The sequence below is a fragment of the Drosophila teissieri genome, chromosome 3L (genome assembly GCF_016746235.2).
Source record: "Drosophila teissieri strain GT53w chromosome 3L, Prin_Dtei_1.1, whole genome shotgun sequence".
Classification (NCBI taxonomy): Eukaryota; Metazoa; Arthropoda; class Insecta; order Diptera; family Drosophilidae; genus Drosophila; species Drosophila teissieri.
Genome location: NC_053031.1, coordinates 19,558,414 through 19,630,502, shown reverse-complemented (window position 1 = coordinate 19,630,502; position 72,089 = coordinate 19,558,414). Strand labels below are relative to the sequence as shown.

Genomic DNA, 72,089 nt, shown 5'->3' with positions numbered 1-72,089 from the left:
GAAAAACGCTGAAACCAGGATATCCACGAACTTAATTTTTCCGGGCCGCAACAACTGTGGCTACTTCACTTCTTCGTCCGCGAATTCATCTCACTTGCAGGCGGAATGGGACAAAAAAGCGAAGCAGGTTACTGAGTGTCCCTAGCTGACAACCTCCCGATGAACATAGGCGGGGTTTCCTGTCTTAAATCCTAGACCCGACTTCCCCCCGCCGATTTTCCGAGCGTGGCAAGCTGTCTGCGACTTTCGCACTGCCTGCGGTTTTGACCTTCCAATTTAATCCACGTTAATGATCTACGAAGTCCAGTTTACATCGAATAAGGTTGTTGCCAGTGTATCGATTCTTGAATAACTTAGGGATTGTATAATGCGCGTTTATTGTAATATTTATTGTAAATAAAAAGTGTAGTATATGCTCCTTTTTATATGTATATCATTGTCATTTTATTGTGCTACTACTATTATTTCCTAATTGTATTGTACTATCAGGGTTTTTTATCTAAGAGTTTTTAGCAGGTGTGTAGGTGCATAATGACACAACTTCCAAAACTATCCTAGCCATTGGCTAGGGCTTATGCGACTGGCATTAAAGCAATTCAAGACCATTTCCATCTCTCGGGAGCCAACGACTTATCCTCGGGCAATCATTACTTGCTTAGCACATCACGCGTCTTACGGGGAAGCGAACCCTATTTTCTGAATTTCATTTCAAAGCATTTTTTCCACGCCCTCTGCGGCATTTTTCTTCCGCAGAACTTTGTCATAATTTTGCAGCGAGGCACGTCGGCTTCCCCGGACTCGGCACTCCGGACTCCGGACTCCGGACCCCTGACCCCGCCAACTCCTGCAAGTGCCCGGAATGCTCTGACGCTCGGCCCCGGGCTTCAGCTAGGCTGTCAGCGTGATAACTCCTTTTCGTGTTAAACATTTTCAACTCGCCTTGAGTGCGAGGCTTGTACGGGTTCCACGGGCTCCATGGGTGTACGGGTTATACGGGCTGCGAGGGCTGTACGGGTTGTATGGGTTATGCAGCAGCTGTCGCCTGTGCGGACGCACACAAACAAGGCTTCGCAATCGCACTCATGTGCACCGGAAGAAACTGTGGGGCTCTTCTATTACTTGTTCCTTAAGGAGCTGGGACTTCTTTAACATTATAATATGTTGCATTGAAATAAAGTTAAATGTGATATGTAAGTAAGTATGTTAAAAATGGTTAAATGTATAAGTAAGTATTTTAAAGTGCTATTACAGCCATTTCAAAGTCTTGATTTCTTTCTTTATAATTACTTTCGATGTATCAAAAGGTAGGTAAATGGTAAGTTGGATAATTGCTGAATATCTGACCTGATCTGAGTTTTCTCACAGTGCAGAGCCTCTTTCCTGTCGACTCGGTCACACTCTGACTGCCGAGCGTCCATTGGATGGAGGGTGGTGGCAGAAGGACTCCGCCGCGTGTCCTGCGAGGCTACGACTCTTTTGGAGTCAACTGCATGTCAGTTTTGTGCGCTCCTGCAGCCTTCGCCTGCTTTGATTACAATGCTGGTTATGTTCTCACCCTCGGCGAGTGCGAGTGCGAGTGTGTGTGGCAGCTCGTCCTGCTGGATCCTGCATCCTGGATCCTGGATCCGGGAATCGTTTGCCTCTGATAACACGGTAAGTGCGCTTGTTTATCCAGCAAGATAATTTGGACAAGTGTCACCTCTCGGATTTTCACGCGCCGGCTGGAAAATAAAAAGTAACCCCTGCGAAAATGTCGCAACTTTTCTGAAATATGTATGCATGCATGCACTTCGCCAGAAACTAACTAACTAGCTGCAGTTGGGGTTAACTGCCGCTGGATCAGGTGAAAGTCCGGGCTGGGAACCTGGCTTTAGTCCTGGACCGGGATTGTCTCATTTTATTTTGCGGTGCCCGCCGTAATTTCGCTGCCAGCCAGCGCTCCGTGGCATATTTTTTGTTTTTCGGCAGAGGGGCGTACGCGTAATTGGTGTTTGTGGTTAGTTTCGGGTGTGTCCGCAGCAAAAGGCAGTCGCCACCTGGTGGCACAGTGGGTGTTGGCACTTTAATGTGGGCTTAGGCTGCTGCAAAGCTCTGATTTAGGAAGGAATTTGGGTAGATATACCGCTTAAAGGGTTTCACTTTAAGCGTTTCTTATGCAAGATGTGCTTATACCTTCCAATGGTTGTTCCTCATCAACCCAGACTGCATGAATACGACAAAGATGCAATCGATTCAATAAAAATCAGATTGTGCTCCTTAAATGGCCTTTAGTATTGCCCCGAAAATCCCATTACCATCGGGCACCTTTTTTTTAGTTGCAGCTCAACTCGATGTGTCTTGGAATTTTCGGACATTCCGAACAATCGGAGCTCACCTGACCATCGCAATGCCGTGCCAGAATTAACCCACATTAACCGGAGTCAAGTTGAATTCGAGAACACAGTATTCTCGGAAAAACGCGCATGTCCGTCGGAATCCCTGACACAGGCAACATTTTTTGACAGCAATCAGATGTTTTGGAATGTTGGCGCCCAGACACACACACAGACGCACGGGCGAACGCTCACACCGACGGAGAGAGCTTTGTTTTTGTTAACCTTGCCTAACGACGAATGGCGAAAACAAAACAAAAACGTGGAGAGGCCACAGCGAGAGTCGGAAAAGCCGGAGCACGTTCAGAGAGCAGGAAAATCTTGGCTGCGCGTGCGCCTCAAATCCGCTGAATGGAAGTGCCAGAGAGGCGAAAGCTTCTTTTTGGCCTGCCTTTCGGGGCGTCCAGGATTCCGAGTTTGTGGCCAACTCATTGCGTTCGAACGTCAGTAGTTGAAACAAGGACGCGTTACGTGCAGAATACCCAGCGCGCAGCCAGAGAAAATCGCATAAATCGCCCAGCGCGTTGAAATAGATAAAGCGGATAAAGCTAAAAATTAAATAGAAATACAGCAATAAAAATGCAGGAAAATTCTGCTGTTTAAGTGCTTAAGTGGTCTAGTGCCCGAGTGTTCTTGTGCTTCTTGCCAAAGGAAAATTGTGCCGAATCAGCAGATAGTCGTTACGTATACGCAACGTGTGCGGAGTGTTGTTTTATTGATTGCCCAGCAGCAGAGCCACACTTAAACCACAAGGAAAATGCTGAAATGCTGATGAAACAGTGAAGATTTAAAGAGCAGCCTCCCTTCCGAGGCTCGAGCAGTGAAATGCGTGCAGCTGACAGTCAAGGTCGCCGACGCCTCATGTCACCCATAAAAACATAAGGATCTACAGAGAAAAAAACAATTCTAATAAAAGCAAACGAAGCGTCTTCGCAGGCAGTTTCAAGTCATCAGCAGCTCATCAACTAAGCGAACTTAAAGTAAGCAAAGTGCCAAGTCAGTCAAATTTAAAATTCTTTTCCGCCACAATTGCAAGGATGGGGCAAATACGGTGTGGAAAGGAGGTAATCCCACCGAGAAAGGCTGCCCTCCTTAGTGTGTGTGCCGCAACTTATCTCCTCGGTTAGACACACATGGATACATTATGTACTCTATATAAGGCAGGATATACATAGTGGGGAGCAATCCTTAAGTCGGCTGCAAAGAAAAGTCTGCAGGCCGCCTCTTGTCGCTGGATTTGTACTTGTACTCTTTCTTTTGGGACTACAGACCGAGTATCAACTGTTGGATTACTTGTGTATTGGTTATTTTCGTGTGCCCCGGCTGACACAGTTCTTGGCTTTTGTCTATTATTTGGGGCCTGTGACTGCATTACAGGTAGCCTAGTCAAACGAACTTTGAGACAGGTCAGGACACAGATTTGCGGGCTCGAGTGCTTGAGTAATGAAAATGTGGCTTCCCTGCTTTGTTTTCGGATCTGTGAGCATAACGTTACAAAATGGATCAACTTTTTATATATGAAGCTAAATATAAGTGTATATAGTTGCATATTGGTTGTATCAGAGACGGAGTTGTTGAACACAGATTTATAAAGAATAATTTCAGCTGTTTTGTCGCACTTTGTGGTATACGTTTAAGAAGTTTATTCGCGCTTTTGTAACACAACTTCACTAAGAACATTATTGGCTTAAAGTTCAAGTAAGTTTCAACAGGATTCTGAGAATTGTGTTCTCCATAAAATGCTGATTTGCCATTAATTTAATGAATAAAAGGTATTTGAAAAGTTATGTTTGAATGAGTCTCGAAACCTTCCTGCTCTCGTATCTCACTCGTCTGAGTTAATATCGCATTTGAGATTGTTGATGACGACCCATTTGCGATATCTACACTCGCCCCTTTTAACTTTGTCATTGTACGGGTACCAGAAAAAGGAGGCGAACATCAACTCCCATCAAGTGGAGGTTCCCGCCCACGTGGCGTATGAGTTATGCATTATGGCTTGCCGCTTCGAGACTTTCCCCAAATATATTTCCATCATCAGAGGCACTTTGTTTGCTCTACGCATTACGACAAATATTTGCCCATCGGACAACATATTCTTGTGTTGTCTTCTGGGTTGTTCTGCCGTATTTTACTCTGCTTTATTTTCTCTGTGTTTTTATACTTGTTTGTTACTTAGGCTTGTGGGCCGTGCGAGAACGAGGTCAGAGCTAAAATCTAAGCCGTAAGCTCTACCCAAAACAGCTGATGTCAGCAGAAAATGTGTGCACGTAACGTTTTTTTGTTTCGGAATCTCCAGAGAAATACACAGAAAAAACGATGTTTGGTATATCATGAGATATGGCGCTCTGACTTTCATAACTGGATTCCCATATATACAGATTAGCTTTTTTCAGGCAACAGAGAACAGGTACAAACAGGTAAGGGGCTGATTGTAAAATGAAAGTAAGAGTTTCAAAAAATAAGGTTGGAGTTGAATGTGCGAGTGCATTCAAATTAGTGCAGTTTATGGGATCATTGAAAATGGTGTCTGTGCCACAATATCTCTGTTTTCCGAACGTCAAATAAATGAAATATGAAAATATCACAAATAGTAATTTTATACGACGACGACTCAAATCGATTTTATTGTTATTACCCAAAAACCTGTCATTTGTTGTATTATCCAAAATTGTCGTTTTGCCAAGAGAACATATATGAAATTAAATAGGTTTGGATCATTATGAGTGAAATTCCAACAGAAATGCCATTCAAAAATGGAATGTCGCCAAAACTATTCTGGAACTCAGTTATATTTCTTGCGAGTGTTAGGCAGACATTCAAGTCAGTGAACAGAGGGCGTGGGCTGGAGGTGGTTCCCCAACAGCCACTCGACCATGGCCGAGAGCGGTGTCACAGACTTTTTGCGGACTTTGATTTATCTGCAGTGCAGCCCGCAGGCGACTGCTGCACCCACACCCACACCCACACACACACACACACACACACACACCCACACTCGCACTCACACTCATGGACTAGTTCTGAGTTCTGGCATAAATTAAGTGTTTATTTTGGCTTCAGCTGGGATATCGTTACATTTTATGCTTGCCAAACTTCCTCGGCTGGTCATCATAAATTTATTCTGTGCAGCATGCTTTTAGGCGCTACTTGCAGTGTTCGCTTGTGTGGGTGGGGAAACGAAAGTGTGCCAAATCAGAAAAGGAAATGATCGGAATTGAGGAAAGTACTCTCTTCGATTTAATTTGACGTAGTTTATTACTTCATTGCCAATATATAACTATTTACCAAATGTAGAGACGTCCATTCTCCCATTTAAATCTCGAAATAGGATATATTCACTTCGTAAAGCTACAGTTATGGCAGACACATAAGCTTATACGTTTTAATCTAGCCAGAGAAACTATTAATTTACCTTTATATTACCTAAAAATCTTCCCATACGAATAAGAGTTTTCCAGGCAGTTCTGCTAAAATGACTAATAAACATTTGTTCTGCCACTTGGCCGCACACACAAGATTCATGTTATTTATATAAGCTTCTTCCATTTTTAAAGCTAATGCCGTATGCACATTTCAATCTCGGACCGGAAAAAGAGAAAGAGGGTAAAGGTGGTGGGGAGAATAGGAAACTCTCGCTGATTTATGTGCTAGTTTTCCTGGCGATTTCTCGCTTTTTTTTCTCCGCTTTCCATTTTCGCTTTGGCCCTCTCTAACTAGTTTTTGAGAGTTGTGCAGCAGCATTTTACTCCAATTAAATTTTCATGCCATATGAGCATTTCGCACAGCAACTGGGACAACAACAAGGACGAGAGCTCACACAACGAGACGCTATTTTCAATTTCCGCTGCACAGAAGTACAGAAAGGAATGCGATTTTTAACACAATTTCACTTTGCCGGGCGAACAACAGGCTGCGAGTGTGCCACTGTGTGAGTACTTGGCATAGAAAACGTTGACGACTAAAAACAACAGGCCAGACCCCATCGAAAGCCCCCCAACCCCACAACCCTACTCATTGCCACCCATACCACCCACTCCCGACCAATTCCATCCGACTCAAAACCCGACGACCCGACACATCGACCCAGAAAACCCTTCGCCTCACTCACCGACTGACAGTTCAAGTCAAAATGCCCTTTTATTGAGATTTAAGCATTTTTGGGTCATTTCCGAATTGTGTTTGCGCAACAGAGATAGACGCTGGGGGAGCGAGAGGGCACAACCGGCGTTTAAATATTAAAAACCTTGTAACGAAACTACTAGGAAGCCCGGAAAATCAATAACCAACAGCGGCCAGAGTTGAAGGCTAAACGTGGCGCTACGAAAATAAAAAAACATCGGACGAGCCAGTGGAAAAAAAAACATTAAGCCAACAACCAAAATGGGCATTTTGCATGCATAGATACATGAGATCTGCGAAGGATGGTCGCACATGATGAAAAAGAATACACATGGCTGCGAAAAAATGAAACGACGGGGAAGCAAGGGGAATGCAAATGGAAAACTTTTTAAAACGCTTGTTTTATTGGCCTTTAGCCTCAGCTTGTTTGAGAACACAATAAAACACGATATTGTAATGTAAATAGTTGAGCCAACACTGTTTTTCCAACCGTGCCTTTCAGCTGTAAAGTAGTGATTTTCCCACAAGTGCACAAGCGATTCAATGGGCTTTTAAGTTGCACTGGAATTACACGGAATAAATGTCGCTGGGGGAATTATGAAAACAGGCTTATCAATTTTTTTAAGGGTTTTTGTAATGAATGCCTGATTTAATGTCTCGAATGGCAGCACACATTAAGTCCATGGCTGATACTTTACAAATGTCGCATATAAAATATGATTGAATATTTTATATGCGTTCCACAGTGTGTGAATACTCCACATTAGCCCCGCTAGTAACTTCCGCTAGTAACATGAGTCAAATTGAAGTACCAGGCATATGTAGCACACCGCTATTTAAATGCGGAACCGGTATCCATTTGCTGGTGGATATATCAAATGTGAATTACCATAATGTGACCGACATTTATTCGGGGCTTCCGTGAGCATCGTACTTTCACTTTGACTTTCAGCAGCGTGCAGCTATTTCATATGGCCCCCCAACTCGAGCGAAGTCTTCTCTGGGCCATTTTGGCTGCTCCTGGCCCTTTCGCGTGTGTGAGTTTAATATATCGCGCCTTATAATGTACGTACTGCGGGTTGCTGTTTGCTCTATGCTCTTTGCCTTGCATGCTGAAAATGGAACTCGGAACTCTCGGCGTAAAAACAAATTACATGTGGGCTTAGCACCCGCTTTCCACCACCCACCACCCCTTTTCTGCCCATTTCTGCCATTTTGCAGTCGCTTCAAGGCCACAATAGCGGTCAGGCCGTAGTCGGTCAAAGTTGGTTGCTATTTGGGTTTGGCTCTGCAATTATATTGTGCTGTGTTCCTTTTTTCGGTGGGGCCAACTCTCGGCTCTAATGAAAAATGTTCGCAGGCAGAGCGGGCGCTTTTCATGTTTTCATAAATAATTAAATTTCTCGTTTTGTTTGGCCTTTGTGTGCGGCAGGAGCGGAATAAAAAATGGAATTGAAACGGGCCCAGGGTCGCGACTAATTAGGAGCGTGTTTCGCTGGACTCGCTTTCGCTCCCAGAACGGATGCATTAAATTTGCAGTGAAAGGAGGAGAAAGTTCGAGGGTCTCCATTCGAGTGGCTTCTTGTCAAGTTGCTGTTGCCAATTATGCAAAGTTTTCGGAGCCAACTTGACGTGGCCAATTGCAAACTGAAGCACTTGGACTGCCTTTTCAACTGCTGCTGTATTTGTTTTCGATAGTGCGCCCAATGGCCATTTTGCAAGTTGGGATACAGTACAGAAAATTGGTTGTCTAATAAATATTGTGATCAGCAATCAATTTAGCCAATCGGATTTTCCATGATTTTGTACTCTTCAGGGTATAATATTGAATGTTACATACAGTTGAAACCACAATTAAGTGTCCTAATAGTCGATGGTTTTAGTTATTCATTATTATTATTTGGATAATAAATCGTAACATTGGCACCAACATACATAAATTAACATACAAAAATTAAACAGATTTTAATGGTAATGCAATATAAATTAGAATGGCTTAGGAAGCTTATGAAACTGCACGTAAAAAGTATTTTAATTTTAATTAACATTATACGCTAACTTCATTGCGAAAGTCAGAGTTTAAGCCATCCGAATGAATAGTTTGCTGATGAAAGTGGCTACCAATTTCGCCACTTGGCATTTTTGTTTGCCAGCCAACTTCTCACATTGTCAGCTTGGCCACAATTACCCAAGGCAACTGAACAATCTGTAAGGGAATATATAAAACTTTGTTCTGATTAAATCGATGACAACCTTTTCCGGCGAGTTTCGTTTTTCCTTTCGTGGATCGAGTGAGTTTCTTCCCTGTGTTTTGCCAAGCGAAATTGAACTGTGCCATTGGCAGGCCCAGGAGGGCTGTTGTTTGTTGTTGGTTGTTACACTGGTCCTGCTGCCACGCCCCCTTTATCCTTGGAGAGATGTAACTTCCACGGGGTCCTACGTGTCCGTTGCGCTCTGTTTGCGTGAGCCGGAGAAATGCAAGGACCTCTGCGTCTGCGGCTGCTTTTCTTTTATTTCTTTTATTCGCTCACATGCCATTTCATTTTCCGGCTTTTCTATTTCACTTTATTTTTATTTTTGCTGCTGCCAAAGTTTATAAGTTTCGCAGCATTTTCTGCTGTGCCATCGGTTTTGGCCGCTGTCCCAAAAGTCAAGCATCAATTTGATCAACTCTTGGCGCCAGCCTTTAATATGTTTTCAATTTTTTCCCTCTTCCCTTCGAATGGGAATCTTCAGTTTCTCCATATTTCGGGGAAAACCTCAGCCAGTTTATTGTTTTTCTGGCTCAGAGCTTGTTACACGCCATTTAGTTTCACTCCGCATATGGAAAAGAAAGCGGAAAATGTTTGCCGAGAAAATATTTCAGCTGCGATTACAAATTTTCATTCGGATTGCAATACTTTCTTGCACATGACATGAAGTTTGCTGTGCGTTCGCAGACAAAGTTAGTTTGGAAACGATTTTCTGGTCGCAGCAATTGCTTTTTGTGTCTCGTCTTGTTTTTATTGCCGAGCAGCTAATTTGAAAGTTTTCCCAGAAATAAGAAATCAAAAGATTGATGCCGGACAAATTGCAAAAGTCACATCAATTTCATTAGGTCCGATTCGGAATGCATCGATAACTGCATCGCATGCTACATACTATAATATTTTGTTTAAGTGAATTCCCATTTAAGGTGGAAAAACATTTTTCCGCTGCCATACTCGTAGATATCGGTTTGGCGCTGTTCGATGAAAAATGCCGGGAAGCGAATAGCATTGTTATCTATCGGCTTGGTTTGGGGCTGCCAAAAAAATGCCATCAATTAATTTTGAAAGTGCAATTATGATTGATAAAAACTACATACGAGTATAAGCCCGTTTATAGGTAAGCAAACAGTACAAGAATTGAATGGAAAATGCTTGGAACGCCACAGCGAATTTGAAACTGTTTTTGCCTACTTTTTGATTGCTGTAATTTGATTTGCATAAAAACTAAATAAATTGCCAAGATAAAACTCCACAAAGCTGTGACAGCTAGTGCTCAGACGAACGAAAAAAGAGATACGTGACACTCGGTTGCTGGCCACAGAAAATCAAGTGCCAATAAATACCAAAAACTGTACAATAAACACGCGCTGGGCCAAAAGTGCAGGCCGTGTTGGAATCTGAAACTAGTGGGTATCGGACGTCAAACTGGTTCATAAACAAGTGATTGAAAGAGGCATGGGACCATATATACATCCATTTGTGTTTGCATATCAGAAGGCAATTTGTGAAATATTTTATTGGAATTGATTTCGGTTGGCTTAGACTTTGGAGCTGTAAATAATAGAGAAAATATAATTTGAGTGAAGAATATTTGGGCAGATATCCAGTTTGATGATAAACATCGACTTTGTTCCAAGTTAAAAGTATTACTTTACCCGGTATTGTACGGCAAACGACGAAGCAAACATGCAATTTAATGTAAGTATTATTCAGAATATTAAAGGCGTAGGTAACGAATGCATCAAGTTTTGTATTTGCCAATAACAAATGCATTCAAATTACCAATAAATACCGCATACAAATGTATGCCAACAGAAATACTCTCACCCAATTACAAGCTCTTCTCTTTTCACTTTCTCCGTCTGCCATTCAATGGTGGGAAATTTCATTTTCTAATAGGCGCCAATATGGCTTTGATTGAACGCTTCCAAAAACTAGGCCACAGAATTCAACAAAAAAGGCGAAGACAAAAATTGAGGAATTGAGGCCGTCGCAGCTCGCTCCTTTCCTCGCTTTCCCTCCATTTCCCACGATTTTCCAGCGCTTTCTCCGCATTTCTCCCCTTCTGCGCAGCTTGTCAAGTGGCTGCTTCAGAGCTCAGTGTTCTGAGCAATGTGGGCTAAGTTGAGCTCTGCTCCTCGTCTATTGATTGCATTAAAGGGGGGAAGCTCGAATACCCACTAAATATTACGTATACGTACATTAAAATTCAATTTACGTCCGTTCGATTCTGCTGCTGCCCTCTGACAGCTCGAACTTTAATTAAAGCCACGAACGACAGGGTGATAAGGGTCATTGATTAGGAAACGTGGCCCCGAATTTGGCGAGCACGTGTGCAAGTCCCTATAAATGAAATGAAAGACCCCCGATGTCGACACACACACTGCATCAAAGGACATAATCAAACATCAACAGCGAGGAAGGTAAATGTCGCTAATGTAATTTATTGTTCGAGGTGTCGCCGCAAATGGAAACGACGCCTTTCGCTTTGGCTGTGTTAATTAAAGAAATATAAAAAAAAAATTATGGTCTGTGCACTCAAACAAAAAAAGGCTTCAGTTTCAAACTATTAATGAGATCAATCGGTAAATAATCTGTTGTCCAATTTATGCCTTCGCGGCTTAGAATAAGCTAAAAGGATTGAGATTTATTTAATTATATACATATTACATTACATATACAAAACATGCTTTATTAGGAAGGAAGACCACCAATTTCTTCCTTTAATACTTTTCTTTAAGTGGTTCTTGATGAAGAGTTTCGGCGTTCGCAGGTGCAAGATATTGCCAAAATATTTGACTAATTAAGCCATTCAGCGCGGGACGGACTACGAGGCGACTTCGTGGTTGCCTGACATTCTGGCCGTAATGTTCGGGTGACACGCAAACACGTAGACAATCGTCGCCATCAGAGGCAGTGACAATGGGGATTCCCCCGTTGGGGCGAAAGAGAATAATTTCGGGAGTCGGGCTGGGCATATTTGAAAGTTTTGTCGCAGCACTCCAAATGACTGTTACTGCTACAGTCATTATTATAGTTATTTGTCAGCATTAGTGCAGTCGAAAGTGGCGCTGACTAAACAAATTAGCACACTTTCATGTTGCTATAGAATGCTTTTGCTAGTTTCTGCTCTGCTGTGCCGTTTCCCCTTGCAGGTGACAGCCAGGTGAAGTGCCCTAATGAAGGTAAGAGGGAAATGGCTCCAAATGGGCGGTGGCTATTAGTTGGCGGGGTGGATTTTCAGATTTCGGGTTTTAGGGGCGCATAATGAGGAGCGTTTCACAAATGTGGGCTGAATATCTGCGCAAATTGGGCCAGGACTATCACCGTTGGGGTTGCAATAGCTTTATCCCCAGCATATTTCCGAAAAATTACTAAATAAGTGGGCACAATGAGTTCCTGTTACGTGTTAGTGCCGAAAATGGGACTGGGTTGGGTTTGTATACCAACGCTCTTTTGGTTTAGTCAACTATCTACCCACGAATGAGTAAACAAATGGGGATATCCGAGCACAGCTTTCCAACTATGCATTTGGATACATTTTATAGGTTTCCTTGTTTTTAAATACGGAATGTTATGGTACTCATAGTTCAGATCTCTAGTTATGTATCTAATTCTATTACAATTTGTATTAGCTATACAAATATTAATATTAATGAGTGAGAGTATTACCAATCGTACACAATTTTACATACAACTGCAGCATCGTAAAAATATGATACATTTTTTATTTGGTCAGAATTACTATACATTAAATTCAGAACTGGAATATTTAATTAAATATAGTCGTAGAAGGGAATGAATCAAATAATAGTGACTCCTTTCATTGATGAAACAAGAAAAAAAGTGCTCTAGAAAATGTAATCAACTGAAATTTCAATCAGCCATTAAATTAAAAAAAATTCCCCAGCTAGTTATGCACATTTTACAGTCTCTGTTTTATGGCAGGCACATTCCCTAGATTCCCCCAGTTTTTCCCAGCTGTTTACATTCCTTCACTCCGCCACCTCTGCCACCTCTGCCACCTCTGGCACCTTTCCCTTCCGAACCACGACTACCTATGCTTTTAATTAAGGCCACAAAAATGCAGCACACAGGAGAAAAACAAGAAGGGAGACACGTTTTACTGCAACCAATTAAACCATAACGAATACATTATAATTTTATTTTTATTTTAATATTTATGTGTTTTTCGCTATGCGCCCCAAGTGAGCACCTGACTATGTGTGTGTGTCATAAAACGGCGCCCAATTACTTAAAACTAACGTAAACTCCCACAACCGCCCTCCCACCAGCGTCCCCAGGTCCCCGAAGCCGAGGAGCTTTTCCTCCGCAAATATAAATATCACACCTTTTCAGCCGCCCACATATCTGTTTTAAAATGGATGTATATATCCTAGTTTTCCTCCAAGACAATGAAAGCCACTACGACTACAGCTACAACTACGCAGCCTTGCTCCTGTATTCCTGGCTGCGTGTAGTGCAGTGTATTCCGAGTAATCAAAAATGCAAATCGAGCCCATGAATTTCGAATTAGTTTTTAGCCTGCCAGGACACGAAGGGCGGCGGCAGGGGCAGGCGTGTTTAGGCCACGCGGATTTTAGGCTAACGAACACACGTACTCGACTCTGGCCGTATCTCTAGTCCCCCACAGCTGTACGTGTAACAAATTTGTATCAGTTAGGCCGTGGCCAGGAGGATTGGAGGATTGGAGGATTGGAGGATTGGGGGTTTGGGGGAGTGGATCGTTCCCCGGCAGCGTTTACCTGTTTTACCCATGCCAGCACATCCAAAATCTACGGAGCCAAAAAAAGGCGCAAGTACACGAAAATAGTTATCGGTGCGCGTGAGGCAACAGTTGAAATCAGAGGCATGGTTGCGTGGGGCCAATTAGGTGCTGCGTATTTGTGCCGCCCGAAACCAAAAACACTGAAGAAAACCCAATAATCAATATTTTAGGCATTTTTAGCATCAAACAACATTTGAAGTGTTGTTAAAATGTAGTACAAGTACAACAAAGAAACTAAATTTATTAAGATCTATTGATAACCATAAACGAACTAAGGTATACAAAATGCTGATTTTCTTATTACAAAATGTGGTTTATCCTAGGATATTTTTAAAAATTATTTCGAACTTAATGTATTCCGGAGCTCTCCTGGTGATGTATACACTTTCACGACGCCACCTCTGCGATCCAGGACGCGGCTTAACGCGAAGTCAGGCCTGTGATTTGTGGGCTCTGTTGGTTTCTGACTCGGGATGATCCCTGCCAGTGCCTCCACCCAGCTCCATTTTGGCCCAATGTACGTGACGCGCATTTCCGCAAGTCCGCCTATCAAATATAAAGTGCCAGCAATTTATATTTCAACGCAGCGGAAGGCGGTGGAAAGAGGGCGGTGGGCGGAGGGGGAAGGCGGTGGCGGAATTCTGGCAGTCAAAGCCAAGCAAATCAATGTAAATATTTTTAAGGAAACGCCACTGCCAAGGAGGGGAGCCGAGAGGTTAAAGCGATTGTGGACTGGAAAATGCAGGCCGAGTCAAGAACTGCATTTGTCGGCTTTCGAAAGCCCTCCTCTTATTTTTCCTTTCCGATTTTCCTTTTTTCGGTTGGTTTCTGCTGCCCCCCAGCCCCCCACAACCAGTGGCATTTTCAATTTTACTTTATATGCAAATTTGGCATTTTGTAGCAACTGCTGCCATTGATAGCTCTCAGTTTCCCTCTTCCAGTCCAGTCTCCGCTATATTTTTCAGTTTGATTCCGTAACGTAACCCATTCGGAGCCCGGGTCTTTAAGCCAGCTTTACTTGGGGCAGCTGCCAGTGCATTTGAATTTCTATAAATTTTTCATTTTCCATTTAGTTGCAATGGCACGCCACAAAATAAAAGCAAACATTTGTTTCCAGCACAAACTAAATCCCCAAACATTCTTGCAATGTTTTTAAGGCTGTTTTTCTTCAATTTGATATGCCGCCATATATTTCTCTGTGTTGTGGTCTAGGAATTTGAAACTTACCTTCCACACCAATTGTGAATGTTTTGTATAAGTAAAATATCCTTAAATTGCGGACTTAAGCTATTAGTTTATCTAGAAGCTTTTAAACCTTTGATTTAAATGGCAGTCGATTTGTTTAGAGAGATTTGAAGTTGAGTATTTGTATTTACCTTATTTTTTGAGTCGTTTAAAAACAAGAGGGAACTATATAGTCAAATTTAACGATTTAGCCCGTTTCACAGCGAATAAGATATTTCAAAATTCTAAAGAATTCGATAGAAATTGAAAAAAAGAATAATAATATAAAAAAATTGTAAACTTTTCAAAAGGGTGGGCGTGACAGTTTTGGGCGGCTGGTGGGGCGTGGCAACATCAGTAAGCAAACTTGCGCTGGGTCTCTGTCTGTCGGATCTGCATGCTTAGTCTCAACTTACTAGCTTATAGTTTCTAGGATCTCGACGGACGGACAGACGAAGGGACAGACGGACGGACAGACGCAAGGACAGATGGACGGACAAACATACATATATTGTTTAAATATTACAATTCACAAGTGAGCGCGAGTAATGGAATATTTATTTTGATTTTATATCCCATATTTTGGTATCTGGTGCACCACGAATTCAATTGGAAGGTTTTTAGTGCTATGTCTGTATTAGTCTGCATTGAAGTAGTAATCAAGGCAGGAGCCGCTATTGCGAAAATACGCCATAGATATACCCTAAAACTGTGCCACTCAGGCACGTAGTATTCATTCATACACCATCTAAAAGCCGCATTTTCCCATCAACTGCCATTAATCTCGGGTACTTCCCAAAGTCGCCACACATAAATGAGGACCTCAGCTTCCCTGGATCCGCTTGGATCCCCCTTGCCACACACTAATGGCACTCTGGTGCTGCTAACAAAGTCTAAAAATCCGACCCAAAACTGTTTGCCATCGCTCGACTCTGTCGCCGCCGCAGGCGATGGGCAAAAGTGTCAAAGTGCTAAAGTATGTTCAAAGATTCATAAGATTAAATGCAAAAGCCTATCTCTTTCTCTTAGCACGGAGGTATGTGAAGCTATCTGGAGACAGCTGAATTCTGGCAATAATAGTTGTGCAAAGTCCCTAAACACTTTAGGCAGAAAAGAACAAAATGTCTGGATACTAGCAACAATATAATCGAACAACTTTAACGTTATTTAGCATTAAAACGGGATTTTGTAAAATAAAAAGACCAGTAATTTGAATAGAGTACGGAAAAATGCAATACGGTATTTCAAAAAGTTATAAGGTATTCACCTATTATTTTACTTAAGCGCATTCCAGACAGGGCGTATACTTAACGTGTGTGTTCGGCCAAGACGACGGAAATATTATGTCCTGTTCGAAGGAAGCGAGCGGCATGAAAGGAAAAGAAAAGCCTAAGTCTAGTCCTGGCGCCGAAGGCTACCGACGTCGCCTGGACAGTCCTTGAACTCACCTCGAGATTTTCATTTGGCTGGGGGAATCCAGTGCACTGCCTGCATTAGCTTTTACCCAAAAGTTCATTGCCCTGCGGCTTTTCAATTTCTCTATTTAAGAAATGATATGCAGAGATGGCGTGAATTTCAATTTTCGCCTTTCTTGCGCTGTGTGGAATGCCTCGGCGTAGTGAGCGCGAAAAATTTAAATTGAAAATGCAAAATGCTCATATGCAATTTGTTTGGAAGAAAAGCTGAGGGGCTCCGGCCCTTTTTACAGTTTGCCGGGCATAAAAATCCACGACGGTCTACATTGTTGTCAGTTTGTAGTTTTGGCTACAATCGTTTGCTTTACGACCACACCCACACACCCTCAAACACGCACACATACACATTCACATACACATACACATGCACATGCAGTCAGGACAAGAGCATTTGGCATTTTATGCGAAATGTTTCCCCGGCGAAGGAGCCGTCGGGACTCGGCATTATAGTTGTATGAGATCCCGGCCCTTTTGATACCAATTCCAACTTCGGCTGCGAATTCCCGCCATTCCACTCTTTCGCCTGGCTTTAAAATTAAGTTTACATTTTTAATGGGCAAAAGTCCCTGCCCTTTGGCTTTGCAACTGCGTTCGTTTTATGTTTGCCAACTTTAATGGTCATGACTTTCGGTACTCTGCTCGCAAGTTGATAGTCAGCATGAGAAATAGTGGAAAAAGACATACTGAACAGGAGTATGTGGCAAATAAGTCATATCATATGGCAAATGATGGGAGCGTTGTGAGTTCGTCACTTGGATAAGGACTCTGCAAGGGATTTTGATTAAATTCAGGGAAGTGGAACAGGATGTTGGAGTAGATGTCGGGAAGTGGACAAGTTCTACTTTGTAATCCGTTTCCTGCGCCACAATCTTGAGCATTAAATTAAATCTGATACAGGTGCTTAGTCAATTCATTTTAGCTTTTGTTTCCAATAAAATTCTCAAGGCCTTTTCGGCATAATGCAATTTACTGCTTCGTTGCACTCATATAATTCGATTCCGTATATCGTATACCCATTGTAATTGTTTTCCACTTTTTTAATGGATCATGCTACCCACTTCAACATAATCCATGAAAATAAATTCCTTTCATATTACCATATTTCCAACGAGGTAGAAGGATTGTCGTAATCAACTGATGGTTCTCACAGATCTTGATCAAGGCAATCATTCTTCTCGCTTCGATTGCTAAGTCGATTCTGAAGAATTGCCCTCCCTTTGATTAATTGGCTTGCTGATGCCCAATTATATGCCACTCATACGCCGCACTGTCAGCGGCGAAATTCATCACGGCGTGCAATCAAAGCCCGTACTTCTCTAACCCCCCTCGAACAGCCAGCTCAATGGAGTCGCGATGGCCAAATCACGTTGCAATTGCCACAGACGGAGCTGGAGCGCAAACGAGAGGAGAAACGAGACTCATTAGAGCGAAGCGTGATGCGTGACACCAACTTTAAATTGTGCAAAGACAGGCGACAGGACCTCTGTCCTTCTCCCTGCATCCCCGCATCCTCGACTCCCTCGCCGGCCGACGACCATTCCCATTTCCATCACATTGCAGCGTAATCTTGGCCATTACTCAAAAAGTAGCTTCTCACGTAGACTGCGAGTAAAAGAAGCGCGCAAAAAATTGCAGCCATCGCTACACCAGAAAAAATTTCGATTTTGAATTCACTTGACCCTCAAAATCCGTAATTGAAAACACTTTCACTTTTATTGCTTAGAAATTAAGGACTTAGGATAGTGTTTAATAGTTCAATGGTGCGCGTCCAAAAGTCCTTTCTCGAACCATCTAAATAAATATTGTTCATCGAATAAATACAATCAGATAATCGCTATCTGACTAAGAAAGTGCATTGAAAACTAATCAGTAGTTTTAGCCAAATTGCTGAGTAGTTCCTGGACATATTCTTATTAGTTTTTCCGTATTGTATTGCATACGCCTGAAGTTAACTTCAGACCTCAGCTGACTGTTCTCCACTTTTTGCTGGTGTATATGGCGCTCTGCGGGTGACACTCGTAGTCTGTTTGTGTTTGTGTTGCCGTTTTGCCGGTGGCACCTCCCCCTGTTCGTTCCCCACCCACGCGGCGCCACGCCCCTCGGCCTTACGCCTCTGTCATTGCCACAGTCGCGTGGATGCTGCCTTTGAAATCGGGATCCACTGGAAGTCCAAGTCCCCGTGCCTCCTCTAATGGCTTTGTTATGCTAATTTCTCGACGCCTGCTGGCCATTGGAGTCGCCTTGTGCCCCTCGTCCCAGCCGGCTTTTGATCCGGTTTCTTATTAATTTAATTATAAATATTATTATTTTTTACGTTTCCTGCTTTTTTGCTGGTTTTGACGGTGGCAATTGCTGAGTAACAGGAAATGGAAAACATTCAAATGTAAACATTTGCACAGATTTTTAGGACAGAGATTTCTAATTTTAGTAAAATGTGCTCTGCGGTGCGGAAAATGACTATATTACTGCATATTAACTATAATTAGTATAATTATAATCAGGTGTCACAACTTTTTTCACCAAATAAAAATATAACAAATAGAATTAGAATTAATATGAAAATCAAGCACTGCATTGTATAGCAAACATTGATATCCAATCCCCTTTTCTGTGGGCAACGGCATTCACTTTGCTGACCCAGATGCGTTTATTTACTGATGTAAGACCAAAGAACATCGTTATCATGGGCTCACCCATTTGGCCTCACTTGCTTGCAGAAAAAGTGAAACTCTGTCATTTGGTGAAAGGGACTTAGCTGAAAAGCCCTTCATAAGCGTCCCATAAATTCTTTGTCAATTGTGGCAAATTCTTAGCCATCCAGTTGGCCAACCGTGCTGTAGTTTTGTCCCTTTTCTGTTCCTTCCCGTTTCACTCTATTTCTTCCTTTCTAATTGTGCCATATGTGTCCAGACTTCCAAGTCTTCAAATTGTAACTAGAATTTGATTGTGCCGAGAAATGCGAGTGCATTGACTGGATTAACTCGAGAAAAGCCGACTGCATGTGGCCATAAATGAAATGGAAGACCTTTAAGCCAGGGAAAGCTGTGGATGCAGATGGCCAACAGTGGCTATGCTGAAATTGGAAAATCTTTTTACTAGTGGCTCTCGGAAAGTGAAAGGGTACGAGACTAGATAAATGGGTATATTTCAAATTTACTTCACCAGCTAAGCAAATAGAATTGAAGAATAACAGAGGTTTTATGTCAGAAAAATTTAACTACAAAAATCATAATTCGCAAACTATGTAAGTTAGCTGACCATTAAGAATATTGTAGCGAGAATATCGATTAATTTTCAATGTTTTGTGAGATTCTATTAAAAAAATCAAAGGGTACAGGTTTAAACCGTCCACTTTCTACATCATTAGCTTTTTACTATGTACGAGTATATATTATAGTTCTTTATGTAAAATTTTAATTAGCCAACCTAATGGCTTTAGTACGTTGAGTATAAAGCTATGTGTTGGTGCACATTTTTTCATGTAAATAATACTATTGGTGTTGTTGTTTCTTGTATTTATTCATGTATTATGCTGGAAGTTGCCTTTTTGGTGTCCCTTCCTTGGAGCTTCTTCTATTGTTGTTTGCCAGTCGTTCTTCCGGGCTCTTTTGGCCTTCTTTCTGGCCTTGGTTGGTGCTGTTTGCAGGCATGTGGCTGAGGAATGGCTTACAAGCCGCTTCCCTGTTTTTTCCTGGCCATCCTTTTGGCCCAAGGGGCGACTGGAGCTGCATCCGATTATCTTACGACTTTCCTTCGTCTCCTGCCTTATCTCTGATTATTATCCTTCTAGCTCAGGAACTGCCTCATTCAGGATGTACAGCTGCTTGTAAGTGCATTCTTAAGCTCAATCAAACCGGATGCTGGGCGAATATGCATTGAATTAAGTGGGCGAAATTCGTATTTTTGTGGCTCCTGGGCTAGAAAGGCAGCAGAGTCTTATAATTAAAATTCCCCGAGCCCGGAATCCCCTATGCCCATAGGTGCATTCCTCTGCAGAATTTAAATGTCCCTTCACCCGAGTGCTTGCGTGTGTGCGCTCGACGTTCAAGTGAAACTTTAGACATAAAAGCCAGACCGCTCGGAATTCTTTTTTCTATGTCCACCCTTCCGGGCCGTATTGTTGTTGCTGGCTAAAGCCGTGCAGACATTTGGACCCAACTACTTGAAGTTTTATGCCCCGTTTCGTTTCCTTACTTATTTTTCCCTTTTTCCCTTTTTCCCTTTTTCGTTTTTTCCTGCCTTATGGGAGGACTTTATGGCGCATACGTGTGGGTTCCTTTGGGCGCATATTGAAAACCCAGCATTGTTATGACTTTGAAACAAACTGAGGGCGAAAGCACATTTTCTTCTTAGCCCTCAACCTAATGGCAGGTGCCAGGAAAATAAGAGGCTGGAAAAAGCGAGCGTGAATAAAACTGTTATCGGTCTGCGTGCTCAAAAGCGCACTTGATTGCTCAAATCCTTTGTGTATCCCCTTTTAAGCCTTTTGTTTTCCATTATGCGCCGGAAGTGTTGTAAACACTTCAGCGCAGGACACCAGCCAAGTCAAAGCCAAAACCAAAGCCACAGCAACAATAACACTACCCCGGGAGCAACTAAAAGGGGAAGGAAAGTCCAAGTGCAAGACGACGTCTCAAGCGGCACTTCTTCAGCAAAAAAAGCAAAATTAACTTCTGCTGAGACAAATGTTCAAGCCAAGGAAAGGAAACGAAATTTGCATGACTACAAAATTTAAAACGTTTTTGAGGGACAGAAAATATTAAGAGGATACAAAGTTATACGGCTTACTTGGCACACCCTTGCAGAGGGTATCTTGATACTAGTGAGAAGTTTGCTTAGCAATTCTGCAGTATGTATAATGAAATCTCAGTTTAATTTAAATCTAACCACTAGCAGAGTAACGTGTATCTGATAGGTATTCATTTTATAGAATAAAATAATAATGATTGAGAAGATTTCTGAGCCATTGAATTGTTCACCAAAGCGTTATCAGCTTTATTACAATTACCATTCCATTTTTGATGACATGCTTACATAATTCTGTTTCTAACTCGTAAGTTACATTATTTTCGGTCAGTCGTAGTCTACTGGTTCCTTTTTGATGACGTCTATGGTGGCCTTTCGGTGATTGGCCGTAAGAATGTACAGTTTCTTCAGCATATTATCCGCCTCACCCGTGGTCATGGCAAACACCTGGACCATTCCTGTCTCATGAACGCGGGCCGCCACCCCAGGAACTGCCTTGTCCACGTAGTAGACATATTTCATATGGGGCTCTGCAGAAAGAACGCTTGACGCAGTGAACTCCGGCAAAGAGATCCCCCATGGAAAGTGGGCGCAGGAAATGAGACGCAGGTGTAGGAGCTTGTTTGAGGGGTCGGCTTTGAAGTTCGCCTTCCCAAGGGTCCTAAGCATCAGATCCCTTTGGGTTTCGGCAAGCATCGCATGGCCTCTTCCATTGATTATCAAGACACTGCCATCGGCCCAAATCCAGGCTATCTGCGTGGCCTCATACCTGACTTGGAGCACATCGATGTCGGTATTGTAAACGGCGTTCCTTAGGTTCCTAACCGTATTTTGCAGATTTAAGTTACTATTCATACTCAGCGTGCAATACATTTTGCAAAAATTCATATCGACGCGCATGCGCAATTGCTCGACCTTTCGCCTGTTGGGACGCCTTAGGATTCTAATCCTCTGGAGGCACTGGTCCAAGTGAACTGGCAGAGGCGGAAGCAGAAGACATCTCCGCAAATTCTCCACCGACTTTGAACCAAACTGCTGGTTCCACTTTGAGCGGAGTCTCTTAGCTTCGGGGTCCCTGAACTCCGTCATGTTTTGGTCAATGATGTACTCGAAGTCCTCGAGGCGAACTGTGAAGCTGTTCTGCCAGCCAGTCTCCGCTGAGACCTTTCTGTTGCTTTCTCCCAGGACTCGGGGCTTCATTTGCTCCTTGCTGATCTCCGTTTCGAAGTCAATGCCCTGTGGTTCTGCAGCAGTTGGATTGTTGGAACTGTCCTCATAGATGAGGAGTTGCAGTTGTTGGGAAATGGTTTCACTGCATTGCTGTAGCCAACTCTGGATAGCTTCCTCATCCTCGGGCCTCGGGGGTAATGGTTTAATGTCTTTGACCTCGAGGATAACTGGCTTTTCTGGTTTTTCCACAATGAATTCAGTTGCTTTTTCTGGTTCCTTTTGTGGAATATTTTCAACGGAAACCTTTTCGTTGGGTGGGGGTTTCCACAACTCAGGCTCTACGGAATCAGGTTTCTGTGGCATTTCGAACACCTTTGGAGAAAACTTTTTCCAAACATCCTTTTCCTGGGAGATAAGATCCTTGGGCTTTAGTAACTCAAACAGAAGATCCCGATTCTTCTCATGCTCTCTGGCTAGGCTCAGTAACATATCGAACTCTTCTATATCGCTGTGGGGTTCGTTGAGTCCCTCCGATTTGATCCACTCCTTGATGGCCCGCTCCTCTTCGATTCCAATGGTGAAGTTAGCAAAGGCGACATCTTCATTGTCCAGAATCCGAGGTTTCTGAGGGTCACTATCGACCTTTCCCTTTGAATCCGATTCTTCTATATCATTATGGGACGCGTTGAGCCCCTCCGATTCTAACCACTGATCCAAGACCCGTTGCTCATTTTCTCCGATTTTCCTCTCAAAACCAGTTTCGAAAATATTCTTATTATATAGGTTTTCATCAACTCGTACTGATTTCGGAGGAAACTCATTTGAAATTAGAGATTCTGTTATACTTGGAGGCGGAGTTCTGGATGCCTCCGAATTCGGCATGCAACACAAAGGCCATATAGCATCCGAGGGCTTTATAAGCCCCTTCTTCACATCCATATAACTCTTCCAAATATCCTCTGACGACGGCAAATCTGTATCATACTCATCCACCAAGGTCCCTTTGATGGGTGTTAAGGGTCGAAAAGTGCGATCAAACAGCCAATCTGATTCCATTAGCGGTGGAGGTTCCATATCGACGGTAGGTTTTGGAAAATTTTGACGCACATTTGAAGATGACTTTGCCTCGTTGGGCCATCGTCGACTCTTGACAATCCTTGATGAGTTTGGAGGTGGCATTTGCCAGTCCTTAGGGAGCACGTTCATGGGATCAGCATTCTCCTCGGGTCCAAAGTCCAGAACGACATTGTCGATGCGGAACTTGGTGGGTATGGGGTTTGGGTGTGGTTCATTCACGGTTCGAAAAGCGCTGAATATGAAGTTAAATTTAAACTAAATATGACTGTATTTTTAAAGTTCTTACCTGGAGAACGACCTTTGGTTATCATATTCCGGAAAGCCATCTTGATTGTAGATGGGTTCTGTGCTCTTTTTCTTAGGATAGGTTACCGCATCACCGCTGGCCATTTCGAAAAACTGTTGGTCATCATCTACATCAAATAAAGAAGGACGAAGCATTTTGTTAGAAATGAAATCGTAATACATTTTTAGATGCCAAATTTCTCCACGCACTCTACAACTCTATAGGTGGCAACCTTAAATTATTTGTTTGAAATATGTCCTATCGGAAATAACAAAATGGTATATTAGCGTTATAAAAAGGCTTAAACTATTTAAACAAAAAATTGTTGATCATAGATTGTTTCTTTTAAGTTAGGTTTTTTTTAATATATGTATGCTCCTATGCAAGCGTGACTTGTCGCTGTATACTTTTTTTTATGTTATTAATAACTTTAAATCTCGTAGTTCTGAAAAATAAAATTTAATTAATGTGATGGGAAAAAGAGTGAATGCATTATACAATAAGAAGCGTGTACTGGCAGATTTGACGACGTTTTTATAAAAACAACGCAAGAAGACGGTGCACGGAAATAAAGCATAATAATGTGGCATGACAATCCAGCGTCTGCGAGAAAGGGGGGTCCGGGGGAAAAGCGACGCGTGCCAAACGGGAAAACACTCATAACGCTTCGCTCCGTTCCCCTTTTTCCCAGCCCCTTCTTCTAAGTCGGACCCGGACCCTCGTGGCTTCCTCCTGTCAATATGTTTCCCGCTCGACTTGCGCTATAATTGTGTCTTCCCTCTGCGGACCGCCTGCCATCTACACACTCGTGTGAGTGTGTGAGTCGGCGGGGTTAAGGAGTGGAGGTAATGCCAACCAGGACACTTTCAGTTACTTAGCCCAAGAAACTGGGGAGCGTCCGTTGCTCGGGGACCGAAGGACTGAAGGACTAAGGGACTGAAGGTCTGAATCTGAGCCAAGCGTTTTCCGCCCTGCTTTGTCCTGTTGTTTCAGCAACTTACAAGTGGCCGAGAAAGGATATCCCAACTGAAGCTAAAATAATTAGCTGGGGGCTAAGCAGGAATTGCAAAAAATGAGAAGGCCACGAGGGGCAGCTCGAAGAGATAAAAGAAGGATAGCAGGAAAATAGAGACAAGGAATGTAAAGCGAAACCAGGTGAGGGAATACCTAAGGCTTCGCTCTCCAAAGGGAAATAAAATCTATTTAAATAAGATTGCAAACCCACGATCATGGTATTGTAATTAAAAACAAAAACCGCCTTATTTTGATTGTACTGAAACCCCTGTAACTGCTTTTTTGTTGGGTTATTTTTAAAGAAATTTAAAACAAATACAATTCGGTTCCCTTTACTTTAAAACGAAAATGTAGCAATGCTGAAGTATAAAGGATATGTAACAAAATAGTGTCCTATCCAACGATACTCCAAACTAGTGAACTTTGCAGCTTAAAGGGTAAACACTCGCAACTGCATCGTTATCGTTTGTTTGCCTCCTGATCCGCGTGGCCAGCTGACGAGGTGAACAACCCCCTGTCTGTTCAAATTCGCACCACTCATCTAGGTCAGCTGGCGGTCGTTTCCTCCGACGCACCGCCATCTCATTTTCCGGTTGACAGGAGCCCTTTGATTCCAGCACATCACCTGACAATTTGTTGACTCAACTAATCTCCTTCTCCGCCGCCCTTCCACCCACTCCCGTTTCAGATGCCCAGGATGGGGAGACGTCACAAACACTGCCATCATCGGTTGTGCGCTTCATCTTCAAGTCCGTTGCAGCGTCTGGTGGAGCTGCAGCTCCTTCTGCCGGCGCTCCTCGTCGTCCTGCTGGCCACCACCCTGGGACTCGCCTGCCGCGTCTCCGAGTTCTCCTGCAAGGGCAGCGGGAACAGCGGCACCATCTGCGTGCCCCTGGACAAATACTGCGACGGACGCAGCGATTGCGCCGATGGCACCGATGAGCCCAAACATTGCTCCGGTGAGTGAATGCTGCCAGCTGTCGTCTCCTCTCCGGCGGGAGGAGTGGCGAAGAGTACAGTAAACAATCGAGGGAGTGAACTTATGAAACAATGTTTGCGCTGACATTCCTGTATATACTCAATTTTTAGAGGCACCTTAGCTGGAACTCCAGCTATAAGCACAACATATAAAATATTTATAGACAACACTGCGTTTGAGTAGTGCATTCTGTGTCAGTTAACTGCCAGTTAAAGAATATATAAAATAGTGTTGCACATTCGATTGTTTACCCTGCTTACCCCCCAATTCACCCCCAATTCACATTCTTCTTTTCCGACCCCCCACAGTCTGCAACCGTACATATTATGGCGATATCGGACGCACCTATGCCATAAAAGTGCCAACGCCACAGTGGAATAAATTGCCCTTCCTCTGTCACTTGACATTCACAGCATCCGGTCATGACCAAGGCGACATTGTTCAGGTGAGTAGGAGGTGGTGGGCAGTTCGCGGTGTTGGACAGTGATGGGAAGGGTCAAGGTACTGGTACCTAAATTCAGTCGATGGATTTATTCACCAAGTTCTTCCCATACTCAACAACTTTCTATTTGCTTATTTATTTTCCTGAATTATTGTCCAAGTACAGATTTTCTGTATTCAAATTTCATAAAAATACTTACGATTTAATATCGCAAAACTTTTTCATAGCCAAAAAACGTTATAAGCCTTTTACAAAATATATGCCATAGGTCGACTTCAACTTCTGTTGAACAGTTCAACATGTTTAAAATCCATTATCAAGTTTATAGAAAACAAGTACGGAACTTAAAAATAAATATTTTGTTTCAATGAAATTTTAAATCATTTTCTAAATTTATTTAACCGATTCCGATTAATAGCATGTATTAAGGTACCATTTAAGATAAGCTTTAGTATTGTTTAGATAGGCAGTAATGGACTGTAAAGAAAGTCCTTCTTGAAAAGGAAGAGATGGTACCTTCGCAGCACTGATGGTGTTGAATCAGAGTGAAGTGTTTGTCCAGCTCGTGCTGTAGTCCACTGTACACTGTGCGTCGTTTATTGTCCGTTGTCCGTTGTCCGTTTGTTGGCTTTAGTGCGCCGTAGCTCAAAGATTAGCCGTGCGTCAGCGAAATAAAAGTGCAATGCACACACACACATGCTCGTGGGGGCAGAGGGCAGAGGGAGGAGTGTCCTGCAGGAGGAGTTTACTCTGACGGGAACCAACACACACACACACCGCCGGGAGACAGCGACACGCACAAATGCACCGCCGTGAAGTATTCCGAGACACACCCCCTGCCAACAATGGCAATCCGATTCGCACATATCACACGAGGGGCTTTATGTGTCCGCCATGGGGGCAAGGTATATGGGTTCTGTTTTGGGGAGTGACCTGTACAGTCGGGGCTGCAGGGATAGAGAAGGTACTTTCTCATGCCAATTTCATAAGATATGGCAATACATATTTCACTAATGTATGAACGGACTGATATGACTGACTTATATTTTTATGATTCATTCTTTAAAACGGTTTAGGTGGTTATCGTACTTCCCGTAACATTCCCCGAGCCACCAGGGTATCCTGAATACACGTATATCCTATGGTCGCATTCACCACACTTCGTTCGTGCTTTTTAGGCAGAATGTCTCCATTTCTCGCCTTGGCGGCATATCTCCTGACATTTTTGGTGGCGCTGGCATTTGGAGCGTGCTTAATTAGGACTTCCAGCGATTGCAGTTGAATCCCGGCCATGCCGCCGCCTGCCTCTAAAATGGAACGGAGATCTTTAAAATGCCGTTGGGCACCCCCAGAATAGAACCAGAAATAGAAAACAAAAGGGGGCCAGAGATGCTGGAGGCAGGCGCAGAAATAAGCAAACAAATCGAGCGGCTCAAGAGGAGTGGAACCACCCACGTTGACAATGAAATTAGACACGCTTCAAAACATTTTTGGCGAGCTGTCAGAGAAACGTCAATTTCAATTTTGAAAATAATTGATTTCCCCTGCAATTTGCGTAAACATCGCAATGAGCAGTTGAGTCCCAGGAAGTGGTAGTCAGCAAATCTGATCCCCAGCTCCCAGGACGTCCCATTTGCTCCTTAAATTTCACCAATCCGCTTGGGAGTCTCGCACATCCATATATATATACCTATATATGTGAGCAAATGTGGAATGATGTATGCAAAATGTTCCTTCGCGGGCTTTGCACCTTGCACAAATCTGTCATGCATAAGTTATAACTTTTTATTTTGTGTTGCCGAATTCGCAGAACACTTTTCGATAGAACGTGGATACACCTAAAACAGTCTTGTGAGATTCCATCAGAACATTCAGTGTGCTACCTGATTTAATTGTCACTTATCTTCTATATTGTTAGTTATATAACCATATACCTTAATTTTTTCTTATTTTAATAGTTTGTTATTCATGTTATTTCAATACTATATAAACTAACACCCGCTCTATGAATGTGTAGTTCAGTGTACATTTTTTCTTCGCCCCTTCATCGTGGCATATAAATCATGCGGTTGGCTTTCCGAGGCTTCCCGTTTTTCCGCTTTCCCTTCCATTTTCATATATATTTTGGTTCTCAACCGGGTGCGTCTGTGTGGGAAATTGCTTGAAATAATAATGTTAGACATTGGCGCGGGCGAGGATTCGATGGAAGGGTGCGATGTTGTCCGGACTGTCTGTTTGTACATATTGATTGATGATTGTCAGCCGGAGTCCCCGAACTTCGCGGAAGGGAGAAGTTTAAATTGCCTGGGACTCAGCCATGCACCCATGGGCTAATTTTTAATGGAAATACCTTAACCCAAACTCTGGAATACGTTAGCTGTAATCAAATAGCCGATAGCAGAAGCTTTTTTATAATTAAACCTTGTTTGCAACGCCCTCCAATGGACGGAAAAATGTATGCAACAAATCAACCAAAGGGAAACTTTTTACTGGTAAAAAGTAGACGCATTTCAAAAATCAAGTAGTTTTTTTTATAAAAATATGAGTCTGCCACTTATTTATTTTTGCATTGTAAACTGGTTGTATTGCAAATAGTTTTTGCCTTTTATTTTAAAGAAATTGTTAAGTGTGCTCTTATTATTTTCTATGTTGTTGTATTTTCATGCCCAATTAGTATGACAATTAGAATGAGAACGACTGTCGACTGCTCAGTTAAACTGAGTTGATGGAATTTTGCGACATTTTGTGGTGGATCTCATGATGGATTTATTATGTGATAATTTTAAATTGAGACCTAAATTACTAATGCAAAATATTCGAAAATAACACCACTGAACACTATTTAAATGGTCTGTTAAAGCAGTAAATACGTTTTCCTTAAAGTACTTAAAGTTTCCCAGCTTGTCACGTTGAAGACCAAAAAAGTTAGAGAGAAAAAAACCTTAAAACATGAGAGAACTCCTTAAATAGCATGCACTACACATAAATTATGCTTCCCCATTTGCCCAGGAGAATTTCCGGAGCGAGAAGTCTACGTTGAAGTCCAGAGCAAACTTGCTGATGCAAAAGTTTTTCACAGAATTTCCTCTGTCGTTCAGTCGCCGCTTCTAATGAAGCCACAAATGCCATGTGCGATGTGGATTTCCCTCCCTCATTTTGCTCGCTGTCACTTTTGCCTTTGTTTAATATTTCAAATTGGAAGTGAAAATCTCTTCGTGTGCGTAGGTGTTGGGAAATTCGGCCAAATGAAAAGCAAGTGGCAGCCAACTGAAACCCGAGGCCGAACCCTTTTATTGGAGTTCCTTTCCTTTTCCAATTTTCGACACACACTCTGGCAGGCATTTATTTGCATATTTTATTAAGAAAATACATGTGCCGCACGAGTACATAATGTACATATTGCATACAGGATTAGACACTTGACTTTCTGCCTCACAACTTCCTTACTTTGACCTTGACTTGACTCCCTCTCAAGGCAGTGTGAATGCGGTATTATCTTTTTTATGGCCAATCAAATATGCAAACAGTGGGCGTTGTGCTGTTCCCTACATTATTCGCAAATGGAGTTTCATTTGCATAGCGTTAAGCAAATATAAAATATAGTGGTAGTACCCTGAAATTCCGGGCTAAGCTGTGCTCTAAAGGATTTAGAATAAGTTTTGGATGAATATACATAGAAATGAATATACAAAGAAATGAATATACATACATACAATATATATAGAAATGAATATACATAGAAATGAAAATAATAATAATAGGATTTTATTAAACTTTTAAAAATTTTCTGAACTTATAATGAATATGTATACATAGAAGTGAATATACATATATAGAAATGAATATACATAGACATGAAAATAATAATAATAGGATCTTTTTAAACTTTTAAAAATTTTCTGAACTTTTATAAGCTATAATTATGAAACTATTTATTTTGAAACGACATTGGTATAGTGAGTTCAGTAAGCTCCGTTTAAAAGTTATTTAAAATCCAAATCAGTTTGCGTCATAATCATTCATAATATTTTTAAAAGGAATTCAAAACTTATGACTCGTATTTGGTACCAGTGACCTAAATATTTTACTACAACTTTCACAATGTTATTACCATTTTCAATTCGATTCCTTTAGATCATCTTTGATGGCTTCACGGTGGGAAGGTTCGACGAGGGCATGGTCGACACGGATGTGGATAGTTATGAAACGAACCTCAGTCCCACGGGCGAGTTGCCAGGATGTCCTGAGGGTTTCATGCAGGTGAGTGGGCTGGAATTCGAATTCCATTTATTAAAATTCATGTTACGTGATAATAAAAATAGTTTGCGGGAAATTGTGTCCGGGAGCTTGCACTCCATTTGCTTGCGTTGGGACCCATAATTTCATGCCCAAGTGGGTGGTGGTGGGATTCGATGGGTTGTGGGTGATGGGTGGTTGGAAAATCCGGGCGAGGACTTTGGCTTGTCATCATTGGTAGCTTTCCTCGATGTCGCCGTCGTCGGCGCTGTCGCCGTCGTTCGATTCAATCAATGTCCGAGTAATTCTGTAATTTTCTGTTTGGTTCTCTGTTGACAAATACCACATTAGCCCGGCAAATTGAATTGAATGCTGCGCCTGTGTGCGTCTCTTTGCCTGATATCCTGTGTGTCTGTGTGTGTGCTGCCGATCCCGGGATTGGGAGCTTGAGTGCTGTAGTCGTGTAGAGCTGTAAGTGTTGTTGGGTCACATCCATTTGCCCTTCTCCGGGCCGAAAAGGAAAACTATTTAACATGTACCAGGACTCTGGCTCCGCAAGTGGATCTGTGTGCGTGGTGTATATTTTTATCGCAAATTTTGCGGACACGTTTCGAAACTAGATGGTGACTAGTGCTGTGCTGCTGTTCTCGCCCTTGTAATGGTAAAACCAAAATCCTGGCTAAATAAAATGTACGAAAGAGCTCACTAAATCCCTGTAATTGACTTGTGCAATATGTTTGAATGCCCCTCCGCTTCGCAAATGTATCCGGTTGTGTCTCAGTTTTGGTTTCAGTTTGCGTTTCTGCATCGGTATCTTTATCTGGGTTTCGGGTTGACTGGCCCCGCTTGAATCGCTTTTGATAAAGCCCAGACGGACTGCTCGCTTTACTTCTATTCCCCCAGAGCCCTTGAGCTCTTTTAATTTGGGGATTAAATAAAATATTCGCACAGAAGTGCTGAAAGACAAATGCCAATCGAGATGTGCAAGTTCACATAATCCTCTGTCTTAAGATGAGTTTGGAATATGAAGTGGTCTGTAAAAATTAAAACACCTGGAACTCTTACGTTACATATCGTTTTAAATGTGGCTACAAAATAGCTGCGATACATTTCGTAATCGTCTGTGGGAGGAAATATGCTGATGCATACTAAAAGTAAAAAGAGTATATAGTAATTCATTATAAATATAGATAAGATTTCTTTTGTTGTACTACATATGTAAATACTTGTAGATAGAAGTGGGTATTAGTCCCTCCTTCTAACTTCACTCTACTTCCTATACCTTCTATAACTACAGACATTACCTAAAATTTGTATTAGAATTTCCTACTTCCTGCCATAGTTCCTTCCTGTTTACCGGGACTATATATTCTCATTGGTCGCATTTCCCGTCGCTCGGTATAAAGAGCCTTTCCGCCTCCTGTGCGACTGTTGGAAACCCATAAACCTCTATTAGTTTAGCTACGTAGGCCCCGAATCCCGGACTTTTTCCGCCGGCCTTCTGTATCTGCCGGTCGCTTTGTGCAACAATAAATTTAAACAAGCGTGGGGCGTTCGCTGACATTTTGCGGTGCTCGTTCCCGAAAACTGAAAAACGGCGCTCGACTAAGGGATATGGAATAGCCATCCAGTGCAGCCATCGCAGGCACTCCTGGGCCGTCCTGTTGAGGTTTCATTTGGCGCTTGACATGTGTACGGAGTTGAGGGATTTCCGCAAGGACACGGGCGTGCGGGAGGGGTTGGCTAACAGGCATGCATCTAGTTTTTCCTGCCGCTGCATTTTCCGGCAGCAGCGGCTTTCATACGCTCGCAGAGGGTAAGTGTAATTGCATTAATGCTCTTAATAAAAAGGGGGATCTTTTTTTTAAATGCCTATTAAATTATGCAGCCAAAAAAAAAAAATAATACTGTTCTAAGCAAAGAGTGGTATTGAAACTAAAGACATATTTATAGTTAACTAATTAACAAATTTATCTCAATGTCAAGGTAACTTAAAAGAAAAAGTTACAATTAAATATTTTTACTAAGCATTTTTAGGGTTTCAGCCTTAAAGTCAGTAACCTATTGTATTTATCTGGTGAAACTTTTCTTCACTCTATAAGGGCATTCACTCATTCGTTGCGCAAGTCCGGCATTTGTGTGGGCTATATATTTTTTTGTGATATTTGGCCTTGCTCTACGGTTTAAAAATGCAGTTAAATATTTTCAATTTTTTGCCGCTGCCCGTGCATTGTTCATTGTTGTAGTTGCAGTCCTATATAGACTCGTAACTAACCGCAGGTTTGTGTTGTGTTTCCCCCTTCGAAACCTCCACTTCCATCGAAGCGGTTTTTTCCAGTAGAGGCAATTTTAACTGCTGACGCGGTTTTGTAAGCCCCTGGCCCTCAGATCTGTATAAATAATGCGTGTCATGGCCTGGCCACATAAATTCTTGACCGAAACGGAAAATTTATATCCGCTGCCTTTGCCACATATACCGTTATATATGATTTACCCAGGTTCAGGCCCAGCACCCCGTGTCGAGTCTGAAGTTTCGGTTTAATCATTTATTCAATTTAGTTGGACATTCTGTCTCATGCATTTTGTAGCAGGCCAAAGGGGGAGTGAAACTGGGCTGTCCTTATCTTGACCTTTTCGGAATTATTTTTAATAATTCAGCAAACAATCTCTCGCCTTTCTTAGGTAGAGCTAAAGTTTAAACTCCTTAAAGTGAATTTGCATAGGTCCACGTGCTTTAAACTCAGTTCTCAGACACACATACATGTATATTTCGATTATTGTAGATCCATTATCCAGAAACAAAATTCCTATTTCTTACGAAGCCAGTTTTGCTAGGTATCTCGTTGGTTGAATCCGAATCCTCACTTCTGCCCGGCTAAAACTCCCGCTGGACCTTTTGTATAATATTGTTAATCATAAATAATAAAGTTTATGCATATACGTATTAACCTAAATCAACAGAGGCAACAAAGTCAGGCGGACTGCGGAGGAGGAAGCTGTTATCCTTGGGTGTCCTTGCGAGAGCAGCTTGGCCAAATGACTCAATATTTGACAATCATAACATCCTGACCCTCTGCTCCTCGCCCCAGCCAAGGACAACAACCGGAGGAGTGAAGGCAGCTTGGTCCTGTCTCAGCTTGTCCATAGTTTTTATTGGTTAGTCCCGTATGTACGTATCTGTGCCATGGCAGAGAGCTAAGAACATAACTCAAGGTTTTGCTGAGTTTAGAATATATTTTTTGTAATTTATTGGCCTATCCGCTCTGCATTTGTGTTGCAAATGAAAAGCCTTCACGGTTAAGCTATTTACTTGTAATATGCCAAACGCTTTAAATTACTATAAATCAAAGAGAACGCGCAGACAGTCGCCCAGTGTTGGCATTATGCGCTTAAATTGTTTCACAATTAAGTGAAAAAATTCTGTGCAATAAAAGGCGTGGCATCTGGGGGAGAAAAAGGAAGCGGAGCGAAACTGACAAGCGGCAGCTTTTGTTTATTGTTGGCAGATTATGAAGCGAGAAGGATTCTGCGGATGCCAGTACATCAACAATGCTGATAAAACTTTTATCGCACTCAGTGTGCTGCATTTGTGTGAGTGTGTGTATGTGTGTGTGTGCGTATGGGCGGAATCGCCGAGAACCGAACAATGTATTGCAGATATCTGGGGGGATACAGAATGCAACCGAATTCCCATTAATCTCTAAAAAGTTCTTAATGGACGAGGATGTAGTGAAGCTGAATGTTTTCAAGTACCTGCAACTGAATTAAAGCTATTTCGTTTATACTAAGAAAACTTTTTTATAATTAACAATAGTTTTTTGTTTTTTTGGACCACATGTCTTTAACTTTGCGCTTCAATTAAAATTTGTATGTCAACGTGAATGCCCATTGAACGTTAACAAGTTTAGTGGGTCAACAATTTGACTGGCATATGAGCAAATGTTTGGCAAAATGTCAGGCAATTATTAGCACTGACCTAATAAAAAAAGCCTATAAAATTAAACCCATAGGCAATAGCCGAAAAAAGTTTCCTGCTACAATACTAATTCAATCAATTTAAAACCAACAGAAAATGTGGCAGAAATAGCAAGAGCAGATAGGCCAACTATGAAAAGGAGGACAAAAAGGGGAATCGGGCTGAAAAGAACACACACACAAGGACCAAGGTCCAATAATTCGTTATGATGTCGATGCTAATAACGCTCCAATGCACACAATGGACATGATGACGATGATGAAGAGGAACGAGCAGTGGGTTAAGATAGAGGGAAAGCTAAAGAGGGGAAAAAGACAGTACACTAAGAAAAATCCGAAGATATTGAGCAAAATATAATATATAGAAAAACAAGAATGCAAGCTAGCTTATGGAAGTGAAAGTTTATTTACCCTTTCAGTAATTACATCTTAAAATTAAAGTATGTTTAATTAGCTAGTCATTTTCGACTGTTCATATGGCAGCCATATACTCCTAATATAGTCGTCTGAATTTAATTAGATTTAAGACAAAATATTTATTGTCAAAAATCTTGTGTATACTGAATGAAAAATCTTAATGATTTTAAAAACAACGATAGATATAGTAGTCAATTTTTTATCAAATTAAAATTGGTTATGAATTAGATATTTTTAGGATTAAAGACAACGAAGATAATTTTTTTCCCATTTATTTTTCGAATATTTCTCTTTCAACTATGTGTTATACTGGTACAATCCTACTCGTTCCGACTTAAATAATTCCAGCAATAGAAAAAAGACTTGGAAAAGCCTAATAAAAATAAATATAATAATACTGTTCATATTTTATATTGTAAAATATAATATCTCATTGCTATCTATCTCTACCGCCTATGGCTTTAATACTCTTTTCCCTTTTTTGACACTTTTTTTGTGAGTGTGTGAACTAGAGTCCTGGGAGCAGGACTCGTACAGAGTTTGCAATGAATTTACACAAAATCGAAATCAGAAAATTACCATTATGCCGGGCAGTCAAGCCTGCCTGTGGCCCGACCTGCCAGGACCATTTGCCCCATTCCATCCCCAATCCAGCCCCAATCCCAAACCAAATCCACTATTCATCCTGGCGACGAGATAGAGGAGGATGGCCGTCGGACTGGCCAATGCCATTCAATATGACAGCAGCAATGGACCGACAAGACTCCAGTGCAACTGCAACTCTAACCAGTTACAAATATTGGCCAGACCTCGATTGGCGACTTTGCAATTACAGCAAAAATTGTTGTTTGAGTTGAGGCAGCCGCAGGACATGGCCGGGCAGAAAGGACATGGAGGCTGCCGGGGGCAGCCTGGGACTGGCCTCGTCGGCCGTCGGTTCAGTTCAAATAACCCATTAACTAAAAACTTAATCAATTGGAACCTCAGTGTAAATGAGCTGCCGTTGCCATTGCCGTTGCCGTCGCCGGTTCCCGATCCCCCCATTTATCGACTGGTGGCCACTGACCCAGGCCGCAGGCAGCAGAAAAGAATTGAAGCCCGGAACCGGCAGTGTTCCCATCGTCCTGGTATTAGCAATATTAATGCTGCCTCTGCGAGCAGGCTCAATAGATGTCAGTTGTCCTGGGGCGAAAGGGTTTGTGTGATTTTGCGCCGTTTGCCGGGTTTTTATAGTTCAGGAACCTCGTGTGAGTTTCGAGGTATTTAACTTCAAAACTGTTCACATTCATAAATTAAATTCATAAATAAATTATTATAAGCAACTAACTTAATTGAATTCAAATATATTGAAAAAGATAGAAAAGCATGTCCAATACTTACTCTATTTATAATGTATTAAATTTTCACTGTACTAGCTGTTGAATTTTTTAGTTTATTTGCTAAAAATACATGTACTTAGCCCACTTATGATTTTTAAAACTAGCTGGCTAAAATTGTGATACAAAGTTGAGGAAATGGCAATCCCCAGTGCTCAGTAAAAAGGGCACAGTACTTCAACGCCCATTATTCTGGCCCCATTAAAAGTTCGCACTCTTTTTTCGACTCCGTTGTTAATATTTTAGCCCCCATTCGTTTGGCAGGCTTTAGGGTCCCTTTTTTGGTCACACAGTAAATACATTTATGGGGCAGCATTTGCAGTTGTCGCTGCCACGGATGCAGTGTTGGTTCAGCTGCTGCTCACACACCTTCGACGGTTGCCAACGGTTGCCAACGGTTGCCAACGGTTTCCGCATGCATAAAATACCTGTCCAAAAGTGGGGTACACTGTACTGCGCTTTGGTACCGTACCGCTGCCAAGTGGCATGTTGCGCTAGCAAGCGGGAAACTGGGAAACTGGGAAAGGCAGGGAAAACAATCGAATATTACGCGGAGAGGTGGCAGGGAAAACGAAAAATTACACTGCACAACACAACACAACGCAACACGCACTCATAATCCATTAGCCCACGCCAGATGGCCCCCTGCAACGTGCGTATATTAATTTTCCATGCGTTTTTCACCAACCCAGTGCCAATAAAATCAATATGGCCGTTCGAACTCTATAACTTAACCCAATTTTTTAATGCGCCCTCGACAGTGTGTGTGTGTGTGTGTGCGACATACGTATGTGCTTTATGGGCTTTAAATGTTGCACCACGACATTTTGCCGAGCTGGGCGAAATTGCTTTTAGCCTTTCTGTTTGGCTGTCTGTGGGCGTGTCACCAACGAAACAAACTTGATTTTTAATTAATTAAATTTTTATTTATTTACTTGGCAGCTCAGCGAATTGGGACGCCCATTCACCGGCGGCTCCTGGTGCGGCAAGGCCACCGGACCGCAATTGTACTTTAGCGAAACATCCACGGTGACAGCCTCGGTGAAGGTGAGTGCAAGTGCAGTGAGAGGGGGCATGCGGGAAAGAGACGGGTGCCTGGGACTGGAGCCTTGGGAGCTTCGGCTCACCTGTGTGTGCTCAAATTACATACCCTACCAGCAGATTAGGCCTTTAGATTTGGCGCATCGGTTTGCATTTGATTAAAGCAAAGTGATAAGTGATAAAGCGTAAGAAATATTGGTTTCAAATACATATATGTATAAGCATATACATTTTAATTTATAATTTAATTTTAATTGGTTAGGTTCATTTAGGTAACGCACTTATTTATAAATTCAATATCAGCGAGTTGATCGCTCTTCCAGAGTCGACGATGCGTTATGGGCTTTATATTTCCATCTGCATAATGGGAGGACTCGCAACCTCTTCAATTACCATGCAGAGAATGAAATCTGCAGCTTATCCCAAAGTTTACATGTCCAGCCTTTCATTTTAAATTGAACAACTTTTCCCGCGCACACCACAGGGCGTATGCGTAATATTTTCTTAAGGCTGTCAGCCAGCGAAGCAGTTCCACTGCCACTTTTTGATTAATTTTTAAATAAACGCGCCGCCATAAAAATGGCCAAATGGACAAGGCATCGGAAAGGACACGTCCATATGGAGCTCTTGGCCGGAAATATGGTTTCAGTTACTGCTGTCGAGTTGCCGCGCATAAATTATGAAAATTAATAAAAGTTCACTCGCCATGTGAGAGGAAACTTCTTCGGACACTTCTTGTCTGCAAAAGTGTTGACGAGCAGTTGACATGGCAACGGAGGAAAATCAAAGGAGAAATCGCAGATGGCATAATTGAAGAGAAATTGCGTGTCGAGATGAAAATTTGCACTCGTTAAGCAGACAATTGTATTGTTTTCTATCGAGAGGACTTCTTCTTTTCAGCAACTTAAGTAATGGGGAGTGTCTTGTGAATGTCAATCGAAAGCTGTTTTAAAAATACCTACTTCAGTTTACATATCTTTTGTTCCCTTCTTTTGGTTATATGTTAATCATAATTATAAGGAAATGCTTTTGAGGATAGTTAAACGCAGTTACCAGCAGTTTCGGTTGTTTTACATCAGAGGAAAATAAGTCGAGTCACGTTTCCGCTGAAACATTTTAACATTGATTGCCCTTTCTGCCGTTTTAACATTTCAAATTGCATTCTACGACCGCTTTCCATTTTCTTGCAGGTATTTCATCCGCCACGCAATATCCGAGACGAGAAGCCCTTTGAGTTCAGCATAAGATATAAATTTATAAGCCAGTCGGATGCAGTTGTGAGGTAAGTTTCAGCACCGAATTGCACTGGCAAACGGACAAATATCTGTGCAGCTAGAAAAGTATTCAATAGATATTGGTTCGCTGCATTTTCCTTTTCCTACTTCCCCCTCCTGTCTTCTTACGGGGGTAATGTCATCAGTTGCCTCAGCTTTTCCCGCTCGAGTTTTCATCTTTCCATAGATGTTTCTATTCCTGGCGCTGGCTCAGGCTCTGGCTCGATTCAAAGGCTCTTGCTTAGAACTTAAATCTTTCTGCCCGAAAGAACAATGCCACTTGGTTGCCCTGGGGATGGCTTTTCGGGAAATTCCGAATCGAAGGAGGTTGCCTGCATAAAACATGAGCCGTGTTCTGTCTAGTTTCTCAATACAGGTTTATCCTCACCTCATGTATTTGCACTGCAATCCATTTGTGCCTGCTGCCTAGGCATGTGTCAAATTTGTCTCCGTATCGCTTTCCCTCCCTTCTCCCTCTGCCCTTCGCCATTCTCCGTTCTCCCACCACCCACCTCCTTTGCCAGGTGCCGCGCTTTTTGTTTGCAGGTGGAAAATTAGAGCGAGAGGAAGATAGAAATTGAAATGTATTTTTACGCCTGAATAAGTTGCACAGAATTTACAAGTCATTGCCACACTGCGAAAACGTTCATAGGGTTTTCGAAATATTACAAAACAATCCACTACTTTTTTAAAGTATTGCTTACTCCTTTTAATGAGAAAACATCAATACGTTAGGATCTGTGTTTACCAATTTTCACAAACTAAGCTTTAATATAAGAGGACACTCAACTTATTTGTTTCCATTTTTATCTTTTTTGTGCGTAATAATGAATTAGAAATTAGGTACAAAGAGGTACAAATATGATACATTTTCTTTCTGATTCAAAAGAATATATTCGAAGTGAAAAGTCCGTTCGTAGTCCGGGAATCGTGTGCACACCATTAGCAAACTAAACAATGATCAGACCCCAGGAATGACCGTCTATGCATGCATACGTGGATGCATGTACATATATGTATGTGGAAAGGTGGGCGTGTGTGCGTGTGCGTCCCGTAGCACATTTTATGCAAATTGCAGGTCTTTGTGTTGTTTTGTGTTGTTGTTGGTGGTGCCGGCACGGCCTTAACTACCATTCAAAATGTAGTCGCACGGACTGAAAACGAAAAGGACGCAGAAGCTAGAATGAAAATTGCTAAACTCGCACAACACTTAGTGAACTGAGAACTGAGAACTGAACCTCTGAACCTTTTGGCCTCTTTTCCAGATACGGCCTGCCCGATAAGCCGCTCGAATTGGGCCGTGTGACACCCGGCACCTATTGTACCAGGCAATTCGACGAGTGCTATCGGAACAAGTGTCGCCTGCAAAGTCCGAATTATCCTGGCATGTATCCGAGGAACGTTACCTGCTACTGGACGATCCGGCAGAAGGAAGTCCCGACCAGCAAGCACGCCATGATTGCCGTTAGCCAGGAAAATCAGCACAAGGCCTTGGTAAAGCGGTAAGTCGGGACTGGAAACTGGGAACTGGGAACAGGGTATCGTGGGAGGGGATGGCCCCAAAGAATCTCGAATGAATACCTGCATTGGAGAGCATTAAATAAGCATTACCATTCTGTCCGACGAATTCCAGTCCCGTCCCGTTCCGAATTGAATGGGATATGTGCATATACATATCCCGGCCAGACAAAGTGCATCTGCATCTGCATTTGTATGACAAATTTCAATTTGGCAAATTGCTAGGCGAAGTACCAGTTGGCAGTTTGTTAACTGACGGCACAAATGAAACTGTTTCGTGTCCGAGAATGTTAAGCATTCGTCGCCCAAAAAGTTTTGTATATTCCAATTAAATGCAGCAAACTGACAGCCGATGCAATTTGTATGCAAAACCGTATTAAAGGACAGTATGTGAAGTTTGTAATTGGATTGATGGGATTAGGCAAATGTATTTTTGATATTAGCTGACATTTATTTTCAACTTTCGCAGTGAACATCATCTGGGTCTTCTGCTCAGGTGTAAAACCAGTAAAATCAGTCATGACAAGTGCACAAACGAAATTAGGAATTGCACAACTGCTAACATTTTTTACATTTACAAAGTTTAAATCTAAAAAGTTTGTTATTGAAACAATGAAAAAGAAAATAAAAAGCACAGCTATTGGAAAAATTACGAATACGCTACCAAATAGATTGAAAAAATATTTATTACTTTGTAACAATTGTTTTGCTACACCTCTCCACATACTTGTAAATAATATTTGTATTACTTTGGCTTTTACTATGATTTTGGCCCCAGCTGTAACCATTTTCTAGCCTGGCTTTGGCAAATGAAAATGTTTTCATTGCATTTCGATTTGATTGCTTTTCTCCGTTTTTCAATTGTACATATTGTTCGTGCTCTTTGGCTAACCTCTCCAATATGATTTCTATTTTTTCGCCCACACCCACAGCTCAATAGCCAGCTTTAATAAAACCTCCCGGTCCATTCGAGCCTGGTCGGACTGTACAGGTGAACGGGACCATTTAATTTTCTACGACGGCAGCTCCACCAACGATCCTGTTTTGGCCAAATACTGCGGAGGAGATTGGTTGCCACGCGTCGTTTCACGGTACGTCCAACTATAAAATTGCTCAAGAATTTCTCACATTTTATAGGATGTGCTATATATATCATATGCTTTATCTTAATCACAGAGAAAAAGGGGAAAAGGGGCCAAAGGCAGACATAGGACATTTATTTAATGCCACTTCTCCGTGTTATGAAAAAGTTAAATATAAGCACAGCAGAACTCATAATACATTTACAAGAATGGATAGACAGGCATTTTTAATGAGCATGTGTGTGTGAGATTGTGCCAGTATGCGATGTTGTAGGTATCGCCCACAGTGATGCCGCAAGTTGCTCCCTAACTTTTAAGATGTGTGAAATTGCGAGTCTATACGTTCTTATAGCATACAATTCCATTAAGTCGAAACAAAACGTAGATAACAAAAAAAAATGGTCCTAATTCATATGAAGTAAATGAAAGACCTTTGCTAAGCTGTGATATGTATCCCTAGCCAAAAGTAATTTTCGGATCTCTGTAAGACGGCAATCCCCTTTTCCGCATCACTGATGTGCATGTGTGTGTGCCTGGGAACCGCAGCCTAGTGCACTGCACTGCAGTTTTGGCTCGGGGCGCATGTGTTCCTATTCAGTTACACATAGATACAAAGCCGCTCACACAGATACAAGACGGGCGAGCGTGTGTGCGCCCTGCAATTGTGCGCAATGCTTAAGCAAAACCGGAAATTGGGTTGCTCTGCAGACAGTAACCGAAGGACAGACTCCGAGATCGACCGACAGACAGTCGGAGCGAAAAGTGAAAAAGAGATGCGAAATTCGAGATACAGATACACTCGCACACCAGCCCATCCCTGCAGCCTCAGAAAACAGAAAACAGCCCAGCGCACACATAGAAATAAATAGATTTATGCTGTCGGTTGAAACTTTGCTAGTGCCATCTATTGAAAACATTTTGATGCATGTGATTTATGCAATGGCAAAATTTTGCTCATTAGTTTCCAAGTTGCCAGCATTTAGATCATCAACCATAAATTCTTAAAGGCTCGCCAGCCTTTCAAAAGCAGTTTTAAGTTTCCGAACTCCAACGCACACATACACACCTGCGGAGTTGTCCTGAAGTTTGGCTTAAGCAATTAAAATGCAGCCCCTAATCGGCGTAGTTTCGTATAGTTAGTGGAACTAGTTCGCTCATTAGTGGAAAGCTTACTTTTTGATGTCTTCTTTCTTAGTCCGGCTTTATTTTCGGATGTAAGATATGTTGAGTTTCAACCACCACCAGTAAAAATACCAACTAAAATAAAACCATCTTAAAATAAATAGGTAAAGCAACCAAATAAATGCTTGGAAATATATCTTAGCAGTACCAAAAATAATAAATATATAGAGACCGCCAACTGAGGTACTCATATATACATTTAAATAGTTTTCTAATAAATGTATTAAGCTCGAAGCTGTTACTTTACACGCACTCTGTATCTTCATAGCGAAGTAATTTAATCCCTATAAAACATGTAACGCATTTATCTCCCAAATACTAAACTACCAACTCATTGAGTTTATATTGTCATAAATTCTTGGAAGTCTGCTCTCGATGTGCTTAAGAACACTTTCGGGACATCCCCAAAATGCCAGAATGCAGCTCTCAGCCACGCCCACGCATTTCCATGGATTCAAGTGGCCTAGTTGGCCCAAAACCCCACCACAACCACCACCTACACCACCACCACAGCCACCTTAAGCCCCTCCGACGGCGCCTCTGGCCATTTATCTTGCACTTGAGCATTTGTTTTTGTTGTCTTTCGGTCTTTGGTCAGGGCCAAAAGTTTGCTCTTTTCCAGGGTCTGGGTCTCCTCTGCCCACTTGGTGACCCCTTGAGACATGCACATAAACTCTGATTTTTTTAAACCGGACTGGGCTTTGCTTTTTTCTGGCTCATGCAGCTGTAAAAACATATCATGAAAGATCTCAGGCAATCAATTTTCAAATTAATCTATTCATTTTGGGCTGCAAAAGTGGAAAAACATTTGAAGGCTGCACGCCAACATATATTTCTTTCACATCTTAGAAAACTAACAAAATATTTAAACAGCCTTCCAGCAATGGCAATCACTATATCAATTTCGCCTATTTTATTTCGAAAGCACATTATGTCTTTTAAAACTTATAAACTTACCAAGTTTTCTTGCAAGTATGCTAATGTTTCAGAAACTAGTTTAAAACATATTAAAGTGGGTCGTTTTAAAAAATCGCCACAACGATGATGAGATCTTCGCCTGTGTCGCTTAATCTCTTAATGAGTTGCACTCTCGCATTTATTGACATCCTTTCCGTATCCTTGGGAAAATCTTATAAGCGCGCACAGGTGCCAGAAAGAGGGTGACGGGATCGGGGAATGCACATCAAATATGCATAGAGCGTAATATGCACATGAAGGAGAAAACGAACGAAGCAAAAGACGCTCACAGAACTTGATGGAAAAGTGGGTGCCCAAGAAAAACGGCAGTAAGAAGCCAGGTCCGTAGCTCACGCCGCGCTTTTCCTTCCACCGGTACCGCACTCATTTTCCACATCCTTCTTCTTGCTTCTTGCAGGACACGGAAAACAATTTCCTCCTTGGGCTACAGTGAGTAAAGTGTTTCAAAATAATGTTAGTTTTTATTTCCCATCAGAACATAAAAATTATCTTAACTAATGAAATTATCTTACTGAGATGTAAGATAAGTACAATTATTGAAATATACAAAGGCGTAACAACCGCAATACGCAAAAGGAAAAGCCAGCTAACAACAAACTCAATGATGGTTTATTAATTTGTTCCTTAGTTGCACATGTATTGTGCAGTTTTCCGACTTTTCCCGTGCACTGTGTCAACGTCATACACGACATGAGCACACGAATTAAAGATGCACACACACACGGGCGCAGGAAAAGTCCTCCTTCTACGCCTGAAAACATCGCTCGCTTTGCTTCTCACCCCAGACATGGCTCTCTGACTTTATGCGAAAATCGCATATGCACACAAGGACGAGGAAAATGAGTGGGGTGGGTGGGAGCTTGGGCTGGAGGAAGCTACATGCGAATTATTAATTTCCCAGCGCAACTTAAAATTGCAACAAGCTAAAGGTGCCGTGAGACGTTAGTATTTTATTGGTCTCTTTTTTCTTTTCTTTTGCTCGCTTTTCCCTTTTTGGGGGTGACAGAGTGGGATGGAAGAGCTGGAAAAGTTGTATTTCCATCTCAGCTGCAGCAGCAGCACCAGCTGTTGATTTTCCTCTAAGTAAATGTTAATTTTTGTTAGCCAAGAAAAGAAAAACTCAAAGCGATAACTTTTTAAATTGCATATTAATTTTTTATGGCGCAAATTTTCCAACCCTCCCCCCTCGCGCTCCTTTCCGCTAAACCTGCTTTTTGTGGTTGCACTTTGCGGATTAGACTTGATGAAAACCGGTGAAGGAAAACGGGATGTTTGCTTTCGGTTAATTCTATTTTTTGGATGGGGGTTTCGTCTGGAAAGGTTTAACTTTAAGTGCTTTATGCCTTCGAGGTGCAGGCGGTATCGTTTAAATAGTAAATCGTCAGCAGTAAAGATTTTTGGCCTTTTTAAAAAATGTATGATTAGAATATCAGTGTATCTCAAAGAAACTATTTTCAAATATCGAATTTGATCTGAATTATTACCTATATATTATATTATATATTATATTACCTTACCTTTCGTTCCTCGAAATCTTTTTAAGAACTGTTCAAGAACTACGTCTGCATGCACTTCGTAAGCAAAAGAGTTTAACAGCGATTTTCGATTGAAACCCGCAATGTTGGGTATCCAGAACAGCTCTTAGTGCTCGGCTTCTTTAATAACTGGAAATCCCCGTCTGCTACTGAGTTCTCCTGCAAACACGAGGCTTTCATACACCCCCCAGCACCCACGGTGACCGCAATTCCATAGAATTTCGAGGGGCATTTTCGGGGAGGACGTAGCTGCCATTTGCGGTCAGGACACTCTGACGCTTCGGAGAACTTTACGTGTATTGATAACCGACAAAGGGACAGCGATTTAGAGCAGAGGTCGCACGGGAGTGGCGAGTTCAAGGAGGCAACTTGGCTATGGATTCGTGTTGATTTTACGACACCCACAAGTGTGCCGCAGGCCATAAAGTAACCAAATGTCACGCAAGTACGCGTACAGGCTGAAACTTACACTTGGCAAAATTGGAAACAACTTAGGAATTTGACTTTTGCTTTAGCTACTTAATTTGCAACACTTTCCTAGGGAAAATCAAAATAGATATGTACATACGTGCGCTAAGAAGATTCTTTCCTTAAAAGGAAACCAAATTGTGAAGCTAAAAATTTGCAGATGAAATATTGATATTAAAGGTATTTAAATCCTAAGTTAAGTCTGTCCAAACTTACCAGGCGTTACCAAACAGTTTCCTATGGAGTGGAGGTTGTAAATTTGGAAAACATCCAGACATTTTCGCTAGTACACCCATACATACACCCATAAGCCCTGGCGAAAAGGACATTCCCCGGCAACCAGGACACGCCCCAGCTGAATTGCAGGCGCCCGAGTGGGGACCGTACATTTGTGTCGCTTTATTAAAAATTAATTTACTTTTCATTTGCAGTTTATTGCACTTGGCACTGACAGCAAGCATTGCAGCTGCTCCGCATCCTCATCCGTAGCCCCTGACTCCAAGCCCCTCTAATCCAAACACCCCCTTCTGAGGACACGTTTCGCTTAAATAATAAGGAGCTTTGCCACCCACACTCGGCCACACTTACACGTATTAAAAAGCCATTTTGTTGGCCATGGTTGATGGCTTTTGACATCGTCTGCGTGAGCGTTTCTTTTTAAGTGTTCAAAGTCTTGGCTCGGCTGCGTGCAAGTGTGTGAGTTAGTGGGTGTGTGTGTGTGGGGAGCTCAGTTCCCGTTTTATTTTATGTCATGCCATATTAGGCATACGCCGTGTGTGCACACCTCTTGCCCGGGCAATAAAAATTCAATTTGATGTTTAAATTGAAAACTTTGAACATTATTTATACGGCCATAAATGCGGCATGCTAAGGAGATGAAAAAGGACCACAGAATTGCGAACAGTATTTTAAAGAGCGGCGTAACTAGAATTTATAAACATTTAAATTAGTAGTTAAATTAAAAGTTGTGTCAAGAAATTTTTACTATTTTTTTATGTATCTATACAGATAGCCCAATGAAATGTATATAAATAGATGTATGACTCTTCTCAGTAATGTAGAAAGTTTTAAGTGATTCTTAAAATATAATTATTAAATAATAAAATTGATTATATGCAATCGCGCGATCGGCAAGGAAAAACCATGTCATTACGCACATTTAATGCCTTAGTAAGACCATTATTTTCATTTACAACTCTCAGTCTGATAGACACTTCTGTGAAAACGGCATCTATAAGTGTATAAGTGTAGCGAGCACTCGAAGTTTATGAACACTCGATGTCACTGCCATGGCAGCTGTTCCTGCTCTTCCGCTCCCAAAAAATACGGCGTCGCGCCGTCTGCCAGTAGAGAATAATAATATGGGGGGGGGTGGAAATGCTTTTGGTGCAACACCCACTAGCGACTGACATTTCATAATTTTTGGCCAACGAAATCAAAAGACAAACGGCGAAATTTTTGGCCCAACTCGACTTCGTTACTTTGTTATGCCAAAAAATTTGCCTAAAACTTTCGCACAGCGAACACCGAACACCGCCCACCACCCACCGCCAGCGAGACAATGGCGAAAAAAGTTAATTTGGCAGCAAAAATGCAAACAACCAGACGGAGCGGACACTTTAAATAGCCCAAAACAAAGCGGCGGAGCACTGCGTCATACTTTAGGGCGCGGTTCGTCGGCATTTTGGCAAAACGCCCACCGAGATTGTTGTTTGTGCTATTTCGCTGGTTGTTTTGGGTTTGTTGCCTCATTCGTGGGCAAAAAGTTTACGACTTTTCTTGTTTGCCGAATTGTGCAAATTAAATTTATGTGAGCTGAAGTTTTTTCACGCCTCTAATTGGAGTGCCAGTGGCCTGGTTATGGACCAGGGCCACGGGGCGTATGAGCGATATTGGGGAAAACTTCTGAGATTTCTTTGTGCAAAACTTTTTGTGGCCGGCTGGTTGCCACTCACGTCCAAGTATCGTAGAATTTAAAAAAAACAAATAAGCCAATATTGAGTTGAATTTAATAATAGAGTATAACGTGATAGGGCAACCAAAGAAGGCGTTTAACAATACGGCTAATTTCCATTGGTTCCTGGTCAATGAACATACAAAACCTCAGGAAATGCATACTAAATGGTTATTTAATGATTATTTCCAGACTCTCAACACTTTCCAAATGTAATATTAATTCATTTTCACTTGATTTGTGGTCTTTCAGCGGTCCTGAGATGCTGGTGGCCTTCCACTCCAGCCCGTTTTCTGCGCCTTTGCAGCAGGGAATTCCGAATCGAGGCTTCGAACTGGACGTGGACATACTCTTCACCGACTCCGACTCATTTGACTTCGCGCAGGGCACCAAGAACCTGTGCGAGTTCCACATAAATGCCTCGAATCCAGGTGAGAGAAGAGCTCCGCAAATGAATATGAATAACCGTAATTAATGGCAATTAATGTGGGGCTCAGCTGCAGGTGCAAGTGCGGCAAACTTTCCCCGAAAGGAGGGACACTATCAACTGGGTCAGCATTTTGCATTGCCCATTCCCACTGCTCACCATTTGCTCTGCGTTCGCTACTTTTACAAGATGCTCCTCCTCTGGCTATCGTCTTCTTTATAAATGCGAGAGTGCTTCATTTTCTTTGTTTTTAACGGGGAATTATTATTTATACTGCCTGCTGATGAATGTTTCTGGGCGGAGCACTACTTTGGCCGCTAATTGCCATAAAAAGAATCAGATGTTAAAAGCCAATTCCTTGCCGTATTTTTGTGTCGTGGTGTAAACAGAGCAGTTTGGCGAGGTGTCGCTTTGTAATGGGCGTGGCCGCAACTATGCAGCCTCTATTAGCCTTTGGCTCTAATCTAAACAGACTAAATGAGATTTTAATTAAATTCATGGCCAGACGAATCCCCCACGGAAACCCGAGTCTTAAGCCGGCCAAATGGCTTTTTAGGCTTGACTTGATGCGACGGCCAAACAGAAAAGTATGAGTAATTGCTTGAGCAGCGATAATGTTTGGAATGGATTTCAGGCGCGGAGTGGGCGAATAAGAATAAGATGTCTGGGATGCGGTTCCCTGGGTGATTGGGACAGGGAAATATAGAACATTTATTTAAGACTTAGGATTTTTATATTATTTATGCGCCCAATAGTAGAATACTACTTGTGTATGCCTCGTTTCTTGGTCTCAAATTCAACAATTTGTAAACTTGACGAGAAATACTTCATACTTGATATTGAAGCTAAAAATGAACTCCTTAATTACGTAAAAAAGATGAAGTACCCCCAATCCTTGTGGCCACATTAATTAACATTGGCCACTAACCGAATGTTCTGCTCGAAGGAGCTCCCTATTCTAAACTTGTTTTTATACGATTCCCCACTCCCATTAATATACTTCTCCTTCTGCATCTTTCACCTAAGCTTTCCCCTTGACTTGGCTTTTCTGGAATTTCCTGCTCCCTGGTCAGCAGTCAGCTGCATTTAATTGAAAAATTATTAAATGAATTTCAGACTGCCCTTCTGAGCCTCTTGGGGGGCAGGGAACTGGAAAGCCAGGATCTCCAGAACCAGAAACGCTCCATCAATTTAGTGCAGCAGCCGCAGCGGTGGCCAAAAGTAGGCAACGCCATGGCAGCCGCTAATGTTCATTAATTTGCACTTAATAACTTCGGAGTAGATTTTATTTTGCTGGCCAAGCCGAAGCTCTGGGCTTTTATTTTTTTCTCTGACGCTTTTTTATCTCGCAAAAAAGGGAAGAAAATCGAGGCAGCCCTCATTTAAAATTAGTTTTTTGGTTGAGCAGGCAATTTTGGCAGGGAAAAGTATAGGGCAAATCAACTCAGTCCTAGTTTATTTTCCTCCTTATTCCTTACATAACAGCTTCTCTACGCCTTGTTGTTCTTGTGCTCATTAACTTGCCGGCTTATATACTCGTAGTATGTATACACGTATATGGCTTTATGTATTTGGCTGTTGTTTCGGTTTGGCTTAATTTTTGACCGTTTAACTTTTGTGAAATGCCGTTTATCCTCATAGCCCATTCCCTTGGCTTTTTCACTTCGGCTTGGCTTAATGCGTTGGCTGGGAAATCCAACAGATGTGCCTGCTATCATTAGGCCAAACATTCTAGGTGGGTGGGAGGATTTTTAGCGGCGATTTCGTTGCTATACTCGTATCCATCATAGTTATAAGTTGTAAGTGTAGCTGTAAGTTTGGAAGGAGGGATATCGGGATATGTAAGCAAAGGGACAATCATTACATTAAAAAGCCCAGATAAGCATTTAACTCATGACTCAACGAAATAATTATTCACATATTTTAAATTGATAAGCAAGCCAAATGCTAAGAAATCTAATTAGAAATAGCAAATATCATTCCGTTAAAGCAAGTTGTGACCGGAATCGAAAATATGCTGCGAATGCCTTAAACACTGGCAACATTTTGCGGCATGTTCAATTTGTAGAACTTGGCGTATGAAACATTTATTTATAACGGCCAAGGAACCACGCGGGCTGGTTGTGTGGGGGAGTTAGAAGGAGTTGGCCAACAATTCGGGCCAACAAGGCGGTATAATTGCTTTGTTATCGACACACGCACACACCCCCATGGCCACGCCCCTTTTGCTGGCAGTTGCGTGAGAGGGGGCGGCAGCTTTGCGCGATACAAATAAATTATTAGGGGGTGCAACATGATTTTAATTAAAGTTTTAACGAAAACCAAATATTTATCGTTTCATTTTGCTTTCATTTGTTCGCTGTGTGCGGTTTTATTTGCGGCCCCACTCCGCAAAAACCCCTCATTTTGCAACACAAACAACAAAATCATTAAGCATGGGGACGCAAAAATTCAATATGCATTTGTGTTTGAATATTTGAAATTTTAGCCAGCGAACGGGCGGAACAAGGACCATTTATTATTAACAGCAAAGGTCATTGCAATGTTATACATAATCATCAGTGTGCGGTTTTCAATAGAATTCTCGTAGAATATTCAGTGCAAATAATGCGCTGGGACCACGCGGCGTATGATTAATAAACTGCAGATGCAGATGCTTTGTGTACAGAAGTCCGGCTCGGGCTTCACTTATTGCGTTGATTACGTAACAGAATCTGTTGCATATTTAATTTGGTTTGATTTGGCCATAACTTTTTCAATTAACTTTAATTAAATTCGCAACTTTTCGCCCAGTCAGTGAAGAAAACCCTCTGGCTCTGTGGTGTGCGTCGATTTTAATTACATTTTGTTTGCTTGTATTTCCCGCTGACAGCCCTGCAATCGTTTAAAGTACGCTTAAATCAATCGCAAAACACCGCCGAGTTTGCCAACGTTGGCCAACATTTGCCAAGAGTTCTGGGGTATTTTCGTAGCCATTGTCATAGCTGCCAATTGTCGATCCAATTATTTCCTAAAAGGATTTATCCGGCAGCCGAGCGTTATCTGACCCAATCAATACCAATACTCAATACCGTCCGGATTCCCTAATTAGTGATAATCAACTCCAGCCGAACATTCCGTATGCAATGAGCGCCCACAAAAGCGGAAAAACTTCATCCTGCGAATATTTAACATGTCCATTGCCATGGCAACTTGTTCTCACATCCCAAATCTAATGTCGCCAATCAAAATAGGGTAATAAATTACTCTGCATGGACTCACTGTAAGATATGCTCGAATCATTTATGCCAACTAAGCAGCCCAAGGAAAATACACAAGCTGCGATGGAAAACGGGGCAATCACAGATGCCGACAATTTATTGCCCAACGAACCAAGGAACACATTCGATTTATGTATGTTTTGGCCCTTAGCCTATAGAAACTCTTGTAAACATTTTATGAAATAATCAGACAAATATTAGGAATGGGATAAGATAGAAAACACTCGAGTTTTATTAACGAATCAGTTACATTTTTTAATGGCTTCATGAGCAAAGGTTGTTTGAAACTGCCCTGAGATTAAAAAGCTTTCAACATTCCCATTTCAACCTTTTGTGACAGCCAGAGTTTCGACGGGATTCCCCTGCTAATTCCGGAAAAGTTGTTTTGACGTTTTTCTGTTCATTGATTTACGGATTATTGTTGATGACATAGTTGGGGGAATTACCAACTCGCCCCGCTGAACTTAAGTTTCTCCTAACACCAACCCATTTCCCCTGACAACTTTAGCCATTTTTTCAGCGCCGCCCTCATCTGTTGTTACACCTAAAGTTTCGCAAAGTTCTCCGGCAAACTTAAAGGAAAACCTTTCAATTTTGTTGCTGCTTTTTTCTCTTCTTTCGGAACGTTTGTGAAAATTTTCCTTTTTAATTTCATAAAGTCAACAGACGAAAACAAAGAAAGGGAAAGCAAACAATGAAGCGTGGAACGGCTGCCAAAGACAAAGGAACTTGTATTTAATGTGGTGCCACGGGAAGGTTGGTTCTCGTTGTGACATGTAAAATTAAAGGTGCTTTGCTAAATTGAAAGACTGAAAAAGCCACAAAATTAGTTGATTAAATTGTGTTTTGTACGCTAATTAACAGCATCATTTATGTAACATACGCGCAAAGGGGAAGTGTATAACTAATATCTAAAACTGGTGTAAAGCATTCGGTTTTATTCATTAAGAAAATGCTACATTTATGTTTTATATATGCATATATACTATAATGATATACGAGTAGTATATATGTTACAATATTACTATATACTATATTATATAATATAATGTAACATTAATATTTTTACCCATTACTTGTGGAGTAAAAGATTCGTTAAAAAGGATGCAACAGGTAGAAGAACGATCACTAGCCGAGTCGATTTGTTTCTCAGTTTCGTTTCTCGATCGCACTTCTATTAGCTGAGTTACGGGTATCTGATAGTCGGGGAATAGCGTTCTATCATGTTTTTAATAAAGTTGTAATTAATTTCTAAACTTAAATGTATTGTGATCCGAAATTTTATAAATAAAATCGTGAAAATAAATACCGAATAGCTAGCAATTAAAAGTTAGTTGTGCAATAAAAGCATCCGTTGATATCAGCAGGATTTTCCCGGTTTTCCTCATGGCTCCCGAATGGGAAAGTCGAAGGAAATGGGATTGCGGTGCCGGAGAAGCTGGCGAATATTTGCTGTTTAGTTTGCTTATTGAGTTGCAATTTTGTTTGCAATCAGCGGATGGAAAGTGGAAGCTATTGAAAACAACAACAGAGTTGGCCAAGGGGGATGGTGGTGGAGGGGGCGTGGCGAGGCGAGGCGGATGATTGGCAAACAACAAATTAGCATATTTGCACATAACGGCAGCATTTTATTTGCATTCGAATGTGTGCGAGAGACTGTGCGAGTGTGTGTTCTCGCATGTGTGTATGCGCTTTTATGTAATATCAATATTTAATTTTGAATTTGTCAATGGAAGGCAAAATTGTAGCAGCTCTCTATTAACTGTTTGCCATTTTTTGTGGGATTTGATTTTTAGACAAATATCGAAAATATTTCAGCTTGTTTTCCCGAAAATGTGTAAATGTGTGTAACATATGGTTTTAAAGGGCTTTAATACGTTCCATCTGGACATATGAAACCTACGGCCTTGGTGCAACCAAACATTAATTGGCTGAAAGCTTTGGCAACTTAATTTTCCATGGAAATTAATTATTAGGGCAAACACCCAGAATACGGAAACTTCCTTTGGGGACATGGGGCATGCCCCTGCATATATTTATGAAGCTACTTTCTGCCCCCGGATGGAAATTCGCAAATTTCGGTTTGGCAGTGCACAAAAACATAATTAACTTGGTCGAAGTGATGCATACGCATACGTACGAGTATATACATATATCCGTAATCAGCAAATGTGGTGGCCAAATGGGAAAGAAGAGGGGCTAAAGCGAATGGTTTTGTTTGCCACTCATTTATTATTTATTACGTTTAATTTGCTTTGCGCGCCGGACCAATCATATTTCGCTTTTTGGCTTGGGGTTTGTTATTCTCGTTGCAGTCATTGTGGCCATGACTAAACTTAAAATGTTTATTTTGGGTTACTAAATACGAAATGTATCAAATCGGCTGGGTACTTGGGCTCCGCCGGTGAAAAATATGGCGAGTAAATTAATTTAAATTAAAATTACAGCAAGTATCAGTTTTGAATCAAACTAATGTATTAAAAAGTTAGACGCAAATTGCCATTGATATCTCCTTTAGAATCACATCCAATTCATTCCGACAGGCATGCCTTAATTTAAATTAAACAAAAACAAATACATATATGCATAGAATGTGTGAAATAGGCAAAAACTTGCAGCGAAAAAAGGGATCGAAATCAGCCGAAAGCGTCTGGCGCAGTTATCAATTTAATGTTGAATGACCATTAGGCTTATGGCGATTTACGGGCAATTCAACAAAAACCAATTGAGCGCCATCAAATATGCGTGACAATCCATTAAGTGATATATTCGCAGTGGCAGTCGCAGCCCACTCGCATTTTAAATGGTCCGGTTTGGAAATAGTCTCGATTGGGGTTTGGTTTCGGTCCGGCTAATTGTTTGAATGTGTTGAATGTAATGCAGCATAAAACGAAAATAAACAGCTCCAGTGGGCCAGTTAGCCGTTCGCCGTTCTCCATTCGCCATGGGCATATATACCACACTAACTATATACATAACACAGCCTGCGGGGCGAGTTCTATTTAATTTGCGCCATAGTCGGGCCGAAAATCGAAATCGAAATCGCAACGAAAAACAGCAACCACGGCGGCAATCCAGTAAACAATCAGCGAGAAAAAGGACCCTGAATGGAAATGGAAATGAAAATGCTACTCAATCAGCAATAGTTGGCTTCCAGGACCAAGTCCGCCTCCCCCCCCGCAATCAATAAAGGTAACACCCCATAATTTAATGCCCCAAATGTGTTGCGACTACATTTTGCGGTTGCTGGCCAAGGCAAAAAATACAAAGCCACCGTGGCCGCTCCACCAGCATTTCCCCACCGCCGGCGGCCCAAATGCACTCTAATAATAAATCGCAGAAATAACCATTTTATTGCCAGCGCTTGCGGTTTCCCTATTCCAGGTGTACATAGGTATGGGTCCGGGGTTCCCAGGCCCACAAACACACCTGTCTGCGCAGAGCTGCCACTCGATAGTCGCACTTTATGGCCAGCTGATAAGCATATTATTATTATTGCTACTATTACGCACCCACCCATACACACAGTGCTGGCTTGAATTATTCCGCACGTGAGTGCGAGACCATATAGTGGCCATATATCTGGAGCCTGGGCCTCGCTGGCTGTGGGAACTCTCATTGTTGTAAGCCCACGCAGTCAGCGCAAATGTGTCGAAGCGAAATTTATTACAGCCGACTCGTGCAACTGAAACCAGATGAGTTCCGCCGGAAATCGGAGATGTGCGCGTGAGGCGGATTTTTGCTTCCTTCTAACAAGAGGTCATTAGAAACACAGAAGTCTTCTGTTTCAAGAACCATTCTGTATGAAACATCCACACACTACTAGAGAAACTTTTACATATTTTAAAGCCTTAGAAGTACAAATATTTGGCATGGCTGGGTCTACCTCAAATGCCATCGCTAGGACTGAGTGCTCCCGGCCATCTGTTAACTAATTCACATGCCAGGGCGGGAATGGCCAATGATTACATTTTACGGGCCATATGCATTGGCTAGTCGCAAACACTTGTATGGCAAACACTCTATATACATACATACGTGTATGTAACTTTCATGTGGCGAGTTGTCGATTATTTTGCGCATTTTAGTTGCTATGTGAAATCACAATTCCCCAGCGAGTTGAAAAATGTTATTGGGATTTCTGTTGACAGTTTCGACTGCAAATTTTATGAATGTTCACTTTGGTTGATCCACTCCGCACGGAAGGGCCTTAAAACCATACATTCGTCTGCATCCGAAATGCGAGTTAAATTTGATTTGTATATTTCAAATGACAGAAATGAAATGAACAATGGAATTGAGGTTTCAAAAACAATGTACGTACTACGTATTTAATATTGCCCACCTTTCATCCACGACGCACGAATGTAGGCAACACTTCTTTAAACTCCCATCCCATGTTTAAAGGCCACTTTACGTTTATATGCCACAACCAGCGAAATGTGACAATAAAAATCTCATAAAAACGTATTACTTAGCTAGCATTCTCTCACACAGTGCACTGAAAAAAAAGGGGCTGCTGCTTTGAGTAACATATGTCATCTGCGTATCAAATGATGTCTAAATATAACGTCTAGCTTATTAAGAAGGTTTGGTTTCTTGTGTCAGTTACCCGCGTTAAATGAGTGCTCATACTGACTTCAGGCTTAGAAATAGCTTTATTTCAGCCAAGATTCTTGAAGTGTATTCAAGTGTGAGGAGCAATCCTGCAACTGGCTTTATTCCTCAACTTTTCCCCAGCCAAAAATAAAAAATAAAGAGGAGAAGAAAAGCGGGCTCAGTGGGCCGGCAACTTTTGCCTTGTGGCAGCTGCAGCTACTTTTCCCTTCTGCCTGCCACTCGATGCGACACGGCACACATCAAAAGTCTCCTGGCCTCTTTCGCCGGCAAGTTGGAAAAGCTGTCGCAGTGGCTAGAATCGACGCAGGTGTTATCATCGATACTGTTGACGATTGTTTCCTTTATACGGACTGGCACTTCAGCCAGCCACGCTTTTCCCACTCCCCCGCTCCCCCACTTTTCCGCATTTCCCAGTTTCCCGCTTTTCCTGCTGCCGCATTGCTACGAAACGTGGCGACTTTTGCAATTGAAACGCCGAGTAGATGTTGCTCTCGCCTCGCTCCTCCGCTTTCTGCGGCGTTGTTTTGCTCGCGCTGCCTTTTTTAATTTGTCACTTGAATCAAAAGTTGCCAAAGTTGTCCCAGGCCGAAGCTGTGTAGCTCTGGGTTTTGGTTTGCTCTCCGCGTTGTTAGCCTGGTTTGTTTCACTGCTTCTTTGTTGCCGCTTCCTTTTTGCCACTTTAATTAAAGCCGAGAGCCGGAATTGCAGCATTAGGCAACTGCCGGAGCTTTAACATTGTATTCGGCGCCAATGTTGCGCAAAGTTGGCTGTGATTAATGCAAGGGTATGACCAGAAACTAAGGAACAGGAGATTAGACATAAAAGGGAGCAGCAAACAATGAGATGCCCAGCAGAGGACTTTAATTGTTTTAAAAACAGCACCCGACAAGAGTGGCTAAATAAGTTAAAATGTATTTACATACAATTTATTCAAATTATATCTAAGAATACTCTTTAAACTTTAGCTTGATCTGAGTTCAAAATGATTCTTTTTAAATGTAGTCCGCCCAATTTCGTAATCATTAACCGCACACATTATCCAGGGATACAGAGAATGTGTGAGAACAAAAGACCAGCCAGACACACATTGTAAATTAACCTAAATCACGCGTAAGCCGCTTGTCATACAGCGTTCTTAGGACATATTAAAAAGTCGGGAAAGGACGCGGGACCGAGCATATTGGTGTACATGAAAATATACAAGTATATCTATATCTATATCTATATCCTATATGCACGCCTGCATGAATACTATAATCTCCTCCACTCACTCTCCTGATTTTTCTGCCCCCTTCCAGATGATGTGCTATTCTCGCGGCGCGGCCGCATGGGACGCATTGTGAGTCCGCGTCACACGCTTCCGCCGAATACGACATGCACGTACCACTTTCACGGATATCCTGGTGACCTGATTTGGTTATCGTTCACCAGCTACAATCTGCAGATCCTGCAGCAGGCGATACACGACAACAATACGCTGGGACGGGTGAGTTGAGTCGAGTTTTGCTGAGCGTCTGTGCTTGCGCTTGTGCGCCACAAAGCGTTTAACCGAACGGATGTCGCGGAAGGGGTGCAGGTGCACTGAGAGAAACTGTAAAGGAATGAGCAAGTAAGGCGCAGTGCAGCAGTCAATCGATTCACAACTACACATTTATGTCGGTACTTAAATAAATTCAATTATATGTATATTTCTTGTTGAATGATTAAAGCACCCTTATGGAAAGCTGTAATGAACATCGATATAATTCAATTGTAACATTCAATCTTTATTCAATAATATTTGGCAAATACTTCGACAATCCAGCCCTTATCCTGTCACTAAATGTGTCAGAAATTCATTAAATGACAAATTTAGCAGGAAATGAGTCTTGTTTCTTATGTATATCAAATTTGTTTTCTTTAACAAACTGATTGCTGTGCACCGAATCATTCTTTAATGCCAACAAGCATTTTGCGCCAGTGTGGGGATTCTGCTGCCGTTATAGTTAACCGTTTACATAAATGCATAAAATTTATGTCCTGGGGAGGGATGCAGGAGGATAGAGCTGGGGAAAGGTGGGTGGATGTGGGCAGAAGTGGGTGGTTGCCGCTTGCATTGTCTCTTAAATGCACTGCGTCCACGCCAGCGGCGTCTCCTGCATTTGCCATTGTCTTGGGCTCCCTGTCGCCCCACCCACAGCTCCAGATCCCCTACATGTCTTGCTATTAGTGCCAGTCGGTCGACACTTTGTCTCTGCTGGCCAATTAAAAATGCAGCCATAGAAATACGTCGTATAAATGTATAATTAAGTGAAAGCTTACGCAACTCCTAACGAGACATTTTCGAGTCTGAAGTCTGCCCGCCAGCAAAGGCAACTGCGTCAAAATGCGGCACAGCCAACAAAAACAAGCGTCCATAATGTCGTCCTGCCATCTCCTTTTGCACTCATCTCTCTGTCTCTTTCTGCCTGGCAGAGAAAACAAATTGATAAGAATAAGAAAGTTTCAGGGCATTAACGTCATGTAAACACAAGGGCTATAAGTACACTTTACTTTAGCCGCTACTGTGGAATCAAACTATGCAGTACTACTAAATTCCAGTACTCTGAATACGTGCGACTTAGGGGGCGTTTTTCTCAGTGCTCTCATCATACTGGTGTGTGCATTTTAAATGGTCGTTGCCGCCTGCCTAACGGCCCGTGAAGTGTGTCAAGGTAGAATGTTGAGTTCGCCTGGACGAACTGCGCTTAATGTCGGGTCAGCGGGTCCTCAAAGGATGCAATGTTGGCCCCTGTCCCCAGATAACTGAATGGTCATTTGGGCTAGGCCACGCGAAAGTGCATTTGAGTTGCAGGCTGGAGATTCCGTGACGAGGAGCCCCGATTTATATTAAAGAGCGCTGATTCCTGCTCAAGGCTCATAGCAGAGCAGTAAGGGAAAGGAAGAACGGACATTGTCTCTATAATTTATAAGGAACTCCTGAATATTTACATTATATTCGCAGTTTCTGATTTGAAAGTTCGATATTTTGATGCCGCTGAAAACTTTATGTATTGTCCTTAACTTTTAAGGCCACATTCTCTAAGCGGAATCCGCTGTCAACTTATAAAGCTGCATGTCAAAGTGCTCGAAACTCCCCAACATTTCTCCCGAGTTCAATGGAGCAGAGATCACAGAATTGAAATAATAGAAGCTGAAATAATGACGGTGAAATGGAATGATATGGGGGACATGTCAACGCTTTGCGCGGTCTCATAAATGTCGTCGCATTACAAGTATTTCCAGCATTGCTCCGCAGCCACAGCCACTCCAATAATTCCCATTCCCATTCCGACTCCCACTTGCATTGTGTTTTTTTTTTCGTCGGCGAGTTTTAACTTTGGTTCTTAATTTAAAAAGTTTGTTTTGCCTCGGTTTCTCTTGTGTGCCTGCGCTTGTATTTTTCATTTGTTTATTCATTCTTTTTTATTTTAGAAAATTCACATTCACTTGTTTGTGAGCTTGTCGTTATCCCCGCCCGCCCCCAGCCCCAAAAAATGGTTTCGCCCACGTTCCAATGACTTCAGTCCGCAGTACCTGCTGTTTTTGTTTGTGTCACTTTGCCTCGCTGTTACAAAATTCATGAACTGTTTTTGCCGATTCCATTCCCGTACTCCCACTGCCACTCCCACTCCCACAGCCGCCCACCGGAGTCGCCCGTTCTGTGTTTTATTTTACACATATTTCTGTCCTGTCACTTTTTATTGTACTCCCGTTTGTAGCCGCTTAAGAGGGGCGAGATGAATGCACTGGGAAAAACTGATGGTCTCTAAGTCCTTGGCAGACCAGAAGTTCGGGAAACTATCACTTTAATATCCAGATTCTATAGTATTACAGACACTATTACTACTACTTACTATACTATTTGTTCACTCGACAGAAATGCTATTTGAATAATAAAACATGAATTCAATTTAAAGAACCAAATTTACAAGTAATAATTTCATTCGGATCCCAAAAAGTTTAACACCTTAAAGGCTCACTTAAGCGTAACAATATAGCATACTTAAAGATCCTATATAATTTTGTATCATCTGGAATCATGAAATACCACTTTTTCGTGTATTATCTACTTATTTTTCTCGGTGTACGGTGGGCGGTGTGGCTGTGGAAGGTGTTGCTGCAAAGTTGTTTTGCTTTATTTCGCTGGCTGCCCCCTCGATATATTTTCCTTCTCGTTTTTTGTTTATTTGTGTGATGCTGGCAGCTTTTCATTTTTCGCAATTTAAAGTGTAGGTGAGGCAACTGCAATTGACACGGACAGAGGAGCATCCTGCGGGGGGCGTGGCCCAAAAACGAAAGACACAATTGTGTGGGTGTTGGCTGGGAGTTCAGTCACCATTTATCTGCTCTCTTTCCGTTTTTCCAATGGGTTTGGCCAAATTAATTGGCACCACAGTTTTACAAACGCTCGCTGAGTGTGTCTACCAAAAAAAAATTAGGAGCCCCGGCTTCACGTGATATGCGTCTAGACAGAGAACGACCTTGAGAGTATGAAAAGCGGCTGGCAATTTATCTGATTAGACAGCTGAGAACTTTCCACAGCCCTTCGTCTCTGGAAAATGCCTTGAAGAAATTGCGAAAGCAATCAAGGTGCAGCATGTGCAGTATACAAGCATTTTGTTGATGTGGTTTGCCTCCGGAATTTCATAAATTCGGAAGCGTAGCATTCTAGAAATATATAAGAACATTTGCCAAATATTTGTGACTCAAGTTAATTAATATGCTAAATATAATAGTCCAACTCTGAGTTAAAACAAGTAAAATGAAAGTTGTGTTTTTTGGTGATAAAATGTGCAGCGTACTTAAAGCCCCACTTATAATTGTTTTAAAGTATCGTTAGTTGTTTTTATTTTCCTTCATTTTACATTTCTCAGACTTTATTTTCAGGGCTTAATTTGCCAGAATTAAACGCACAAATGTTGCTGTTGCATCTCCAAGCAAATCAACTAAATGAAATGAACAGAGGCAGCGGCCTTAAACGGCTGTCAGTTAGTTTCTGGGCCGACACTTCGAGCCACTGACTTCGTCCGGCTCCGGAGTCTGTTACTCCAGTTCAGTTCTTCAGTTCAGTTCAGTTTCTTCAGCCAAGCCACAGCTGTTTGCAACTGTCTTTTTCATTATTAACACAGTCAACAATAATCAGGGCCTAGGCGGAAGGGTGCGGAATGTAGCGGAGTGCCGGGCGGGGGAAAACATAAACATTGTCAGCCAGGAGGCGTCTAGGAAAAATATTTAATGCCTGCAAACAACAACAAGGAGGCTGCGAGGAATGCAAAGACTGCGACTACAACTACGGAGCCGACGGGTGTGGAGCCTTTCTACTGGGGACAGTGACAAACGACAAATAACTCACACTTGCAACTGTTTGAATATGACATGTGACATGCGGAGAACGAGCGGGGAAACTAACGAGGAAAAACAACAGAGAGCCAAAGGGAAAGCGTGAAAAACGCGTGGGGTGAATGGCGCGACACACGCTCAAATACTCCGAAAAAACACTCATAATATTCATTTGGGGAATTGGATATTAAGTATTCAAATCATCCATTTCAAAAGAAACCCACTCAATTTAAGTATACTCCGCACGTCTTTTATCGGATGAAAATACATTTATTGTGTAAGCAGCTTGAATGAAATAAATATAATATTGTAGTTATTTATTGCCAAGGATATACTTTGAGAAGAGTTTCTCGATAGTTTCTCTCAGTGCACTCTAAAATAATGTCAACAAAAGAATTAAACCATAACATATGTTCGCTTTCTTTCCCGCTATGCAATGGTCGTCCTGCAGAGCGATCTGCCACCGTGGATAACGCGCCTGAGGATGTGGGACAGCTACGGGACATATGTGCCCATGAAATCGACAAGTTCCACCACCGGCCAGCCGCCCCCACCACCCCCCGTTGCCTCCTCGGCGGACGGGGGCAAGCCCACCCTCCTGAACCAGAGCAACTACGGCAGCTACTACTACAGTGCCAGCAATCCGAAGCTGAATCGGAACCTGCGGGTGAACATCGACAACGCCTGGAATCCGGTGGACACCTACATCTACGGCCCCACGCAGTCTAGTGTGTTCAACCAGGAGAACAAGTACAGCGGCTACCAGGGAGGAGGTCCTGGCGGAGGATCAGCTGGACCGCCTGGCTCCGGTAAGCCCCTATCCGGGGTCAAGGACAGCCTCAACTACATTTCCAGCGGCAAGTCCTCCAAGGAGGTCTCGGCAGCTGCGGTCGTCAGCTCGGATCGAAATAGCGCAGTGGCCCTGATGAGCACCAAGGGAAAGCGACGACTCATGCTGGAGATCTACGACTACGAGACTCCGAAGCTGTGCGATCACACGGCCATCGGAAGCGGAGTGAGCGGAAGTAGTGCCGTGATGGGGGGCAATAAGCAGAGACCCTGCAGTCCGCTGGAGAGCTACGTGAGCACCGGAAGGGATTTGGTAAGTAGATCAAAAACACTATTTAGGTTAATAGAAATAATAATAAATCGAATAAGTACTGGGAAATAAATAATGTGCTATGCCTCACAATTGTTAGAAATAGAGATTCATAAGCTATTATTACAAACAGTCATCGTTAACTCTTAAGTTGACATATTTAATCAGCCATAATAGAAAATGCTTAGAAAAGAATACGACTTAAGCATTAAAAGGTCATTTAAGCACTTCAAGTTGTGTCAGTTGTTTCTTGGGATAATCCCCTTCTTAAATATGCTTAGAATAGATAGATACAATAGATTTCACTTTTGATATCCTGCCAAATTGCTTTTATTCTAGAAGACCTCTGACTTGACTCACTTCCGGTTGTCATTAGATAGTTGTGCTGCCTAAAAGTAGGCAACACTTTATCCTCGCCGACGGCAGACCAATCGAAGCAGTAGCCTACCTTTGGGCTGTATTTGGCATCGCACGGAAGTCGGGAAAATTAGAACTTAACCGAAGGACTTTTCTAATTTGTCAGCTGCCACTGTTTGTTTTCTTTGTTTTGGCCGGGGCTTAAAAAAATAAAATAAAAATTAGGCAGTGGGGGAACACGACTTTGTGACTGCACCTTGGCTGCCGGGCGAACACCGAGCACCGAGCACCGAGTGCCGAGTGCCCAATTTGGCACGCCCAAGGGCCCTCACAGATAAATAAAACGCAGCTGGAGAACTGAAGAGCTGCAAACTGGGAGCCGGAAGCTGGGAATTTTTTGGCAGAGTGCAGAGCGATTCGTGTTTGCTTTAAACTTGACAAAATTAATCAAATTAAACACTCGACTGCATCGCCAGACGTGCACAAATAACGAAGGAGCAGAGCGAATTTCCCAGGGGCAGGCGCCAAATTCAAATTCGACAAAGCCCCCACCCCCCGCACACACACACACACACACACACACAATACAAAGGCAAATAGGGGGCGGAAAGTGGGCGCTGGCGCGGCCGTGGGCGGGAAAGTGGGCGGCATTGGCGGCATTGACAGCATTGACGGCATGCACGGACAAACAGACAACCGCAATAAGCTTGCTTAGCCTTTTTGACGTCACTCCTCGCTGACAAATATGAACTGCAAATATTGTGAGGCCAAATTCCGCGCTCACAGTGCATTCATAAAGAACTTTTCGAAATATTCATAAGCTCCCTTAAATTAAATACATATGTGCACTTTGCGGCACTGTCAATATTAAATAGATTCTAAAACTAAATTGAACATGGCACAGAAATGTATTTTACCGGAATATTCATTAAAGCTAAATGTTATGCAAAACGTAGGACGAATCGGATTTATAACAATTTTCATTAGTACAGCCCCGCTTCCACATATCGACTTACACAGCTTGTAAATACTTTCTGAGCTTTACAAAATTAAAAGATGCAACAGATAGATATTTCAGTTTGTTTCATTGGTATACATTCAAGACAACAATTTTTTACAGTATTCCAACTCACTTTTTACCATTTTCCGCTTGCAGAAACTGGAGTTCCACACGCATACAGGCACCGCCCTATTCCCAGCACAGTTTGCTCTGAACTACGAGTTTGTGGACACGGAACAGGGTGGCGAGACCTGGGCGGGAAGACGTGGGGAAGATCCAGTGCCGCCACTCTGCTCAAGAATTTTCAAGAAGCGCAAGGGCAACATCCAGGTTCCCAGGAATGTGTTTCTTTACGGACGAGGTGGAGCCAAGAACATAACCTGCTTGTACCGCTTTGAGGCGGGTCCTTCGGAGAGGGTGAAACTGGTACTGCATAACGTGTCCTTTGGAGAGGGGACAGCCTGTACCACTGACTCGGATCTGCATACAGGCAGACCCCGCTGCAATCAACTGGATCCCGAGGGCCGCATCACGGAGCTGCGACTGTTCGATGTTCCATTTAGGGACGTGAAAATCCAATTGGGCTGCTTCTGCGATAACTCCAGTGCCTTGTACAGCAACGCACCGCTCACTTTCGTTTCACATTCGAGGATTATGGAGCTCTCCTTCACGGTCACAAGATTAAATATATCGGAGGACTTTGCGGATGTCTTTTTCTCGGCTTCCTACGAATTCAAGAGACAACCGGACTGCAGGAAGCAGTTGAAACTCAAAGGAGCAGGTGGGGAGGATGAACTCAAGTATCCCTTAAAGACTCAGGACGCCAGTTGCGAAGGCCTGGCCTGGTACATCGAAGCCCAATCGGCCGAGAGGTCGCTCTTCGTTCAGACCTGGGGCGCCTATCTGCCCGTGGATCCCACCTCCGAGGATGCCATGCGGTGCCACACCAAGAACCGCCTCATGATATACTCCGGACGACCTCTGCGACCCATGAGGGTGGTGTGCCCGGCCCAAAGTGGTCCGCGGCCAATGTCGCTGCACATCTTCTCCGAGGACTGGACCAATGGACAGCCCTTGTTCATGAACAAGTGAGTGGAAATAGCTTGCTTACTTTGACCAGCAATTTTACATAAATTCCTCTTTAAACGTATATTTATTTTTTAAACATATAAAAATATAATATATGTTTCTGTAGTTTACACAATTTGTTTCGTTTAGTTTTTATTCGTACCCATGTGTTTTCCATTTTACAAAAGACCTAACTAATAACCTTAGGAAACCAACAACGGTTGACCCTATTGAAAAAGATTGTGGAGAATAATTCTGTGTCGTCAATACCTAGCCTTATTTATTTGCCAGTCGAGGAGACTGAAATATTTACAATTTCACGCTCTGGTGTCGCCCAACAAGTCTGCCCGACCAATTACCCACTCCCTAGGACAAATTCAAAAGTATTCCAAGAACAAATAGAGAAGGAACAGGACATGAAAACATTCATGCCTAATGACGCATGGACTCCTTGCCATTATGAAGAGCATATGAGTTAGTCCACTCGAGCAACTGAACACTACACAAAAAGCCTCTTAGGTCGAGTATTTTGGGAATTTTTCACTCAAAATTAATTGCATTTTAATAGTTGCTAATATTTCAAAAAACTTGTGTGCTGGTTTGCACCGGCAGCACGCTTCTCAGGCCCGCCGTCCTGCTCCCCAAAGCTCCATCAAAAAGTCCTGCTTAAAAATGCAATAACAGGAAATGGCTACGACGGCTACAAAATACAGGAAATTGAGCGCAAAGAAATATGCTATATAAGAGATGAAAAAATGAATACGCAAACGAGACGAAGTCCAGGCAAACAAACATGGCCGTCAGACATGAGCATATGTATACAGCAGCGGTTAACTAGTTAGGAGACTTAAATTCAAAATAACTGCTTTCAAAAGGGTCAGATTTTATTTATCTAAGATAAATGGTTTAATTTAGTTTAGTTGGTAGGAAGGCAGAGAAGTGTTTGTGTTTATGCATACGGAGGGAAAAAAAAGCAAATCAAGTATAACGAATAAAAATAATACTACAAACTTGAATTATGTTTTTTTTACTAACTATACCAAATAATTAAACGTGACTGAAAGTTTCGAAAAAATGGTAACCCCATGGAGTGCAACGAAGCTTACAATATTTTCCTTTTTTTAATTGAATTTTTATTATTTTTGAAAAGCCACTAGAAATGCCACCTCTGCTGTGCGCCTGAAGCATGCAAAACGAGCATGAAGCGAAGACAGGTGGAAAGGTGGCGCTACGGGTAAGAGCATTTTGCCCGCTGGAACTTGGCCGTATGTGCTCCGGCAATTTATGTCCAAGGTGCGTGCCACCGAAATGAACCGGTGAACCTGGACGTTACGCTCGTTTCTTGGGGGGGAGGTCCTGCAATTGACCAACCTGTGTCCCTTTTGCTGGTTCTGCGCTTAACGTGTTGCCATTAAATTTTATGGTCAACTTTTCCTCTCTTTGTCCGTGTTTGCATTTTGCTCAATTTTGTCGCCGCAGAACATAAAAAAGGGAGTCAGGATGGGCGAAAAAAAAGCGAAGGAATATTGCACTGTGGACGACATGTGTATGGGACCCCAAAGGGTAATTGGACATTGCACGGGATATCCTAGCTGGCTAATGAGTGTGTTGAGCCTTTTTAGATAATTAATTGAGAGCTTTTCAAATCATCTGTGAATTATAATGGCTACACAATAAGGCAGCGAAATGTTGGAGTGTGATTGCACTAAAGAGTAGTAATGCAGCTCCTTGCAGTACAGTCAAATAGAGATAAGATCATAATAAATCCAAGATAATTGAAATATCCTTTCAAGATAGTTATATAGTTGGTAATTCCTCATTCGGGAATATTTGTTTCATTGGCTTGAAGTGAAACCAATTGTGGCGCACTTCATCCAACGAAACTTTGACGGCTAACTTGCTTAATGCGCGGCTTAAGCCAAACTACGAGTAAGATATTTTGTCTGTGGCAACTTGAAAGTTGCCAGTAATTAGTGGCACTTGAGCAACTACTAGGCTGTGGAGATTCGAAATGGGAACAGGGGATAGGTCACATCCAGATACATAGCTGGATGCTCCGAAAGCTTTGTAGGGCATGACAGTCAGGAGGGAAAATTCAGGGGAGTCGTTTGCCAACCGACTATCTACGGCTTGCTTATATTAGGAAATCACGCTTTTTGAATATCCATTATATATTGATAATAGCCAATTATGAGATTTAAAACAATTTAAATATTTTGAAAACACCCCTTGTGGATTTCTTATTTTTGTAGCTTTGTGAAAGGTATCTTGATTAACAAGCTCCTTTTCCTCATTTCCCTTTCCAGACCAATCAGCCTGGTGCTGGAGCCAATCCTGAAGGAGCCCGGCGACATCTCCTTCACGTGGCTCGAGATCCACCGCACCAAGAACGCGCTGCTGCAGCAGTTGGACCTGCATGTGAACGCGAGCGTGACCACGGGCATGGGCTCCCAGACCTCCTCCCAGTCCGCAGCGGGCTCCAACACGGGGATTGGGGGGCTGGGCTCCAGTGGGTCGGGATCTGCAGCCAACGCCGGAGGCTCTGCAGGCGGAGCAACGGCCAACGAGACGTTGAACGAGTTCGGCTTCTTTCCCAAGGAGTCCGACTGCGAATACAAATGTCCTGAAATTGATGCATGCATTGCGGCCAGCTTGTGGTGCGATGGTAAGTACAGATTGCCGGTCGAGGCCACAGGCCATTTCTCAGGGAGTTGCCGAATGGGTTTTCGCATGGAACCACTGAATGCAAAGCAGTGCATAGAAGTCGACGTGGCCAAGAAACTTTTGTGCGTTTATCAATTTGGGTCAACGGGCAGCTACTTAAAATAAGTGTTGCAATGTAAGGAGCGTGATTTATTGAATACAAAGAAACTTAGTGTACGAATTCTTACACCAAACTCAATAATCTACTACTAATAATATTATTCGTAGGCAAATTAATATCGCATAAGAACAGACCCTCCTCTTACTAAGATATGCCTGGTCTCAAGGATTCCACTCTGGCAAGTTTTATATCCCTCAGAGGAGGCCTGGATCTCTGTCTTGTCCTGGAGTCCTGCACTATTTGTACGTGATTTGGCGCTCAGCCTTGTGCTCTGGGCTATCCATTTGCAGCGTGCCGCCGGCAGAAAGCAACCAAAAATTTCACTTGTGGCTGGCTTGTCTGTTAATTTCGAAGCGGGCTGTCCACGTCCTTGTAATCAGGCAAAGTTTCCTGACTGCTGCACCAGGCTGCACTGCACCACTCCTGCTGGTTGTCGGTTGCTAGTTGTTAGTGGCTTCGTTGGTTGGTGGCCGTTGTCGTTGTCGGTGGTTGCTGGTTGTTGGCGAATGTTGGCCGACTGGCGGGATGGCTGGTTGTTGGACAAACCCGCAGCAGCAAAACCCCGAAATGTCTTGCAGAAAAAGTTTATTCCAGACCGGCACCAGGCCAACACAAAATGGCCGCAACAGCTGGAGCGGACTTATTTTCAATGCACTTGGGAGATGAAGGGCGGAAAAAATAGATTGAGTGTTGCAAAGTGTATAGACTAGGTAATACCGTATTAGAAGGAGTCCGCAGTTTCTTCTGCATTTTCCTCGACTTGTCGATTATCTTATATTTATTATTTTAATTATAGTTGCTTGTACTAAATTGGTACATTAAAGATTGTGTTATAAAGAAGTATAAAATTGCATTGATTTTCCTGCATTCTACTTATGTATACTCTTTAAAACTTACGCTCGGGGGAAAAAATACAAAAAAATACAAAGGCTAGCCTGGGCTTTGCCTTTTAGCTTCAATTATTTATGGGCAGCCAGGCGCGTCTGCATCTGGAGCTGGTTAACCGCAAATCCAGGGCATTAAACAAGCTTTCGGACCCCAAGGGCCACTCGAGTGACACTGCATTCAATTTGTAACCCTAGAATAGGCCACCCAGCTGCGCTGCTCCCCCAAAACCCCAATCTGCCTTCAATTTTTCAATCAGCGCCTGTGCCTCTATCTTGGATACTGAATCTTTTTTTACACTGCGAAAAGATACTATTCAGCTATTCTTTTTAAAATATCGATTGGAAACTAAATAATATAGGCATTTATACTAGAAAAGATGAAAAACTGTTGTTGAAGTCCGATTCTATGGAGAGATACATCTCTCGGAACAGCGCAACTGAAACTTCTAAAATATGTATCAACCTACTCTTGTGAGGCTACGAAATGAAGAAAAAGTGAAGGTATTTTCTAAAAGTGTCCTGTAATCTCTCCTTTTCAGGCCACCACAACTGTCCCAGCGGGTTCGACGAGTCGGAGGAGGAGTGCGGCACCGCTCGCAAGTTGCTGGAACTGCCGGGCGGAGTCTTCGCCGCTCTCGGATGCATTGCAGCTGCCCTGACCGCCTGCCTGATATTCTGCATGTTCGGGCTGATGAGGAAGCGAAAAAAGTCGGTGGTGCAGAAGGGCGCCGGAGTGGGCGGCATGGGCGGCATGGGCGGAATGGGCGTGGGCGGGATGGGCGTGGGCATAGGGTTCATGAACGGAGCCAGCAACGGCAACGTGTCAGCCGCCAGCATCGGAACCCTGAAGAAGGACTTCAAGAAGGAGGCGCTGTACATCGATCCGGCCTCCTGACACGGACTACAGCCGGTCGAATATATCCACGTGGACCGGGAGACCACCGTGTGATATGTTGCCGCCGGCTGTGGCATTCCCTATGATCATGTGGAGCTTTCCATGGAGCTGGCCTGACCGATGGATCAGTCCGCTGACCCCGTTCAAAATCTGGCCTGGAGATTTTAAAGATACAGAGTCGTTGCCTGGAGGTATGAGAACACTAAATGAAACTACATTTTAAGCCGATAACTTTTTCTAAACGCTTCTGGGAGAAACAAAATGCGCATTGGCGAAGTTGTGGGTATGTAGTCAAAAGGCAAATAGTGTTATTGAGTTGATTATGGTTTTCAGTTTGTATATATTATTTCATTTTTAATCCAAATAATTCAAAAAGCATTAAAGGAGTCAGGACTGGGCACTGTAAGAACTTATTTAACGTATCGAGAACTTCGCTGAAATGGTTTTTAAGTTTTAACTTAAACTAAATTCGAAAACATCGAATTTGATGTCCTATTATTTAAATCTTTTAATATTAGAAAAATACCTTTTGATTTCAAACTAAAAATCTTTATATTGCATACATCAGAGGTTTCCAAATCAAAATCAAAAGAAGTATATTCCACACCGTTAATTAAAATGAAAATTCGAATCACAAGAAATATTTATATTAAATGATAAAACCACACACAACTTTTAAAAACTGAAAATATTCGAGTAATATGAATTTATTCATCGACATATGGTAGCCAGTCCTGACCTTCACAAAATTGTTTCCATTCGTTTAAGAAAGTTAAGAACTCTTTATTTCAAATGACTACATACGCAAGCAAAACGAGGAAGTAAAACTATTGTAATTAGGTACCTTTAAACCAGTTAGATCAGCTAGAGAGCAACAATTCGTGGGCGGTTCGTAGATGACTTCGGCATATTTACCACATAGCACATAGCACCCACTAAAGGAAGTAATCCAATGACATTTAGCTACTAAATGGAAGATCATGAATTACAATGAAATTGTACAGAAGAGCAACTCAAAGAGCAGATCCCTAAGCGTAGGGATAAGCCAATCTGGCATTATTTTTAAGCGATTAGACTAGGCATAAAACTGTTAGCAGCATTTGGAAAGGAGTTGGGGAAGGTCGATGGTCGATGGTAATCTCTACAGTGTTGTGATCTAAGGCATGCACATACTGAACTATGTTTAAACACTATGATTAAAGTCGAAGCATTTACATGATGAGTACTCACAACCGCAGGCGTATATTGTATAGGTACTAGCTAAATAGTCAACTAAGAGGGCAGCACTTTTCTGTTATTATCGTACAGCACAAAAACACATAAGCAAAGGACATCACCTAGTGGTTTATTATATACAAGTCGATACAGAGAGTTAATTAAATGCAATTGTTATTAATGAATTAAGTAGAGCTCCAGCCCAAAGATATGTTCACTGCACCTTAATCGAGAGAACTGCCAAAGGATTATTATTATACAACAAAACAATCAATGTAAATATTTCTGTCGAGCAATTACTTGTTTAACGTCAGCATTTATGTTCGTTATTTGAACACAAGCCGATTCCCTTAAGTAGCTGTGCAGTGAGTATATTCCTAAAGTTAATAGACTTTGTAAAAACTACAAGCAAAGATTAATAATAAACTGTATGCAAAACTACCATTTAGGACACGGCTCATAACCCATATAAACAATCAAACTTTTGGCAGTTGCAGTAGGATTAAGCAAACAACACAAACAACACCAAGAAGAAAGGAAAGCGAAAAAAGGACGTTGGTACTTTATTTTATAGACACTGAACTAGGGCAAAAATTATAAAACTGAATACTGAGAGCAAAGCAAATACTGGCTGCAATGGGAATTTTAAAAATTTAAAAACCTCTGCCAATGCAGGCAGAATCCACATCCATAAAAACCCATTAAAATTTCAACTCCAATAAAACTTTGCCGAAAACCAAGTGTATAAAAAATATATGATTTAGCCAGCATAAAAAGTAAATGGAAATATATACATAAATTAAATCAAATATTTTCGGTTGGCATTTTTTGATAGCAAATAACCTAAATATTTATAGCTAAAAAGAAAGAAAAATTAACAAAACGCACTTTGTACAATTTAATAAAAAACGAGGAGGTATTATTTCCCGACACACAGCATAGCATACACATAGGATATTTTACACACATTCGAATAAGAAATCAAATAATACCGAAACATATATGAGAACGAAAAGAATTAAATTAATTAAAAACGGCGCATAGGCCAAAAATGCATTTTTACTGCCGCCAACTGAGACAAAACAAAAAACTAAAACACGGCTGGCAGGGCATTTAAATAGGTAGCTTTAAGCCCAGCTGAAAATGCTGTTACTACTTCGTTGGCCACCATTGTCACAAAACCATTTCACACAAAAACTCACATCTCAATCATCAGTTCGGTTCAGTTCCTTCTCTCAAGCAAACCAAACTATGGAAATTTCTGTGCCAACTGTGTTTAAAGTAGAATTCAAAGATAAAATACGAGTAAGAAGAGAGCGGGTGGAGAAATTGAATTATGACCGCATATAAAACTTGCATATAATTTATTTGAAATGTTCAAAAACAAATGAAATGTAGAGGAAAAAACGAGAAGAAACTGTGCGCAATGGTAAATAATAATATAATACAGACAGCTGTGTAAATAGTCGAACTGCGTACAGTCTACGCATATTTAATTGAAAACACAAAAAGTGACCCAATGAGACGGAGTTTGGAAAAGGAGATCATGACTTTATTTCAATTTCTGACTTCACCCGACTTTTCTTTATTTTTCTATTTCGTTTCTCTTCGCCGTTTGATAGCGTAAGTTTCACTTGTATGATAAATAAAACTAAACCAAATATTTATATAGAGATATTATACGTATATGGAATGGAAACCTTAAGTTAATGACGCACTGAATCAAATAGATGAAACGAGTATTTAAAAACCAAGACAATTGAAACCAAAAGGAACTTTAAGCAAAAATAAAACCGAAGAAAAAATGAAACCGAAACAGAGCACCTCTCACTACCAGCCAAAATTGCAGCAGTGGGTGGTTTGGATGGCGTTTGACTTTTTGGTGGAATGGGGTGTTTGGAATGGGGTGGGTGGAATGCCAGCTGTTCCGTTTGACGCTTGGGGGAAAACCGTTGGCCAAACTAAGGCGAACTCAAATCGTGTCCAAATAGCTGGCAGTCAAGTAGGCCACAGATTTTGATTGCCCGCATCCGGGCAGCAATCGGTGGACATCGGGGGACATCGGTGGACATCCTCGAAAATTCGGAACATCGAA

General features: G+C 42.1%; 2 protein-coding genes across 3 annotated transcripts; one reads left to right on the top strand and one right to left on the bottom strand.

The window, feature by feature from the left end:
* Positions 1 to 21,248: 21,248 nt before the first annotated feature.
* Positions 21,249 to 23,738, bottom strand: LOC122617187. Of its 2 annotated transcripts, XM_043792921.1 has the most exons (3): positions 23,720 to 23,738; positions 23,511 to 23,637; positions 21,249 to 23,456 (listed from the first exon to the last, which is right to left on the bottom strand). In XM_043792921.1, the coding sequence occupies exons 2-3, from the start codon at positions 23,612 to 23,614 to the stop codon at positions 21,305 to 21,307; spliced, it is 2,256 nt and encodes a 751-aa protein (XP_043648856.1). In that variant the 5' UTR covers positions 23,615 to 23,637; positions 23,720 to 23,738; the 3' UTR covers positions 21,249 to 21,304. The 2 variants fall into 2 exon arrangements, with proteins under 2 accessions (XP_043648856.1, XP_043648855.1); XM_043792920.1 differs by having other exon boundaries at positions 23,511 to 23,727.
* Positions 23,739 to 25,212: 1,474 nt separating this feature from the next.
* LOC122616309 lies at positions 25,213 to 71,662 on the top strand. Its single transcript, XM_043791718.1, has 13 exons — positions 25,213 to 25,483; positions 25,812 to 25,948; positions 30,080 to 30,205; positions 36,892 to 36,996; positions 38,181 to 38,272; positions 39,530 to 39,766; positions 40,715 to 40,873; positions 47,234 to 47,412; positions 56,587 to 56,774; positions 61,101 to 61,751; positions 63,262 to 64,193; positions 66,480 to 66,838; positions 68,424 to 71,662. Exons 1-13 carry the CDS (start codon positions 25,213 to 25,215, stop codon positions 68,777 to 68,779), a joined length of 3,792 nt encoding a protein of 1,263 aa, XP_043647653.1. The 3' UTR covers positions 68,780 to 71,662.
* Positions 71,663 to 72,089: the final 427 nt, after the last annotated feature.

Bases quoted from the DNA above. Each gene is read 5' to 3' on its own strand.
- LOC122617187 (XM_043792920.1), bottom strand. From the start codon at position 23,692: ATGTATTACGATTTCATTTCTAACAAAATGCTTCGTCCTTCTTTATTT. The intron at 23,457-23,510 runs GTAAGAACTTTA...CTTCATATTCAG, and splicing joins AACCAAAGGTCGTTCTCCAG to CGCTTTTCGAACCGTGAATG.
- LOC122616309 (XM_043791718.1), top strand. From the start codon at position 25,213: ATGCCCAGGATGGGGAGACGTCACAAACACTGCCATCATCGGTTGTGC. The intron at 25,484-25,811 runs GTGAGTGAATGC...GACCCCCCACAG, and splicing joins TGAGCCCAAACATTGCTCCG to TCTGCAACCGTACATATTAT. The intron at 25,949-30,079 runs GTGAGTAGGAGG...CGATTCCTTTAG, and splicing joins ACCAAGGCGACATTGTTCAG to ATCATCTTTGATGGCTTCAC.